General features: G+C 41.8%; 2 protein-coding genes across 2 annotated transcripts; one reads left to right on the forward strand and one right to left on the reverse strand.

Annotated features, from left to right (window-relative positions):
* Positions 1-436: 436 nt before the first annotated feature.
* On the reverse strand, positions 437-6,918 carry LOC121398769 (traf2 and NCK-interacting protein kinase-like). Its single transcript, XM_041578044.1, has 11 exons — positions 6,828-6,918; positions 6,685-6,723; positions 6,363-6,488; positions 6,149-6,259; positions 5,927-6,017; positions 5,655-5,782; positions 5,105-5,159; positions 4,868-4,940; positions 1,828-2,003; positions 1,392-1,590; positions 437-630 (listed from the first exon to the last, which is right to left on the reverse strand). The coding sequence occupies exons 1-10, from the start codon at positions 6,852-6,854 to the stop codon at positions 1,424-1,426; spliced, it is 993 nt and encodes a 330-aa protein (XP_041433978.1). The 5' UTR covers positions 6,855-6,918; the 3' UTR covers positions 437-630; positions 1,392-1,423.
* Positions 6,919-21,281: 14,363 nt separating this feature from the next.
* On the forward strand, positions 21,282-40,237 carry chmp6.S (charged multivesicular body protein 6 S homeolog). Its single transcript, NM_001092612.1, is given in 8 exon segments — positions 21,282-21,395; positions 22,682-22,791; positions 28,865-28,952; positions 32,131-32,217; positions 32,348-32,413; positions 32,605-32,685; positions 39,658-39,712; positions 39,817-40,237. Coding segments are annotated over 8 exon segments (603 nt in total). The 5' UTR covers positions 21,282-21,332; the 3' UTR covers positions 39,870-40,237.
* The last annotated feature ends 31,852 nt before the right edge of the window (positions 40,238-72,089 follow it).

The raw sequence follows: 72,089 nt of genomic DNA on the forward strand, positions 1-72,089 counted from the left end.
AAATGTCTTGGTATTGGTGGAATGGAAGAACTAATGGAGGTGCAGGAAGAAGGGCAAGGATTAAAAGATATTTTAAAGAGGAGAAACTCTTGATGATATGTAAATAAAAGAAGATATTGGTGGAGGTGTGTTAGCACAAGGACAGAGCTTGCTCTTAGAGGTATAAGGGCTGGTGGTGGAGTTAAATTAAATGAAAAGTCCTTGGGTAGAGATGTGGTAATTGGATACTAATGAAAACTAAGGTCCTAATAGTGGCGCTATGGTGTTTGAAAATGTGAATGCTGCTGGTGGAGCTGTAAAGGTGGATATGAATGTTGGAGCTATGGTTCTGTGAAATGTAGATGCTTAAGGCAAGATGTTGGAGTTGTAGTAGTCTGTAAAAAAGGAAGATGGATGGAACTATGGCACCTCAAGTGAGGTGGAGATGTGTGTGTGTGGGTGGAGTGATGTAAACTGAAGCAAAGACACCACTGGTGGAGATGTGGTAGTCTGAAAAGAATATGATCATGGAGCTACAGAAGGAGATAAAGTCCCTGCTGGTGTAGTTGCAGGAATCTTGAAATTACCACTTGCTGAACTGCATCAGCTTGAAAGGAGATGTTGCTGGTGGAGCTGCAGACACCACTGGATCTGTATGAGAAAAAAATATCAGTCAGTAATAGATCATCATTAATTCTCATTCAGAGGCATGGCATTTATGCACAAGCCTTATTCTTTAGGGCAGTGGTCCCCAACCTTTTTTACCTGTGAGCCACATTCAAATGTAAAAAGAGTTGGGGAGCAACACAAACATGAAAAAGTCCCTTAGGGTGCCAAATAAGGGCTGTAATTGGCTATTCGGTAGCCCCTATGTTGACAGGCAGCCAACAAGGGGCTCTACTTGGCACTATACTTCGTTTTTATGCAATTAAAACTTGCTTTCAAGCTTTAAATTCAAAAATAAGCACCTGCTTTGAGGACCCCGAGAGCAACATCCAAGGGGTTGGAGAGCAACATGTTGCTCGCGAGCTACTGGTTGGGGACCACTGCTTTAGGGGTTCCAACATGTTAGGGAGTTTTTCTCCCAGGCTAATTTTAGAAATAAATGCACTGGCTATGGGAATAAGAAATAATGAATGAGCCTTCTCAATCGCATTTTTCCCTGTTGTGTTATTGTGCGGCTGCTGCAGCGAGGCTAATGTTCATAAGCACAGAAAACCTTAATTTTGGAGAGGATTGTAATCAAGAAATGTAAACTTGAGCATCTTCTAGCCGAAACTCACCTCTTGTGCACAGTGAGGATTCGGGTCCTACCAATGTAGACATCCACCAGGCAGCAGGGGATCAAATTGCTATTTGCTTACCAGCTTAGAACCATTGTACAGGAATACTGAATGGAGATGGGACCTTACCCTGTGTATGTTTCTTTTTCCTTGGCTGTGATTCAGGAAACTCGTTCTGGGCTGTTGATGGTATTGGCCACAAGACAATAACAGGAGACGCCCTCCAGGGCCATTTGCAGAGCTGCTTCTTGTTCTGCTGATGGCTGTGTGCAGAAGTCATAAGCATGCCGCAGCTGTTTCAGGGTCCAGAGAGCTACTACCTTCAGTCCTTTATAGGGAAAAATCATATTTGTGATGCATAAAGACTGAAGACCAAATGCAAATTGAAGACCAAATGCAAACTGTCTTAGAACGCCATTGTCACCATTATATTAAAATATAATATTAAGTACCCCTTAAAACATGTTTATTATTCCCAGTGCCATTATAATAAAACCAATTCTTGCAGCTGTTGAGTTACACTGTGTGATGGTGCAGTCGCATCAAATATAATGGATTCCCTCACCTTTCTTGGCCGGTAAGTTCTGCAGAGTCCGGAGATGTTCTTCAATCTCAGCCCTGACGATCTTCTTAGGTGGCAGTTGGGTGACAAATGGGTGCTGCCGGAGTTCTTCAGCACTCCATCTCTCTGAAGGATCCTTTTTCAGACAGCACTCCAAGAAGGACACAAAATGCTGTGACCTGGAAAAAAAGAGATTTTAGCTTTAGCTAGCAAATAAAATCCCCAGATCATTATTTCCAGATTCCAGAAGCTTTTACCCAGTAACCATTAGTTATACCCCAGAATATATATATATTTTGCAGCATATCTATCTATAACAAACAAGGGAAAGTTGTGCTCACCACTATTTTTTAAAACCATTAGGCGGGGGTGCAATGAGGCTGTGACCACAAATTACATATAGTCAAATACAAGATTCCTCTGCACTCAACCCATTATCAATATATTTAAGACAGCAACATTTTGTGCATACTGCTACTAAAAAATGCCTTACCCTTTAAAAAAAACAGGGATTGTTTGTCCATATATTGCAATATATTTAAGCTGGCCAACTACGTCAAAGTCATCCCATATCTGGCCAGTCCTATGCTCAATTTTATCTGATTCATTAAGAATTCTATTGCTTCATTATACATTTTACAAAGGGACTAGGTTTTACCTGCAACTTACTTGCTGCTTTCAAAGTAAACCTCCATACTTGGCTGCCCTTTTATTAGACACCAGTGGGATCACCTGACTATAGCTAGTCCCTTTGTAAAATGTATAATGAAGCAATAGAATTCTTAATGAATCAGATAAAATTGAGCATAGGACTGGCCAGATATGGGATGACTTTGACGTAGTTGGCCAGCTTAAATATATTGCAATATATGGACAAACAATGCCTGTTTTGTTTAAAGGGTAAGGCATTTTTTAGTAGCAGTATGCACAAAATGTCGCTGTCTTAAATATATTGATAATGGGTTGAGTGCAGAGGACTCTTGTATTTGACTATATGTATTTTGTGGTCACAGCCTCATTGCACCCCCGCCTAATGGTTTTAAAAAACAGTGGTGAGCACAACTTTCCCTTGTTTGTTATAGTTTATACAGGAGCAGTGACCAGCTCCATGTTGTAGCTCCCACCCTTCCCAGCTATAGTCAGGTGATCCCACTGGTGTCTAATAAAAGGGCAGCCAAGTATGGAGGTTTACTTTGAAAGCAGCAAGTAAGTTGCAGGTAAAACCTAGTCCCTTTGTAAAATGTATAATGAAGCAATAGAATTCTTAATGAATCAGATAAAATTGAGCATAGGACTGGCCAGATATGGGATGACTTTGATGTAGTTGGCCAGCTTAAATATATTGCAATATATGGACAAACAATCCCTGTTTTGTTTAAAGGGTAAGGCATTTTTTAGTAGCAGTATGCACAAAATGTCGCTGTCTTAAATATATTGATAATGGGTTGAGTGCAGAGGACTCTTGTATCTATCTATCTTTCCCTCTATCTATCTATTGTCTATCGCCGATATCTTTCATCTATCTATCTATTTTCTATCCCCCCCCTCTCTCTCTCTATCTAGCTATCACACTATCTATGTATCTATCTATCTATATATCTATTTATCATCTATCTCTCTCTCTCTATCCCTCTATTTACCCAGTAACCATTAGCTGTACCCCAGAATATACATATATTTTGCAGTATAACTATCTATCTATCTATCCCTCAAGCTTTCATCTATCCCTCTATGTATGTTAGCCTCCCATACACTAAGGGGCCGATTCATCAAGCTCGAGTGAAGGATTCGAATTTCGAGTGGTTTTTTGTGCTCCTCGACTATCGTATTGGCGTAAATTCGCCTGAGTAGAATGATTCGAATAGATCGAGCGCAAAAACGCTGCGACTAATCGCCATTCGATAGTCGAAGTACTGGATCGAGCGCAAAAACGCTGCGAATATTCGCCCATTCGATAATCGAAGTACTGTCTCTTTTAAAAATACTTCGACTGCCTACTTCGGCACCTAAAACCTACCGAATTGCTTTAAAAGCCTATGGGAAAGTCCCATAGACTTGTTTTCCAAGTTTTTGATCGAATAAAAAGGCATTCGATCGAACGAAAATCCTTCGAGCGAATATTCGATCGGGCGCCTTTTCGCCTGGCGAATATTCGCCAATTCGACTATTCGCCAGCGCGTAAATTCGCCCGAATTGCCTATTTGATTCTATTCCCCAGTCGAATTTCGAGGGATTTAACCCCTCGAAATTCGACCATTGATGAATTTGCCCCTTAGACTGTAAGCTCTACAGTGCAGGGGACTCCTTCCCACTATGTCTCTTACCACATAGCACTTTAGCTCATTGTCCTATGATTCTATATATATTTATTATGTGATTTGTCTCCCCCATGGATACTTTTATATATATTGTACTTTTATCCACTGTACAGCGCTGTGGCTCCTTAACAGCGCTTTACAAATAAAGTTATACATACATACATACAAGTGTTCACCAACCCAAGATTCCCCACCACTATCCCAAACTGGTCAACAAGGGTATAACAAATGATATCAGTGGCAAATCGAGATGTCTATAAGGCTATGAGGGACAAAGTAAGGTCCTGTGATTTTCCCACACCCTCTCCTAACTGCACCATAGTGCACATGGGGCCCATAGTTATACTGTTATGCCCCTGAGACATAGACAGTAATTATATACATAAAATATATCATATCTGCTCTGCATCCACTTATATTTCCCTGAAAACACACATATCCCTGCCTGCATCTCATGGGCCACATTTAAAGTCTGCAGTAGAAAAACCTCTATTTATATTTAGGAGGTATTTAAACAAAATACACATCCCCCTGAGCTGAGACTGAAATCTCCCCCATTATTCCAAATTTGTACAGGCAAGGGGCATGGTGAGGGCAGACTGTGGGAGCGGCTAAATGGATATAGGAGTTGCCAAATGTCCCAAGTGTTAATAAGAAAATGTGGGGGGATCCATGTCTGCAAGCACAGGTACAATGTACAGTGACACGAGCTGGGACCGACTCACCATCTGTTTGATTGAAGCTTCGGTGGTTGGGCTTCTATTATCAGGTCCTCCACCGGGTATTGCCCTGCATATGCTAAAAGTGAAAAACATATATATCAGGTCCATTAAACATATCTAGAAGTTATTTATTTAATCTATAGAAAAAGTTCTTTTTTGCTGGAAATAGCAAATTACCCCAAATTTCTCTGCTACTCAATGTATAAAATAAAGTAGCCACAATTGTTGTGATTCACTTACGTGCTTTTCCCTCTGCCATTTCGATGGCGATTATCCCCAGCGACCAGATGTCACACTGCAAAAGAGCATTAGAAGGAGAGAATTGGGTTAGTGGGAGTTTAATAAAATGTAAGTAAAATGGCTACAATTCTCTTTTAGAAACTTATACATATATTATCATGGGTGCAAAAGTACACGCCATTCTCCTTAGCTCAATTATGGCCGAAATAGAACAGAATACAACTTCTAAAATAGCCCAATGCACCCCCTAGTAAATGAACACATCATGGTATATGTAAAAGTGAAAAAATGCTTTATTATATATAAACTTGTCTACATCAATACATCTCCATTACAAACAATAGCAGTCACAGTACATAACACCAGTGTCACAATGCAAATGAGCAAATATATTAAAGCAGACACATTGTGCAAAAAGTTAAGAAACCCAACGTTTCTGAAAAACTCCTTTCTCTCCATGAGAAAATGACTGCTTCTATGTCCCAGTAACACTGATAAGTAAATGCTCTGTGTTCTATGTGCTCTATGTTGTATTATAAGTACAACATACTTTGGTGTCGAACGCCAGGCGCTGGCCCTTCTGCCTTATGGCCTCAGGTGCCATCCAATGTGGAGTCCCTTCCGCTTCATCGCACAACCCAGTTTGCGGGTCCAGGTCCCAGCTGTGTCCAAAGTCGACTGAAATGACAGATAGAATCTATTAATGGAAAATAACTTGTTTAACCACAATAAGATAGAAACCTGAATTATGAAACCCCCTGACTCCATATTCACAGAAACGCCCCACCATCCATTACTCTAATAACTGTAAGTTTTACTCACTGATCTTCACTTTGGCCGTCTCTGTGAGCATGATGTTCGGGCTCTTGATGTCTTTATGAACGGCCCGGTTCTTGTGGATGTGGTGCAGCCCCTGGGGAGATTGAGATGTACAGTAGGTTATAAGACTATAAAAGACATAAGACTAAACATTCCTAACAAAGAGAATGCATATATAATTTATGCAATTAAAGAAGAGTCGTTAAGGGGTAAATCTGGCCTTACCTTTAAAACCTCCTTGCAGACATAGCCAATCCAGTTCTCCTTCAGGGATTGGTCATTAGTCTTGCTGATGAGGTTGTAGAGAGAGCCTCCACCACAGTACTCGAGAACAATCTGCAAAATATAGAAATTATTTAATGTCATGTATTTGATCACTTAAAGTGGAGATTGTTTTGGCACAAGAGGAATTAACACGATACAGTAAATCATTTCTTACTTCCAAGAGCTCCGATGAGCACTCCGTGAGTGGAGCCCTGTAGTAGGCTCCATAGTAAGAGGCGATGTTCTTGAGGCCGCTGAACTGCTGGAGAAACTTCAGCTCCCTGCAGACTGACTCTTCGTCCTGGAGTGGAATAATAGAAATCCCTTTAGCTCACATGGGCAAGTACACAAATAGGATTGATATATAGTGATTGAAATTATAAAGATACAGCACTCGGCTGATGTTGGCGATCTTCACCGCTACCACGCCTCTACGATGGTGTCGTCCCTGTAATACAGACAGAAAGGTTGAGTGTTTTACCCTCCTTTCTTCTAACCTTATAAATCTCGGAGAGGGGTCTGGATTCCGCCTGTGGCTGAAGGAGAAGAGAAAGATTCTATTACATTCTATACTTTATCTGTACCTGTTCTCTATACAGCAAAACCCTAAATTCAGATAAAATAGTAGCAGTTGCCTTACCTTCCTCCAAGGGGCGAAGAATGGCATTGCGCCTAAGTTTTTTAGCTCTTAAAAGAGCTGTTGTGTTAAAAAGAGATATCAGCTGACGTCAAAGGAAGATGTTTTTTTTCAAACGCCAAAAATCAGATGGAATTTCACTGAATATCTCTATAAAACAATCGCTGTGAAATCACTCGGGAAATCACTCTGAAAATCGCTTCAAAAACGCTATGAAAACACTTCGTTGCTCTGAAATTTCACTGTGTGGGGATACAGAAAGAAAGAAGAGATTGTGAGCTCACATGCACCAGCCCTCTCTGCTATACATTTCAGGATTCACTGCCTTATATAAGCAGGACCGCCATCAGAAATCGCAGGGCCCCATACGAAAAAATATCCTGGGCCCCCTGGGCTGCGTCCACCACAAGCCCCACCTACAGGACTGCCCTCCCCACCCCACAGGTCCACCCCCCATCACACAAAAAAAAAAAAATATTGGTGGCTATGGTTCCCACATGTTAATAAAAAAATATTGGTGGTCAGGGCCCCCCCATTATAAAAAACATTTGTGGTCAGGGCACCCCATTAAAAAAATTGGTGGCCAGGACCCCACATGGGGAAAAAATTGGTGGCCAGGGCCCCCCCCCATGTTATAAGAAAATTGGTGGCCAGGGCCCCCATTAAACGTCCATGTAAAAAAACTTGCCCCCCCAGAAGTTTAAAAAAAATTTGGTGCCCAGGGCCCCACCACACAACAGGGACCACAAAGGGTTACCTTTAGGGGGGCCCTGCCATGTGCACTTACTTCATTAGTGTGGCCCACCTGCTGTCAGTGAGCTGCCAACTACAGAAGGGAGGAGGGGAGCACAGGTGGCTGCATGTTCTTCCAGTGACAGTATTTTCTTCCCTTATTGGTCACAGAATTTCAAGTCCTGGTAAAGCTGCATGGTAATTGGATGAGCTGGAGGAGAAGTTCAAACCTCAGCTCTCCAATCCCTGAGCAGCTCAACCGGGACTTAAACTCAGTGACCAATAAGGGGAAGTAATGGACAGAAGATACCTCCCCTTGTGCTCCCGCCCTGCCTTCCCGAAGTCAGCAGTTCTCAGAAAGCAGGGGGGCCCGGCTAATCAAGAAAGTGCAGCGTGGCAGTGCTCCCCTTACCCTCGTGGCCCCCTACAACTCTCCCTCCTTTCCCCCCCTGATGGCTGCCCTGTATATAAGTATTCACACCCTCAACCAATTCTTCCATTGTACCACAACAAACCCTAAACGTATATATATTGTTTGTCTTTTATCTGTTATTTTTATTCTGACCATTAATTTTAAAATCTGATTTCCAAAAAACAAAATTTAGCATCAGTTTTTCCTTTTGCATCAACAGCATTAAAGCAAAGTTCTCCTTTAAATGAAATGAAATTAAACAGATTGCAGCATTTGCAGCGATTGCAGGAATAGTACAGGCTGCAGATCTGACAAGGGATTCTGGAATTTGTAGGTCAGTAACAGCTAGAAGACCACAAGCTGCTGGTCTGACAAGGGATGCTGGGATTTGTAGTTCATTAAGAGATAGAAGACTACAGGCTGCAGGTCAGACAAGGGGTGCTGGGATTTGTAGGTCAGTAACAGCTAAAATACCACAGGCTGCAAGTCTGTCAAGGAATGTTAGGATTTGTAGGTCAGTAACATTTAGAAGACCACAAGCTGCTGGTCTGACAAAAGATGCTGGGATTTGTAGTTCATTAAGAGATAGAAGACTACAGGCTGCAGGTCAGACAAGGGATGCTGGGATTTGTATGTCAGTAACAGCTAAAAGACCACAGGCTGCAGGTCTGACAAGGAATGTTAGGATTTGTAGGTCAGTAACAGTTAGAAGACCACAAGCTGTTGGTCTGAAAAGGGATGCAGGGATTTGTAGTTCATTAAGAGCTAGAAGACTACAGGCTGCAGGTCTGAAAAGAGATGCTGGGATTTGTACTACAGGCTGCAGGTCTGACAAGAGATGCTGGGATTTGTACTACAGGCTACAGGTTCGACAGGGGATGCTGGGATTTGTACTATAGGCTACAGGTCTGACAAGGGATGCTGGGATTTGTACTATAGGCTACAGGCTGCAGGTCTGACAAGGGATGTTGGGATGTGTACTACAGGCTGCTGGTCTGGCAAGGGATGCTGGGATTTGTAGGTCAGTAACAGCTGGAAGACTACAGGCTGCAGGTCTGACAAGGGATGCTGGGATTTGTACTACAGGCTACAGGTCCGACAAGGTATGCTGGAATTTGTACTACAGGCTACAGGTCCGACAAGGGATGCTGGGATTTGTACTACAGGCTACAGGTCCGACAAGGGATGCTGGGATTTGTACTACAGGCTACAGATCTGACAAGGGATGTTGGGATTTGTACTACAGTCTGCTGGTCTGGCAAGGGATGCTGGGATTTGTAGGTCAGTAACAGCTGGAAGAATACAGGCTGCAGGTCTGAAAAGGGATGCTGGGATTTGTACTACAGGCTACAGGTCCGACAAGGGATGCTGGGATTTGTACTACAGGCTACAGGTCCGACAAGGGATGCTGGGATTTGTACTACAGGCTACAGATCTGACAAGGGATGCTGGGATTTGTACTATAGGCTACAGGTCTGACAAGGGATGCTGGGATTTGTAGGTCAGTAACAGCTCAAAGACCGCAGGCTGCAGTTCTGACAAGGGATGCTGGGATTTGTACTACAGGCTGCAGGTCTGACAAGGGATGTTGGGATTTGTACTATAGGCTGCTGGTCTGGCAAGGGATGCTGGGATTTGTACTACAGGCTGCAGGTCTGACAAGGGATGCTGGGATTTGTAGGTCAGTAACAGCTAAAAGACCACAGGCTGCAGGTCTGACAAGGGATGCTGGGATTTGTGCTATAGGCTACAGGTCTGACAAGGAATGCTGGGATTTGTACTATAGGCTACGGGTCTGACAAGGGATGCTGGGATTTGTACTATAGGCTACAGGTCTGACAAGGGATGCTGGGATTTGTACTACAGGCTGCAGGTCTGACAAAAGATGCTGGGATTTTTACTACTGGCTGCAGGTCTGGCAAGGGATGCTGGGATTTGTAGGTCAGTAACAGCTAGAAGACTACAGGCTGCAGGTCTGACAAGGGATGCTGAGATTTGTAGGTCAGTAACAGTTAGAAGACTACAGGCTGCAGGTCTGACAAGGGATGCTGGGATTTATAGGTCATTAACAGTTAGAAGACTACAGGCTACAGGTCTGACAAGGGATTTGTAGGTCAGTAACAGCTAAAAGACCACAGGCTGCAGGTCTGACATGGGATGCTGAGATTTGTACTGTAGGTTACAGGTCTGACAAGGGATGCTGGGATTTGTAGTTCAGTAAAAGTTAGAAGACCACAAGCTGCAGGTCTGACAAGGGATGCTGGGATTTGTAGGTCAGTAACAGAAGATTATAGGCTGCAGGTCTGACAAAGGATGCTGGGATTTGTACTACAGGCTGCAGGTCTGACAAGGGATGCTGGGATTTGTACTACAGGCTGCAGGTCTGACAAGGGATGCTGGGATTTGTAGGTCAGTAACAGTTAGAAGATTATAGGCTACAGGTCAGACAAAGGATGCTAGGATTTGTACTACAGGCTGCAGGTCTGACAAGGGATTCTGGGATTTGCAGGTCAGCAACAGTTAGAAGACTATAGGCAGCAGGTCTGACAAGGGATGCTGTGATTTGTACTGCAGGCTGCAGGTCCGATAAGGGATGCTAGGATTTGTAGGTCAGTAACAGTTAGAAGACTACAGGCTGCAGGTCTGACAAGGGATGCTGGGATTTGTACTACAGGCTGCCGGTCTGTCAAGGGATGCTGGGATTTGTAGGTCAGTAACAGTTAGAAGATTATAGGCTGCAGGTCAGACAAGGGATGGTGGGATTTGTACTACAGGCTGCAGGTCAGACAAGGGATGCTGGGATTTGTACTACAGGCTGCAGGTCAGACAAGGGATGCTGGGATTTCTAGGTCCGTAACAGAAGACTACAGGCTGCAGGTGTGACAAGGGATACTGGGATTTGCAGGTCAGTAACAGTTAGAAGACTACAGGCTGAAATTCTGACAAGGGATGCTGGTATTTGTAGGTCAGTAACAGTTAGAAGACTACAGGCTGCAGGACAGACAAGGGATGCTGGGATTTTAGGTCAGTAACAGTTAGAAAATTATAGGCTGCAGGTCAGACAAGGGATGCTGGGATTTGTACTATAGGTTGCAGGTCAGACAAGGGATGCTGGGATGTGCACTACAGGCTGCAGGTCTGACAAGGGATGCTGGGATTTGTAGGTCAGTAAGAGTTAGAAGATTATAGGCTGCAGGTCAGACAAGGGATGTTGGGATTTGTATTACAGGCTGCAGGTCAGACAAGGGATGCTGGGATTTGTACTATAGGTTACAGGTCTGACAAGGGATGCTGGGATTTGTAGTTCAGTAACTGTTGGAAGACCACAAGCTGCAGGTCTGACAAGGGATGCTGGGATTTGTAGTTCAGTAAAAGTTAGAAGACCACAAGCTGCAGGTCTGACAAGGGATGCTGGGATTTTTAAGTCAGTAACAGCTAGAAAACTACAGGCTGCAGGTCTGACAAGGGATGCTGGGATTTGTAGGTCAGTAACAGAAGATTATAGGCTGCAGGTCTGACAAGGGATGCTGGGATTTGTACTACAGGCTGCAGGTCTGACAAGGGATGCTGGGATTTGTACTACAGGCTGCAGGTCTGACGAAGGATGCTGGGATTTGTAGGTCAGTAACAGTTAGAAGATTATAGGCTACAGGTCAGACAAGGGATGCTGGGATTTGTACTACAGGCTGCAGGTCTGACAAGGGATTCTGGGATTTGTAGGTCAGTAACAGTTAGAAGACTACAGGCTGCAGGTCTGACAAGGGATGCTGGGATTTGTACTACAGGCTGCCGGTCTGTCAAGGGATGCTGGGATTTGTAGGTCAGTAACAGTTAGAAGATTATAGGCTGCAGGTCAGACAAGGAATGGTGGGATTTGTTCTACAGGCTGCAGGTCAGACAAGGGATGCTGGGATTTGTAGGTCTGTAACAGAAGACTACAGGCTGCAGGTCTGACAAGGGATACTGGGATTTGTAGGTCAGTAACAGTTAGAAGACTACAGGCTGCAATTCTGACAAGGGATGCTGGGATTTGTAGGTCAGTAACAGTTAGAAGAATACAGGCTGCAGGACAGACAAGGGATGTTGGGATTTTAGGTCAGTAACAGTTAGAAAATGATAGGCTGCAGGTCAGACAAGGGATGTTGGGATTTGTACTACAGGCTGCAGGTCAGACAAGGGATGCTGGGATTTGTAGGTCAGTAACAGTTAGAAGACTACAGGCTGCAGGTCTGACAAGGGATGCTGGGATTTATAGGTCATTAGCAGTTAGAAGACTACAGGCTGCAGGTCTGACAAGGGATTTGTAGGTCAGTAACAGCTAAAAGACCACAGGCTGTAGGTCTGACAAGGGATGCTGGGATTTGTACTACAGGCTGCAGGTCTGACAAGCAATACTGGGATTTGTAGGTCAGTAACAGTTAGAAGACTACAGGCTGCAGGTCTGACAAGGGATGCTGGGATTTGTAGGTCAGTAACAGTTAGAAGACTACAGGCTGCAGGTCTGACAAGGGATGCTGGGATTTATAGGTCATTAGCAGTTAGAAGACTACAGGCTGCAGGTCTGACAAGGGATTTGTAGGTCAGTAACAGCTAAAAGACCACAGGCTGTAGGTCTGACAAGGGATGCTGGGATTTGTACTATAGATTACAGGTCTGACAAGGGATGCTGGGATTTGTAGTTCAGTAACTGTTGGAAGACCACAAGCTGCAGGTCTGACAAGGGATGCTGGGATTTGTAGTTCAGTAAAAGTTAGAAGACCACAAGCTGCAGGTCTGACAAGGGATTCTGGGATTTTTAAGTCAGTAACAGCTAGAAAACTACAGGCTGCAGGTCTGACAAGGGATGCTGGGATTTGTAGGTCAGTAACAGAAGATTATAGGCTGCAGGTCTGACAAGGGATGCTGGGATTTGTACTACAGGCTGCAGGTCTGACAAGGGATGCTGGGATTTGTACTACAGGCTGCAGGTCTGACAAGGGATGCTGGGATTTGTAGGTCAGTAACAGTTAGAAGATTATAGGCTACAGGTCAGACAAGGGATGCTGGGATTTGTACTACAGGCTGCAGGTCTGACAAGGGATTCTGGGATTTGTAGGTCAGTAACAGTTAGAAGACTACAGGCTGCAGGCCTGACAAGGGATGCTGGGATTTGTACTACAGGCTGCCGGTCTGTCAAGGGATGCTGGGATTTGTAGGTCAGTAACAGTTAGAAGATTATAGGCTGCAGGTCAGACAAGGGATGCTGGGATTTGTACTACAGGCTGCAGGTCTGACAAGGGATGCTGGGATTTGTACTACAGGCTGTAGGTCTGACAAGCAATACTGGGATTTGTAGGTCAGTAACAGTTAGAAGACTACAGGCTGCAGGTCTGACAAGGGATGCTGGGATTTGTACTATAGGCTACAGGTCTGACAAGGGATGCTGGGATTTGTACTATAGGATACAGGTCTGACAAAGGATGCTGGGATTTGTACTATAGGCTACAGGTCTGACAAGGGATGATGGGATTTGTACTACAGGCTGCAGGACTGACAAGGGATGCTTGGATTTGTAGGTCAGTAACAGTTAGAAGACTACAGGCAACCAGCGACACAAAGTATGCTGAACCAGGAGAAATGGGACAAGAGGAGACTCACTCTATCATGATAGATAATAATGTGTGAATAGCATGTCATGATACTGACAAATGAAGCAATCAGACTACAGTTTTGTATGTTATGCCTAGCACATTAATCCTATGTTACATTTGTTGACAACATTCTTTTCTTTGGCAATTGAAAATCAATAAAATTTTGAATGGAAAAAGAAGACTACAGGCTGCAGGCCAGACAAGGGATGCTGGGATTTGTACTAGAGGCTGCAGGTCTGACAAGGGATGCTGGGATTTGTACTATAGGCTGCAGGTCAGACAAGGGATACTGGGATTTGTACTACAGGCTGCAGGTCAGACAAGGGATGCTGGGATTTGTACTAGAGGCTGCAGGTCTGACAAGGGATGCTGGGATTTGTACTATAGGTTGCAGGTCAGACAAGGGATGCTGAGATTTGTACTACAGGCTGCAGGTCAGACAAGGGATGCTGGGATTTGTACGTCAGTAACACTTGGAAGATTATAGGCTGCAGGTCAGACAAGAGATGCTGGGATTTGTACTACAGGCTGCAGGTCAGACAAGGGATGCTGGGATGTGCACTACAGGCTGCAGTTCAGACAAGGGATGCTGAGATTTGTAGGTCAGTAACAGTTAGAAGATTATAGGCTGCAGGTCAGACAAGGGATGCTGGGATTTCTACTACAGGCTGCAGGTCAGACAAAGGATGCTGGGATTTGTACTAAAGGCTGCAGGTCTGACAAGGGATGCTGGGATTTGTACTATAGGCTACAGGTCTGACAAGGGATGCTGGGATTTGTACTATAGGCTACAGGTCTGACAAGGGATGCTGGAATTGGTACTACAGGCTGCAGGTCAGACAAGGGATGCTGGGATGTGCACTACATGCTGCAGTTCAGACAAGGGATGCTGGGATTTGTAGGTCAGGAACAGTTAGAAGATTATAGGAAGCAGGTCAGACAAGGGATGCTGGGATTTATAGGTCAGTAACAGTTAGAAGACTATAGACTGCAGGCCAGACAAGGGATGCTGGGATTTGTAGGTCAGTAAGGGCTAGTCCACACGGGGAGATAGCCACGCGTTTGCGGTCGCGGCGACAAAGCGCCGCGCCAGTCGCCGCGACCGGCGCAGGCGACAGTTTTGTATGGGCGCCTATGTAAAAACGCCTGTGCTAACCACACGAGGCGATGCGCTTTTCAACAGTCGCCTGAAAAAGCCTGGCGAGGCATTTTCAGGCGACTGTTGAAAAGCGCATCGCCTCGTGTGGTTAGCACAGGCGTTTTTACATAGGCGCCCATACAAAACTGTCGCCTGCGCCGGTCGCGGCGTCTGGCGCGGCGCTTTGTCGCCGCGACCGCAAACGCGTGGCTATCTCCCCGTGTGGAATAGCCCTAACAGTTAGAAATAGGGATGCACCGAATCCAGGATTCGGTACCACAGGCTGCAGGTCTGACAAGGGATGGTGGGACATTCAGGACATGAGTAACAGTGACTGGGAAATTGCAGCTCTAATACTTTTTGCTTAAAACCTTTTTAAGAAGGCAGTTTTATATACAAAGTAAGATACAAAGAGAAATATGAATAATAATAGCATTAGAGGAGAAACCTGAACACCAAGTGGCCAACTGTCAACTGTCACTCCAAACAGTCAGTGACCCCTGTTAAATGGGAACATGGGAGATTTGAGACTTTTGCCCTTAATTATTTCTTAACTTTTGCCTTAAACGCTTTTTAAGAAGTACATTTTATATACAAAGTGAGGTATTGAGAGAAATATGAACATTAATAGCATTAGAGGAGAAACCTGAACACCAAGTGGCCAACTGTCACTCCAAATGCTGTCAGTGTTACCCCTCTTATATGTGAATATAGGAGATTTCAGACATTTTATTATTTCTTAACTTGCACTTATTTTAACTATACAGCAATTGGAATCCCAAATGTTATTTTATACTTTCTGTATTTAGCCTGACAGGTGTGTAGTCTCCCTGCATCCCTGTTCCTTCCCCCAACCCCAACTCTCCTATAATCTATTATTTTGTTGCAAAAAACAAAAATATACTGGGGCAACAAAAACCATGAATTTTGGAAAAGCTAATTTTAGTGCCTTGAGGGCTGCCCTACAGAGCATTGATTGGGGCATTAGGTTTTCAGCTAAAAACACAGCGCAGAAATGGTTGTCCTTTAAAATGATATTAAATCATTACTGTTCTCAATTTATTCCCTTAAGGACTAAACGTAGAAGCTCTAAGAATCATCCTGTGTGGCTTAATACAGAAGTAAAAAAGTTAATAGGAAAGAAGAGAAAGGCATTTAAAAACTACTAATCTGTAGGGACAGAAGCTGCATTTAATGAATATAAACACTGTAATAAATGTTGTAAATCAGCAATCTGGAAGGCTAAGAAAAGAAATGAAGAGTTAATTGCGGTGGAGGTGAAAACTAACCCTAAAAAGTTTTTTAAATATATTAATAGTAAAAAGATGCAGGTTGAGAGTGTTGCTCCATTAAATAATGGTACCAGTATGGTTGTAACAGATACAGATAAGGCAAATGTGTTAAATCAGTTCTTTTCTTCAGTGTATACAATAGAGGAGTCTGGGTTCACAGGCTCACTTAATAACTGCACGAATGGTTCAGCTCAATCTAGTCAGTGGCTGACTCAGGATATGATTCAAAAAGCTTTAATACAAATTAATGTAAACAAGGCTCCAGGGCCTGATGGCATACACCCCCGGGTTCTAAGAGAGCTTAGTTCAGTTTTAGATCAGCCCTTATTTCTGATTTTCTCAGATTCACTGTCATCTGGTATGGTGCCTATGGATTGGAGAAAAGCTGATGTTATTCCAATATTTAAAAAGGGATTACGATCTCAGCCTGGCAATTATAGGCCAGTAAGCTTGACATCTGTGGTGGGCAAATTATTTGAAGGCTTGTTAAGCGATCACATTCAAAATTTTGTCCTAAAGAATGGCATTATGAACAACAATCAGCATGGCTTTATGAAGGATCGGTCATGTCAGACGAATTTGATTGCATTTTATGATGTGGTAAGTAAGATTCTGGACAGTGGGGGGGGCAGTAGATGTGATCTATTTGTATTTTGCCAAACGTTTGATACTGTGCCCCACAAACGACTGCTTTCTAAACTAAGGTCTGTTGGGCTTAATGAAGTCGTTTGCACGTGGATAGGAAACTGGCTATAGGATCGGGTACAGAGGCTGGTTGTTAATGGGACATTCTCTACTTGGAGTAAGGTTCTTAGTGGGGTCCCCCAGGGCTCAGTATTGGGTCCACTTTTATTTAACTTGTTCATTAATGACTTGGGGAGGGTGTTGTAAGTAATGTATCAGTGTTTGCAGATGACACAAAATTATCCAGCCCAATTAATTCCATCCAGGATGTGGCATCCTTGCAACATGATCTTGACAAACTGGCAATCTGGGCAGCTAAGTGGCAAATGAGATTCAATGTTGATAAATGTAAAGTCATGCACCTGGGATGTAAAAATATCCAAGCCACTTATACCCTTAATGGGACTGCACTAGGCAAATCCATTATGGAAAAGGACCTTGGAGTCCTTGTAGATGATAAACTTGGCTGTAGCAAGCAATGCCAGTCAGCAGCATCAAGGGCAAATAAGGTCTTGAGCTGTATTAAAAGGGGCATAGAGTCAAGGGAGGAGGGGGTCATTCTTCCACTGTATAGAGCACTTGTAAGGCCCCATCTAGAATATGCCATACAGTTTTGGTCTCCATCATTTAAACAGGACACTATTGTATTAGAGAGGGTACAGAGAAGGGCAACTAAGCTGGTAAAAGGTATTGAAAATCTTAGCTATGAGGAAAGACTGGCCAAATTGGGGATGTTCACGCTGGAGAAGAGGCGCTTAAGGGGTGATATGATGACTATGTATAAATATATAAGGGGATCATATAATAATCTCTCTAATGCTTTATTTACCAGTAGGTCTTTCCAGCTGACACAAGGTCACGCATTCCGATTAGAAGAAAAGAGGTTCCGCCTAAATATTCGGAAGGGGTTTTTTACAGTGAGAGCTGTGAAGATGTGGAATTCTCTCCCTGAATCAGTGGTACAGGCTGATACATAAGATAGCTTTAAGAAGGGGTTGGATAGCTTTTTAGCAAGTGAGGGAATACAGGGTTATGGGAAATAGCTCATAGTCCAAGTTGATCCAGGGACTAGTCCAATTGCCATTTTGGAGTCAGGAAGGAATTTTTCCCCCTCTAAGGCAAATTGGAGAGGCTTCAGATGTTTTTTTTTGCCTTCCTCTGGATCAACTGGCAGATAGGTAGTTAATGAAAAAAAAAAAAAAAAGGTTGAACTCGACGGACATGTGTCTTTTTTCAACCTTACTTACTATGTTACTATGTTACTATTAAAATGACAAAACCAAGGCTAATATCCCATGTGCTACCTAGTGACTCAATTTAATAGTGATTTTCTTTATTTATGTCATTATTTTCCATAAATTGTCCCCCAGTGTGTGTGTGTGTGCATCCACTCACCTCTGATCCCAGAAATGAAAGTGAGAAAACCGTTATTTAACTGTCAGTTAGCCGTGCGGCCAAATGCCAGGATGTACTTCTGTGTATTTATCCTGAGTTGTCTGTAGTCTCCCTGTTTCCCCATTCCTCCCATAATGATATTTTCTATTAGAATATGCACAAAACCAAGGCTAATATCCCAGGCACTAGCCAATGTCACACTCATATAGTGATTTCCTTAATTTCTGCCATTCTTTCCCTTAATGCCCCCGTGTATCAATGCTCCACTCCACCTCTGTTTCCAGAAATGAAAAAGTGAGTTTACAGCAGGCCCGGACTGACAATTTATTGGGTCGGGCAATTCCCCGAAGGGCCGCTCTATATTTTGCTTAAGTGGGCCGCATCTGAGCGATACTAATTATAAACGACTGTACCTTTCAGGGCATCTGGAGGGCTCTAGGACCGCTCCTCCGTCCTAGCTCCCACTGTGGCTCCGCCCCTTACATGCCTCTCCGTTCTCTGCTGTGCTGTCCCTACCGTTCACACTGGAAGCCAGATCAACAGGGCCTCCATTAGGGCCTCTCAGTCCCCTGTTTTAGCAGCCTGCACACTCTGCAGCTCACTACAGTACAGCAGCAGCCAGCAGGTCCCACGTCTGCCCTGTAGTTACTGCGGCTGTGGAGAGGTGGATCGTAATTTTTATGCTGACTGTTGCCCTTCCTGTGCTGAGCTGAACATAATCCTCCCTGCCACAGTAAGATGCAGTTATCCTTTTTTTTTTTGCAATGTGCACACAAAACCATTGAAAAAAAAATAGCTTAGGCTGATGTAATAAAGAATAAAGGTGCAAAATAAATGGGAGTGAAGATGGGGAAGCAGAATAAGCAATGAAGAGGAGAGAAAGCTGAAAAAAGTAAAGCTTAATGGTGAAGGTGGAAAAAAGAAGGGTCATAAGTTTGAAAAAAGTAAAGCAGAAAGGATCCCTCCACTTTCTGTTATTCTTGCGGCAGTGGGCTGTGATAGTATGAGATAGTTGTGGACCACTATCCATGAAGTGCTAAGGGGCTAATGGAACAAGGAAGAGAGGTATACAGTACAAAGGCAGGGTTTCGGCAACAGTTAGCAGGAGAGAAACAGAGACCGCAGTCCCTGTGGTATGCCTGTTGGCAACTCAGTCTAAGGGGCCCCACCGAAATAGCCCCTCAGCCCTGTGCTGCGCACTTCACTTGCATACGTCTAGTACTGCTGCTGGAGTTATACAGGGAACTCTGAGTATCACTCATGTATTATAAGGGATAATGTACCCCCTGCTGTAAATGATAAGGATATTAGAAGTCACTGAGGGGTTGTTCTGTGACCATATAAAGGCACAAGGCTGCAGGCTGAGTTATACAGGGAACTCTGAGTATCACTCATGCATTATAAGGGATAATGTACCCCCCTACTGTAAATGATAAGGATAATAGAAGTCACTGAGGGGTTGTTCTGTGACCATATAAAGACACAAGGCTGCAGGCTGAGTTATACAGGGAACTCTGAGTATCACTCATGTATTATAAGGGATAATGTACCCCCTACTGTAAAAGATAAGGATATTAGAAGTCACTGAGGGGTTGTTCTGTGACCATATAAAGACACAAGGCTGCAGGCTGAGTTATACAGGGAACTCTGAGTATCACTCATGTATTATAAGGGATAATGTACCCCCTACTGTAAACGATAAGCAATATAAATTGAAATGCCCATTGGTATGTATCTTATAGGATGCATTATTAGTTCTCCTTTAGCGCAAGCCCAGAAACTAAAATGTACTCCTTTTGCATTTGTTTATGACTTATAATATAAAAAAAACAAAAAACGTATATATATCTATATATATATAGATATATATATAGATATATATATATATAATCGTGTGTAAAAAAAGACCAGCATGCATTTCTATGTGGGCTGCTTTGATTTTTTTTGCCCGGGCTGCTTTTTACTCCCAGTCCGGCCCTGGTTTACAGTCAATTACAGTTTAGCTTTATGCCCTGATAGTGATTGGCGGCAAGTTCAGTACATATTTACATGCTGCTAAGGTAAGTGGGACTCAAGTAAGGAGATGTGGGGGTTCAGCTCATGAATCTTTGATAAGGAATATTAATTCTAACGGCCAATGTAAGTAGTCTCAATGACTGAGCCTTATTGAAACCTCCCATGAGCCTCTGTGGCTATAAACCTTACACAGAAGATTATTACCTGCCCAGGGATACTGGTGCCCAGAGTTTTAAGATGGCCACTCATGGAAATATAAAAATATATAGATCTTTCTATGTACAGGCAGTTTAAAGGGGTTGAGTTAACTTTTAGTATGATGTAGAGAGGGACATTCTGAGACAATTTGCGTTTCATTTATTATCATTTGTGGTTTTTGAGTTATTTAGCTTTTTATTCAACAGCTCTTCCGTTTGCCATTTCAGCAATCTGGTTGCTAGGGTCCAAATTACCAGCAGTCTTTTGTAATCCTCAAGGAGGGTTACACCATTTGGGAAACGTCTAAATGATCTGGGATTAGCCAGTGCGCCCCTTACTTAGATGTGTGGCCCAATGAGCCATTGATAGGATTTTCCGGCTGTTTGTGATGCTAAGATCCATTATTTATATCAACAGGACTTCCAGCCGCTGTCCGGTTGTTGCTGAACTACAGCTTTTAGACACCTTTGACAGCCAAGAGCTGGAGGTCAGTATTTGGGCAGTTCTCTCCTCTGAAGGTCTTTGGTAGTGGGCGGGGCATTCTGGGTATTTATTTGCCCCACATACGAGTGTGGAGAAAGCACATCACATTTATGTCGCCGTGTGAGCCAGATTAGGAATGTGATTGTGTGCGTAAAGGACCGTATTCGGTCTGGCCGGCCATATGCACCACCAAGTTCTCATCAATTAATTTCTTCTTTTTTTTCACATTGACCTACACAAAGACTTTAGGGTTTTATAATGGGTGAGGTAGGGGGTGCCACGGCACCAACGTCAATCAGTAACAGCTTTATTGTAGCAAGATTTCAGTGCTTGTAAACTTTACTCAGAGACGAAGCCTTTATTTGAAGCAAAGAACTACATTTCCCGGAAGGCATACACTGTCGTCATTGGATTGGGTTTGACGTCTTGCTGCAGCTTCCGTACTCAAGCCGGTAGTGTAGAGGGATATCCCAGCGTGGAGGCCGCGGGCGGGAGGGGGATGCGGGATTCCGGTGACTGGGAACCAAAATGGGGAATCTCTTCGCCCGAAAAAGACGTAGTCGGGTCACCGAGCAAGACAAAGCTGTCCTGGTGAGAGGGAGTGGCTATTGTGTCGTCTGTCCCTACTTCGCCCCTGGGTGTGATTCCTTATCTCTAAGGAATTGGATGCCCCACTCACCTAGTGTTTAATTCACTGTTTATCTCATATCTCATTTTCCCTGTTTTGCGCTCATCTAAAGCCACTGCACTGCTATAGTGTGTATTTCTTGTCTTTCCACAGTGTAGTATATAATATATAGCATAGACCCCCTCACCAATTCTGCAAACTGTGGAATAAATTAGAATATCAGCCAGCAGCAGCACAAATAGCGGTGGCATTTGCAGACAGATGATGCATTTAATTGTTCTATAGCCTGTGAGTATCTTCCTTTGTGTCAATGATGTTCAATGAATAGGTTCGATTGCAGTATCTACTATCATTAATATTCCCTGTTTTTTTAACAGATATTAGCATGGTGGTATAATTGTCCACGGAAGTAGGGTTGGTATTCAGCCAAACATCTCTATATCTTTATTTTGAAAAACCATTAACTCCTGGCACAAGGGAGTGTCAATGCTGCATCCATTGTGCAGTACAAACATACAGTTTGCAGCCTAATACTTGTTCCCATTGAAAGCCCAACACTTACGGAATCAATACTGCCTGAAAAATGGAGTTCTAAAGGATAAATTACCTTATTTAGCGGTCCTGAACATACACTAGCCCCTAGCACCCAAAAAGTGTTAGGGACATTTTAACTGCATTATTATATTCATTTTTACTGGCCTGTATTTTTTTTCTATATTGTAGTTCAATGCTGGTGAAATTTTCCATGAAAGTTATTTGGCATAGTACACCTGTGAATGCTAGATTATATTAATATAGTGATATTGTACACATACATCTACTGAGCCTTTTGGGAAGCTGCAAACCATAAAACTGCATCCAGTCCTGGCTGTGCTTCTTTTAAGTTTGTGTGTGGTTTTGGCTACAAATGAGTGGCACGTCTGATAAAAGCTACATAGATGGCATGTCTGATATAATGCCTTCATATAGGTCCCATGGATTATATGAAGGCATTAAATACAGTTCAACATCAACAGGTTAATAAACTTTAAAGGAGAATTAAAATGCAATATGTTAGGGGTGCCAATATGTTAGGCACCACCCTTCAGTAAGACATATAACTAACTATATGGCCTAGCATACTTTATTCTAGGGTGCTGTGCTGATATTTATGATATTTTTCCAGTGTATTCTCTGTGCCACTCTGGACAAGTTATGATTTGACGCTGCCATAATATGTCTGCTTAGTGTTGTGTTTATTTCTGTTCAGCAACTAAAGCAACAAAGAGACAAGCTGAAGCAGTACCAAAAGAAGATCACACTACAGCTGCAACATGAGAGGGAGTTGGCCAAGCAGTTACTACATGATGGCAAAAAAGAGTAAGAAATGTTCTAGGCATGAGTGCATACGCACCAGTGAATGTGATTTGACTACATTCAAGTTATACTGAAAACAAGAAAAAGCAGTAAAACCCCACACTATCTTACTAAAATTAATTGAGATCTAATTATATAAGTGCTTAGTGCTATTCTAAACATATGCTTAGTTCTCAATCAATTTAGCACCAAAATACAATTAATGGTATTTCAATCGATTGTGATATATATAAATAATTTAAAAGATTAAGGTGCTCAAGTGCTACAAATCAGGTGATGTGACCCGCAATAAAATCTATCTACACACAATTGATGAATAATCTAATAGTTCATGGTTCTTATATGAATTAAATAAGGTGCTAGTGCTGTAGTTATAATTTTAAAGTGAGTTCATGGTATTAAACAATTAAAAATAAAGCGTTAGTAATTCATGAATAAAAGTTAGAAATTAGAAAATAAAATGATGAGATGTTGATACCCATATGTGCATATATATATATATGCATATATATATATATATATATATATATATATATATATATATATATATATATATATATATATAGGGTTTTTACCTTCTGGACATTATATTGGTTGCCATGGTAAATCTTGTTGGTAACCCTTTTCCCCATAGATCCGTGGTAAAAACCCTGACATCCTCCCCTTATGAGAGGATCATTGAGCCTGGTTGTATTCCTGAGACAAACTGGAGTGATTGACATGTAAGGAAAACTGTGAGTATCATTCTGACAGATGTGCAGCAATGAGGCTCCACAGTGTGAGAAGCTCGCGAGATCTCGACGAGATCTCTATGATGTCAGGCACTGAATCTTTAAAAAGCCATGCGACGGATGAAAAGCCCATTTGCTCATTTATCTCTAAGGCACTGAGGATTTGTTGGTTTTATAGCAAAGTTAGCTCTCCTTACAAGACAGTTAAAGGAAAACTATACCCCCCAAACAATGTAGGTCTCTATTAAAAGATACTGAGTAAAACAGCTCATGTGTAAAACCCTGCTTCATGTAAATGAACCATTATCATAATAATATACTTTTTTAGTAGTATGTGCCATTGGGTAATCGTAAATAGAAATTTGCCATTTTAAAAAATAAGGGCTGCCCCCTGAGATCGTAAGATTCACTGTGCACACATACAAACCACATGTAAGGTCACATGAGCCAATTAACAGACAGAGTTCTGCCTTTTGCTTCCTCACTTCTTCCTGTTACAGTTAGTGTTGTAGTATTTCTGGTCAGGTGATCTCTGAGGCAGCACAGATAGAGTCACGAAATGGTGGTTCAAGGCAAGAGTTGTAAAAGGGCAATATTTATGTAAATATATATTCCAGTTTGGTAAGATTCTTTAATATGTCATTCAATTTGATATAAACTATCTGTTGCTTAAGTATTCATTTTGGGGGTATAGTTTTCCTTTAAACGTAGTAACACGACCACAGTCCTCAGTGTTCTGCCTTTCTCCCACGTGTGGTGTCCCAGGGCTTAGAACAACGCAGCTAGTTTCTTTGGGACAACTCCACCTCTATACTATTTTCTAATTTCTAACTTTTATTCATGAATTGCTGACGCTTTATTTTTAATTGTTTAATACCATGAACTCACTTTAAAATTATAACTACAGCACTAGCACCTTATTTAATTCATATAAGAACCATGAACTTTTAGATTATTCATCAATTGTGTGTAGATTGATTTTATTGCGGGTCACATCACCTGATTCTGGTTTATATACCTCTACACAGCCTGAAATTGGGTAATACAAGTGAGTGAACATTAATTACAAGTGAACTATATTTTTGTTTGTGATACCTTCAAGTTATAGTAGGCCAGTGGTGCTGGTTTGCATACATAGGTGCTACACTATATGGACAAAAGTACAGTATATGGACATATGGGTATCAACATCTCATTCCAAACACAGCCTTTACTCCTCTTGAAAGGCTTTTTGATAGATGTTGGAATGCTGTTGATTGGATTTGCTTCCATTCATTCATAAGATGAATGGATCAGCTTTTCACTGTAAAGAGTCCAAATTAATTAAAGAGGTACTCTATAGACCCCCTAATGTAAGTGAAGAAAAAGAGGCTAGAGGATCTTATTTAATGTCTGGTACAAAAATAACAAATATATACTAGGGCAACAAAAACCCTGAATCTCAGAAAAGCTAATGTTACATCCTTTAAGGGCTGCCCTTTAGAGCATAGATTGGGGCATTAGGTTTTCTGGAAAAAAACAGAAATGGTTGTCATTTAAAATCATCTCAAATCATTACTGATCTCAATTTATTTACGTAATGTAAACATTCTAAGGGCCACCCTATATGGCTTAATACAGAAGTGAGGAAGTTAATATGAAAGAAGAGCAATCCATTTAAAAAGTCTGTGGGTTCAGAAGTTGCATTTGATGAATAATATACTTATGCTAATAACTCTACTACTAAATATACTAATAAACACTGTAATAAATTTTGTTAAACAACAAGCCGGAAAGCAAAGATAGAAAATGGGGAGAGCATTGTGGCAGGGCTAAGACTAACCCCAAAAAGCGTATTTATAGTAAAAAGATGCAGGTTGAGAGCGTGGCTCCTTTAAATAATGCTACCAATATGGTTGTTACAAGTACAGAAAAGACAAATGTACTTCAATCATGGGTATGGAAATCAGAGGCAAACAGCAGAATACCTGCTAATCAGTGCTTTATTGTGCGTCCACACAACATGTTTCGGGCAGCAAAAAGGCCCTTTTTCAAGTGTGTACAAGTCACAGTGAAAAGTTGCTTTAAAGAGCCACACAGGAAGTCCCACCTCTTAATTAATCAATCAATATATCACATTTAACCCTTAAAACAATTTTTTACAATTGGCTCTTAACAATGTTACCAATGCTTATCTAGATATATAACATATAAAAAATGTTATAAAATCCATAGAAAAAGTTAAACGTTAAAAGATCATATAATTGTGAAATACATATAAATATAATAGCCTCCAAGTCCATCCATCGTGTCGCAATGGTGTTAAAAAATTGTGCATTGTGTTCCAGGCAATTCCCAGTGATGTGATAAAATCAACCTGTATATACAATAAAAACAGTAAAAATAAACACCTGAAGGAATTGCTCACAAAAGAGCCTACCTATAGAGTACCTTGTTATAACTACCCTTTTCATATTACATTGTTTCAAGTTGCTGAAATTTACCAATAAGTCTTACCCTTTAGATATTTCCTAAAGTTGCTGCTCGCTACTATGTATTCTAAGTCAGGGCAGTAATCAGTATCTGTGAAAGAAAGAGGTACATGTATCAATCATTTAGTTACAAAAAAGACAAATGTACTAAATCGGTTATTTTCTTTTAATTAATACAATAGAGGAGTCAGGGTGTAAAGGGGGTGTGTTCGTTATCGCTGTTTATGCAGATGTTTGATACTTAGTATTCCTACGTAGGCGATATCATTGGTTGATAACTCCGCCTATTTATTCCTTAAAGAACTACTCTTAATTGACCTTTCACTATGTACGCTATATACTGTACTGTACTAACTATCTGCGTGTGCTTACTACTCTAATTACCATAATAACAAACACAACACAGAAGTTACAAATAACACCATATATATTTAATACGACACTCAACAATAAAAACAGAAACTACCTCTAATGCAGATATACCAATTACACAACATAAAACAACTAAATAAAACAATCCTCATTTACACTAACAATCCCCAATTCACCCACAATCTAACTACACATACACAATCACACACGTTATAATTGCCCGCCCTTCCTGGTGCTAAACTTTCCCTAAACCAACAAAAGGGTGAAACAAGTTGGGGTACAGGGGATAGGGAATTGGTGGTATCAGTAAGGGTTTTCGTTGGTGGGATAATAGGGGTGTGAATAGGGGTTAGTGGGATCGTTGGTGGGAGTAGGGGTTTGAGCAGTAGGGGTTAATGGGATTCGTTGGTGGGATAGAGAATGGGATTTGTTGGTGGGATAGTAGGGGTTTGAGCAGTAGGGGTTAATGGGATTCGTTGGTGGGATAGATATACTCAGCCAGGTTTAAATGCTCGTTGTCCAGGGGGGTGATGTCCTCCGGGCGCTCCACAAAAGAAGAAGAGAGAGAGTGCAGCTGCGCCAGCCCTTTTAAACTCTGCTCAGTCCGCCCAGCAGCGTGCACACACGCCCCTCCTCCGGCATGCACTGCTCTAACACGTGGGCCGGCGCGGTGATATGACGTCACCTCGCGAAGGTGTGAATGCGCGCGTCTGTTCGCCGCCGCCGGCTTGGAGGATCAAAGCAGATCCTCCGGCCGGACCGTGCCTGGCTTTCCCTCCCTGCTGGGAGGCAGGGAGTGGTTGGGAGGATGGGACCCATCCTTCCCTTACACAGGGTTCCAAGACACTCCTCATATTTGCACTGTTTGCTCAGTTCAATCTAGTCAGTGGCTGACTTAGGATATGGTTCATAAAGCTTTACACGGAATTAATGTGAACAAAATGCCAGGTCCAGACGGAATACACCCTCGGGTACTAAGACAGCTTTTTAGTCCGGCCTCTTTTTTTATTTTCTCTGACTCGTACCTAAGGATTGGAGGAAAGCTGATGTAATTCCTATATTTAAAAATGGCTTATGATCTCAGCCTGGCAAATATAGGTCAGTAAGTTTGACATCCGTTGTAGGCAAATTAATTGAAGTCTTTTTATGGGATCACATTAAAAATTTTGTCCTGTTGAATGGCATTATGAGCAGTAATCAGGATGACTTTATGAATGATAGGTCATGTCAGACAAAATGTGTCAGTGTTTGCAGATGACGCACAACTTTGCAGCCCAATTTATTCCATCCAGGATGTTGGCATCCTTGCAGCAGGATCTTCACAAACTGGCAATGCTAGTGGCTAAGTGGCAGATGAGATTCAATGTTGATAAATGTAAAGTCGTGCACCTGGGATGTAAAACCCCTTATACCCTTAATGGGACTGCACTAGGCAATCCATAATGGGAAAAATACCTTGCAGTCCTTGTAGATAATAAACTTGGCTGTAGCAAGCGATGCCAGTCAGCAGCTTCAAGGGCAACCAGAGTCTTGAAGTGTATTAAAAGGGGCAAAGATTTGCAGGAGGAGGGGGGTTATTCATCCAATATGTTGTACAGTTTTGGGCTCCAGTGCTCATTGGAAGTAGGGTCCATAGAAGAACTAAGCAATTAAAAGTATGGAAAATCTTAGCTATGAGGAAAGACTGGTTGGGGTTTGTTCATGCTGCAGAAGAGACGCTTAAGGTTTAATATGATAACTATATATAAATATATAAGGGGATCATATAATCTCTCTAATGTTTTATTTACCAGTAGGTTCTTCTAGCTGACACATGGGCATCCTTTTCAATTAGAAGAAAAGAGGGTCAGTCTAAATATATGGAAGCTTTTTGAATAGCTTTAAGAAGGCATTGGATAACTTTTTAGCAAGAGAGGGAATAGAGGGTTATGGAAGATAGCTCATAGTACAAGTTGATCCAGAGACTGGTCTCAGTGCCATTAAAGTTAAAAAGTGAATACTAAGTTCTGAATGTTTTTGTGCACTGTTCGGTATAAATATATATGCTTGCGCATTTTCAGTATACTGAAATTAAAAACCTTTGCTATACCGTGCATGTGCAAGCCCAAGCCAACAGAGGGGATCCCTCAGAATAGAATTAAGATGCTTCTTTCTTACAAAGATCAGTGGGCTGATGTATTGGTTCTGAAAAGGAGCACCTGCTTGGGAAAAAGATAATCCACTGGCATCCCCAAGTGAATTAGCCTTTCCTTGTCCTTTAATGACGCATTTGCGTAAAGACAGAGCAACACAACAATTTTCCCACTTTATGTAACAAAGTAAGTTAGGTTAAAATTAGACATACATCCATCAAGTTCAACTTGACTTAACTTTTTTTAACCTGCCTAACTGCTAGTTGATAACAGAAGAAGGCAAAAAAACATGAAATATAATGGTGAATCATACTACAACCATGTGTAATAATTAACCCATTTACTGATAATATTTGCTTCTTACCTCCAGGAAAGCCAAATTATTGCTAAAGAAAAAAAGATACCAGGAACAGCTTCTGGAGAAAACAGATAACCAGATCAGCAACCTGGAGAAAATGGTGAGTTAGCAGTATTATTATATATAATATAAATATATTGTTAATATATTATTCATTTGTATGTTTAGTGACACCACTCTTATGCTAGCACCAGTAAAGATGATCTTCATATAATTACAGTCACAGTCACTGTTTTAATAAACACAGTTTAAAGGACATGTAAAGCCTACATTTTCCTACCATGTATATAAGTGTCATATTTTCCCCACCCAAGCCACCACCATCACATTTTCCGAAAACAAATGGCAGCTTTCACCCGGCAGCCATGTTCCCTCTGACACATCATCAGTAACATTGACATATGCAAACAGCAATGCAGAATGCATATTTACACAGGCACAACATACTTTGAAGTTGAGCACTGTAATGTTTAAAGGAACAGTAACTCCAAAAAATTAAAGTGTTTTAAACTAATGAAAATATAATGTACTGTTGCCCTGCACTGGTAAAACTGATGTGTTTGCTTCAGAAACACTACTATTGTTTATATAAACAAATTGCTGTGTAGCACTGGCGGAAATTAAAAAAAAAAAGGCTATATGGCACAGGTTAAACAGTGGATAACAGGTAACACTGCTATCTGCTGTGTAACCTGAGCCTTTTCTCCTTTGAATGGCTGCCCCCATTGCTACACAGCAGCTTATTTATATGAACAATATTAGTGATTGAAGGAAACACAGCAGTTTTACCAATGCAGGGCAACACTACATTATAATTTTATTACTTTAAATCACTTTCATCTTTTGATCTTACTGTTCCTTTAATCTAAGCTCAGGAGAGGTGGTTAGGAGAAAAAAATAGGATCAGGCAGCTAGAGCAGAGTTTCTATGGCAACCAGCAATGCTATCTCTTCATTGGCTGTTAGACTGAAAGGTGTGTTTAGTCATCTGAGCTCATAAGAACCGAGCATGCTCATGAGCCAACAGCTAAAGTAAATTCCTGAGGGAGGGGGCAGAGTGGGTTAGAGGAGTAGAAGGTTTTCTAAGTGATTAAGGGGATGCTGCAGCCTTACTGTTAACCTTTTAACAACCAGAGTGGCAGGTATCTAAAGATTTCAAAGGATGTTCACTGAATACATTTTTGTGCGGAGGGTTTACATGTCTTTTTAAGTGACTCCTGATGCAAGATTATGCACCATAGTTCTGGTAGTTGTTCTCAGAGGAATGAAAAAAATATTGTTTAGTGTTCTAAACTAGCAAGCTAAGCACACCACCCAGAGATCAATCATTGCATACTCTGTGCTAAAAAACAGCTTTTACAGAGTAATAGAAGCTTTTTGCTGGACCTTGTGTCTTATTTACTGTTCTGAATTAACACTGCCATGCCTTATATGTTAGATTTAAAGCAGCTTCCAATGCACTCTGTTTGTTTATAAGAAAATATGTTTGTCATGTAGTTGTTCTTTGATAAGAATGCTTCATATTCATTCCTGCCCTACCCTTTGAAGTGGGTGGTTCCAGATACTGTCCCCCACCCAAAGATGGAGGTGGTGTTCCTAGATACTAACCTAGCCATCTGCTTTCACTGCTGGTTGGTTAATTTCTTTCTAATTTCTGGTTGGTTAATTTTTTTGATAACTGTTTTTAGAAGCAAATAACAGGAAATTGGTTAATGACATATAGGGGCAGATTTATCAAGGGAGTTTGTATAAAGTCCCATGAACTCGGAATTTGGAAAACAATGACCAATAGATATTTTTTTTTAAAAAAAAAAAATTATGATTAATTGGATCGACCTGCAAACTCGAATCAAATTCAAATAGAATTTTCTCCAAAAAACCCCTTGATTTTCAGGAAGGCTGCCAACAACTACAAATTGATTCCAGGACGTTCCCCATAGGATAAACATGATAACATGATAAATTTCAAAAATCGAATTCAAAATATTTTTTAAAAACTCAAATCGAATTTTAACTATTCCCTAGTCAAATTCCACTAAAAAAACTCAAATTCTTCAGCAAACAACAAAGTAAACAGGCAATAACTATAAGACCATACAGATTAATAGTACCTTAGAGGGCACAAGTTTCTATGTTTTCTGTATTATATTGTTCAAATTAAATTTGATGTAAAAATCACTAAGCAAGAATGTGTAACACATTCATGAATGATATAAGGCTTTAGTCCTGTCTGGGTTTTTGCAACACTACACTACATCCTGAGGATCCTATATATTAAAACCACTGGTGTTACAGATCAAATGTATATCATTTATTTCCTTATTCACACCTCCTACACATGTAACCAATGTCTCAGCATGCTAGAATCTACCATGTAAAATATTTGAAGCCAGAGAGAGCTGCACATCTACACAGGTGTATAGCTTGCAGCTCCTGGACTGATTTGGGCATACACTAAAACTGAATGGCAATGTATAGAAGCTCCATCAGTCAATCTGTGACCCTTTTGATCTATTCCGCTTTAAGTAAACACATTCTTAAGGGGAAATAAAACAAATCACTGAGCAAGATGGTACTCACATATATAATTGACACCTAATATATAGTGAATAAAGTACCCCCTCTTGTAAAATATAAGGATATTATAAGTTACCGAGGAGTTTCATGACCCTATAAAAACACGAGGCCGAAGGCCGAGTGTTTTTATACAGGTCATGGAACTCCGAGGTAACTTATAATATCCTCATATTTTACAACTGGGGGTACTTTATTTATTATAATACACAAATTTTAATGAGTCATGTGACAGAAATTACATCACTACTCACCGTTTATAACTGATGACATCACTACTCACCGTTTATAAGGATATAATTTACAAGATATTCATGGCTTTTGTGTATTATATAAATATCATGCACATATAGAGGAGTCACTGACAAAATCTAGTTCTGGGTATACCTGAAATCTTCAGAGCATGGATACTTATTCTAAACCTCACTAGAAATATATTCTCCTGACACCTGAAACAAGTATTCTCCATTTAAAAGTGTGTCAAAAAAAACTATGGGGCACATTTATCAAGGGTCGAAGTGAAAATTTGAATTTGAGTTTTTTGTTTTTTTTTTAATGACCAAAAATTTTTATGGAGTTCTCCACATGTATCAAAAAGGCAGTATTTTGTGTTCACTGTTTTACTGACAGATACAATAACTAAATTGTATAGAGTTGTGACTTGAGTCGAATTCTGCCTTATCAAAGCTTGATTTTGTATTGCAGGTTGAAGACATAGAGTTTGCCCAAATTGAAATGAAAGTGATTGAAGGATTGAAAGTGGGCAATGAGTGCTTGAAGAAAATGCATGAGGTAAATATCTCTGCTTGGGATAGCGATGGTACCCTACCTCACTTCCATAGTAAGCTGCTTATGGAGAAAGTGCTGCAATGATCAATATTACTTTATATTTTAAGCTGACTTACCATTTCTTCCTTCTTAGGTTATGTCTATTGAAGAAGTAGAGAGGATCATGGATGAGACACAAGAGGGCATTGAATATCAGAGGGTAAGTTCTAGTTGCCTGATAGGTCATTTTGGCCCTGTAGGTAATTTGTGCATTTACCTTGGGACTAACTAGACCGACTAGTCTTTCACCAAGTATGTCTGCTTTATGTTGAGATCACAGATTGCTAGATCTGTAGATTTGTGATTACAGCTCATTGTTTAAAAATACATTTTATTTGTAACACTTTGCAGCAAATTGATGAGATGCTTTCAGGAAGCCTGACTGCTGAAGATGAAGAGGCAATTCTAGAAGAACTAGAAGCTATCACTCAGGTGAGGGACATATAACCTATAAAGCCTTTTGGTTCCAGCCCCTTCTTAAAGGCCATATCAGAAGAAATCTTTAATCTGTTAATGCTTGCAGGGAATACTTACAACCCCAATGTGTCAGTGGCCATCTTACTAAATACGGCTATGATATCCCTGAATACTGCTTTGTATCTAAGTTATGCTATAAATATCAGGTAGGCCTTCTTCAGATCACCACAGTAGGAACTAATATTTGCTTGAAAAATGGTACAGCTCACAGGAGCACTCATGAGAATGCAGTTTTTAATTGCAATTGAATATATTAAAGGATTCTGTCACAGTTAAACATGTTTTAATATTGCTGTTCCAGCACTCTGAGTTATACTCCTAACCTATCCCAGTCTATGTTAGTACTTCTGTGTTTCTTTTTTCTCTCTTTATACGTCCTGCTGACACCTCGTCTCTTCCCATTTCATTATGTGTTTCTCCATTGTACTGAACCTATTACAACTCGCAAAAGAGCTGCAGTGAAGGTTGAACTTAATTTTGTCTTTACCACTTGCTAAGTAAACAGAGCAGGTCAATATTCTTTTTGGCAGCTCCCAGTAGTTTGGAATGTGCCTAGCTTTGAACTGTAAGGAGCTTTTATCTATGTACCTCCCTTCGTCTGCCTTAGTGTAGTGCAGCCTGCCATTTTAATTCTTAAAGGGCCGGTACATGATAAATTTCGAAAATCGAATTCTAATTTTTTTTTAAAAAACTCGAATTTTCACTTGACCGTTGATAAATGTGCCCATAGTGTTTTTTTGAAACACTTTTAAATGAAGAATACTTGTTTAAGGTGTCAGGAGAATACTTGTTTCAGGTGTCAGGAGAATTTTAATTAGCAAATGTATATATTTCTAGTGAGGTTTTCGATAAGCATCCATGCTCTGAAGATCGCAGGTATACCCAGAACTAGATTTTGCCAGTGACTCCTCCATATGTGCATGATATTTATATATAAGGTGTCAATTATATATGTGAGTACCATCTTGCTCTGTGGTTTGTGTTATTTCCCCTTAAGAATGTGTTTACTTAAAAAAGGAATAGATCAAAAGGGTCACAGATTGACTGATGGAGCTTCTATACATTGCCATTCAGTTTTAGTGTATGCCCAAATCAGTCCAGGAGCTGCAAGCTATACACCTGTGTAGATGTGCAGCTCTCTCTGGCTTCAAATATTTTACATGGTAGATTCTAGCATGCTGAGACATTGGTTACATGTGTAGGAGGTGTGAATAAGGAAATAAACAATATAAATTTGATCTGTAACACCAGCAATATTTTATAGTGCTTAGTGTAGTGCAGCCTGCCATTTTAATTCTGTTCTCCTAATAATTGTTCTATGCTTCATCTGGTCCATGAAGAAAAAGGTAGGAAGAAAATGTGTATATATATATATATATATATACACAGTATATCTATATCTATATATATATATATATATATATATATATATATATATATATATATATATATATATATATATATATATATATATATATATGTATATATATAACAATCCAAAATAAAACCACACTTCAAGGTCTTGAAATGGTGAAAAAAAGTGAAAAGTTTATTTCAACGTTTCGGCACACTAACTCGGGCCGTCTTCAGGATGTGAAAACCATACAACACAAGTGCCAAATTTATACATGTAAAAATGGCGCCACCATTGTGGATGTGATGTCATCAGTGAGTGCTCATGGTGATATTTAGGCTATATGCATTAAAAACTGTTAGCCATCAGTGACATATAGGTACATATGTAATTTGCTAGTGAGGGTATAGTGACCAGTGAGTAATGTTCACCTCGTTGCATTCTACCTAAACAGTACTATGCATTTAAACTTACCCCAGTCAGAGACAGAGGAGGGCAAGCCCATCGAACTTTCGCCCTGATTGTGCTGTCAGCATGCCAGGTACAGTAACCGGTCTGTGGTGCATACCTCCCTTCCGACAAACCCATTCTCCGCAGCTGTTCCGCTGCTGTTGCGCCGGTTGCCATGGTAACCAATCGGATTGCGAATTTCACTCCATTGCCTAAGGAGTGTGTAGCAGCCTTCGGTCCCTGTCGCTTCGTGATCCTTAGGGCTGTGTGTGCCCCCTTAGGGCTCCGTGCCTCTTGGTTCATCTTGTATGTCGCTTCTGGTGAATCACTCCGGAGTTAGCTACGCCCTTTTGCACAGGGTGTCATTCACAATTCTCTCCCGCCCCCTGTAGACGGCATCCATCTCTGGGTCTCAAAGGTTTAAGCTTTCTTCCATACCACGCGACTGTGTCCACAACGGTAGATTCCTCTGATGTTGGCCACATTCACATGGATCAGACAAGCTCATTTAGTTTAATCAAACAGTCAGATTAGTATTCCACTTATTACTTTCGTTTCGGACAGGTCCTCTGTAACTCGATGCTTTGGCTATAATAGGTCCTGGGGAATGCATCAACTCGGTCGCCTGACATGCCTTGCAGCGCAGGGGCCAATACCTTTTCGTTGCCCACCTCCACCTCTTCCCGAAGTGCCTGCCAACAAAACAAATTATATAATTTTTGTCATTAAAGAATTCAATAGTTATATTACGTGTCCAATGAACCACATAATTGCCAATAAAAATAAAAAATAAAGCAAGATATAAATACAGCAGATGTGACAAGCTCAACAATATTGCCATATAAACCTCCTATTGTCAGTAGTTCCTCCCCTTCTTTTATATAGTGCTAAAGAAAGGGATGTTATAGAAAGGAATGTTAATAAAAGGGGGACATAGGGAGGGTTTCGTTTAACCCTTTGGGTGCCAAAGTCTCCAATTTATAAAACGGGATTCCCTTTGTAGTAACCACAGACCTCTATTTCCTCCTCTCCGGGGTTCAGGAATGTGGTCAATAATCATGTGTCGGAATTGTGGGAGGGTATGTTTTGTATTCAACCAGTGTCGAGCCACTGGTTGTTCCGATTTGCCAGTGGTTAAGGCCGCCCTGATGGCACTTCTATGGTTGTTCATCCGCTCCCTGTAAGTAGTTGTTGTCTTACCCACATACGATGATCCACACAGGCACCAGGCCATATATATCACATGATCAGATATACAAGTCACTCTGTGGTCAATATGGAATTTCTGTCCAGTCATTGGATGTGCAAAACTGGACCCTTGTTGCATACCACTACAGGTTAGACATTCTGAGCATCTAAAACATCCCTTCTTCAATGGTCTGTCCAGCCAGGTCTTTTTCTTTATTGAGAGTTCAGTCAGGTCTTTTCAGACCACTAAGTCACTCAAGTTCTTACCCCTCCTAAAGGCCATTAAAGGTTTCTTGAACTCCGAGAAAGGCAAGCTTCTGTCTTCCTTCAGGATTTCCCACCTATTAGTAATTGCTGTTTTCATGGCTTTACTCGTGTTTGACCATGTCGTAGTAAATATTAACTTGGGTTTTTCTTTTCACCCAAGGTATTCCTTTTGTAATAAGCTGTCTTGGTCACATAATTTAGCCCTCTCCAGTTGTTCTCTAATGAGCTCTTTCGAGTAGCCCCTCATAGCGAATTGGTCAGCCAACATTGCTAGTTGTAGTTCCGCTGTGCTTCGGTCCGAATTATTCCTGATGGTCCTCAGGAATTGTGAATAAATGATTCCCCTAGACATGTGTGATGGGTGGTGAGAGTGTGCATGTAGTAGACTGTTTCTGTCTGTGGGTTTCTTGTATAATGTAGTCCCCAACGTATCACCACATTTGTAAATTGTAACATCCAGAAAATGTATTTGCTGTAAATCATAGGACAGTGTCAGTCTAATGGGTAAGTCAAGGGCATTTAGATTCGTATGGAATTCCAGCAATTCTTCCTCTGTTCCATTCCATATGAACAGCAGGTCATGGATGTAACGTTTGTAAAAACCTATCTTCTCAGCCCCCATGGGTAAGAGCCATCTTGTCTCGTAGTCCTCCATAAATAAATTTGCAAATGAGGGGGCCACATTGGACCCCATCGCTGTCCCCGCTATCTGTAGATAGTGTGTCTCTCCAAACATGAAATAATTATGTGTCAAAATCCAATCCAATAAGGTGACCAAAAATTCGGTTGGTGGATTTCCTCTGTGCTTTTTGGAGAGGGCTTCCCTGCAAACCTCAACTCCGCTCTTGTGTGGAATTACTGTATAAAGGCTTGATACGTCCATCGTAGCCAAAACACTCTGACTAGAGATGGTGGTATCCTTCAGCATTGTAAGCAGATGTTTGGTATCTCTTACATATGATCCCATCTGCTGCACCAGAGGTTGTAAGAAATGATCGATAAATTTCGCCGCAGTTTGGAATATAGACCCTATGGCTGAGATAATCGGGCGACCCGGGGGAGTAGTGGCTGATGTGTGTATTTTCGGTAATGTGTATATAAACTTTTTTTTTGTTGGAAATATATATTTATCAGCATAAATAAGACACGGAGCACTCAAGTGACATGTGCAAAACTTTAATGGTGTAAGTCGATGTTTGGGTCCTGCACAGAGGAGCTTTATCAAGACATCAAAGGTCCTCTTTGCAGGACCAAAACATCGACTTACACCAATATGACTATGAAGATTTTCATTTATCCAGGTCATAGTATATCTAGTATAGGTCAATCTAAAAAAAAAAAAACAACTGGACTTGCTGAGTAATCAATGAAGACGTTTCACTACTCATCCGAGCAGCTTCTTCAGTTCAACTGACTGGTGTGGGAAGTTCTCGGCATATAAACTCTTCCACTAATCCATTTACAATGGCACATTGTAACTCTTCAAAGAGGTGACATCTGAAGAAACTCACAGAGGTGTTGATTCTGTGTAGTTGTGATAGGATTATCCAATGTGTCATGCAACTCCTAGATACAGGTGTTACTTGTGAGAGTTGCATGAATGGATGTGTGAAGTGTTCTGAATCCGCCGGGGTACAGATGTTAGAACAGCATTGTATGTAGCAGACAGGTGGTGTCGAAGGTCCCCACCTCTGTTCAGAGATGGTCTCTCCACCTTGACATGAATCGCCTCTTTCACGCCTCGTTCAAACCAGCGGTCTTCTTTATCCAAGATTTGGACCTTGCTGTCTTCAAAGGAGTGTCCCTTGTCTTTTAAGTGTAGAAAGACAGCTGAGTTTTGCCCTGTAGAGTTCTCCCTCCTGTGCTGAGCCATTCGCTTGGAGAGCAGTTGTTTTGTCTCCCCAATGTATAGATCTGTACATTCCTCGCTACACTGGACTCCGTATACCACAGTGGTATACGGAGTCTTTCTACACTTAAAAGACAAGGGACACTCCTTTGAAGACAGCAAGGTCCAAATCTTGGATAAAGAAGACCGCTGGTTTGAACGAGGCGTGAAAGAGGCGATTCATGTCAAGGTGGAGAGACCATCTCTGAACAGAGGTGGGGGCCTTCGACACCACTTGTCTGCTACATACAATGCTGTTCTAACATCTGTACCCCGGCGGATTCATAACACTTCACACATACATTCATGCAACTCTCACAACTAACACCTGTATCTAGGAGTTGCATGACACATTGGATAATCCTATCACAATTACACAGAATCAACACCTCTGTGAGTTTCTTCAGATGTCACCTCTTTGAAGAGTTACAATGTGCCATTGTAAATGGATTAGTGGAAGAGTTTATATGCCGAGAATTTCCCACACCAGTCAGTTGAACTGAAGAAGCTGCTCGGATGAGTAGTGAAACGTCTTCATTGATTACTCAGCAAGTCCAGTTGTTTTTAGATTGACCTATACTAGATATCGATTTACACCATTAAAGTTTTGCACATAAATTAAGTCCCATTAATGCGCCGTGTACTTCCGACTCTATACATGCACTCACCACTCTGCTTATCAATGGCAGTCAGTCTCTTTGAGACCTTTCTCAAGTCACACAAAATGTTGACAAATAAATTTAGTTTTTTTATATTTCCATTTATTATAAAGTCCCAGTTTGTGTGTGTATATATATATAGTGAATAAAGTACCCCGTCTTGTAAATTATAAGGATATTATAAGTTACTGAGGAGTTTCATGACCATATAAAAACACTGAAGGCCGAGTGTTTTTATACAGGTCATGGAACTCCGAGTTAACTTCTAATATCCTCATATTTTGCAACAGGGAGTACTTTATATATTATAATACACACGTTTCAGTGAGTCATGTGACAGAAATGACATCACTACTCACCGTTTATAACTGATGGCATCAGTACTCACCGTTTATAAGGATACAATTTACAAGATATTCATGGCTTTTGTGTATTATATATATATATATATATATATATATATATATATATATATATATATATATATATATATATATATATATATATATATATAATGTTACCTTACCTTATTTTAATTAATATGAGGATTCAGAAATCACCAAGAATTGCCATGACAATATAAATTGCTAATCTATGCATCCAAACTCCAGTTTGGCTTGTGATATACATATATCCATATATTAATACAGGTATGGGACCTGTTATCCAGAATGCTTTGGACCTGGAGTTTTTCATATAATGGGTTTTTCTGTAATTGGGATCTCCATACTGACTGACCTGTAATTTGGAGCTTTCTGGACAGTGATTTTCCAGATAACTGATCCCAACTGATTTAGGTGCCATATGATTTTGTATGATTTTAGTAGAATTCTCACTGAAACTTACAAATAAAGAAACATTTTAATAAGCCACCTTTCAAAATAGCATTATAATCAGCTAGATTGTGACATCATAACTGATTGATTATAATATTTCACTGCATTGCTTTATGTCATAAATTGGCAGGGTCAAAGATTTACAAAAACAAAATCTATCATGAAAGTAATTTTATAATGAATAACGGATCCCCTAATGTACATTCAGTAATGTACATCACAAACCCTAAGACTAAATGAAGGTATTTGATGGACTCTCATGCAATAATTATGTATTTCTTATAGGAAGATCTGGAGCTTCCTGAGGCCCCTTCAGAGCCTCTTCCAGACACTATACCAGGTAAGTATATTGTGGCTGTACATGGCAGGGCTTTACCTCTATAAATTGGTTTTATCTACTGGCAGCTGATAACGACTTTCTTGACCAATACTTTTTTTTAACAGAGAAACAAGCTGTCAAAAACAAGCCCAAACCACAGATGATTGCTTCGTCTTAACTGTGTGCACCATGACAAATAAACCTCAAGTATTCAAGGTAAAGGTGTCAAGCAGAAAAAAGGAGAATAACCACTTTACCATCCCTCCAGTGCAAGGCATAAAGGCAAAGTCTGAAGGACTACAGAAACAGAAGTTATTCCAAACACTGGGCATCTGGACTATATTTTTTGGGACCTCTGTAATATTCTCCTGCAGCAGAGGATTCTCTGGATTTTATGATTAATTAGTAACCAATTTTCTAGCATAATTAAAAATAGCTGAGGGTTTTTTTTTTTTAATGCAACTGGTATTACAACTTTTTTTAAAGGACTGTTCTCCATGGCAGAAGGAGATATAAAAAAAATGAAATAAACATTATGGGGCTGAATAGAACATCTGACTGGTCTTTTCTGCCATCAGGGACTGCCTTTATGGAGATGTTTTTTTCATTTTGGTTTAAGTGAAGATATAAGGCACTCCAGGATGAGGTCTCTGCCAGTAGACAAAATGCTACTGTTTATTGAGCTATTATTCAAAGGAAGTTTCTTCTGTTAGATTAGAGGCTGTTGGAGTTTGAGGTCTGCAGGGTGGTAATTCTTTTACAAACTTCCTCTCACATTCCCCCTTCTGTAACTCCAATAGAGTAGCACATGGCAGCATATTTCTTTCTAAATAAGCTGTTCACTCTGATCATATACATAGCAAGGAGAAACAAAACTAAGCGTCTGTCAAATCCTTATCTAAAGGGTCCATACATGGGCAGACATTGATTGCTGACTTGACCATGTATGTGCCCAACACCATCCGGTCCCTTCTAAATATGATGCCCACTGAGTTAAGGTGGCCATACACATAGAGATCCGCTCTGTTGGCGATTTTTGCCAAACGATCAGATCTCTCTCCGGTATGCCCACCTTGGGTAGTTTATTCTAAGTGATGAAAGAGGATGGGGTATAGTTAGTACCCTATATCTTTCATCACCTAGAATAAACTTCTACTAACTGGAATATTTCAGCTATATATAAGGATGGCTAAAATCATGTTTACATTGGACCATCAAGGGAGGGCCAAACCCAACAAGTCTGGAAACCTGGGTAATTGTTGTGTTTAGCGCAGATAACAAAATAAGGTCAATGTGGAGGTATTTTTATTTTTGTTAATAATCTTTGCCTCCAGTTCAAAATTTGTGTCAATAAAAGAAAGTTAGCTGTTGTCTTTGTACCCAGGGGTATCTCAACACAAACAAAGCTGCTGGGCTGATTTTATCCAACACTTTCAAATACCCACTCCACTAAGGAATGAACTATTGTTTCTTTGCTGGGTGCTTTTGACAGAGGACAGAGCTGGGAGAAGAGATCAACTGCGAACACTAAGCCACTCTAGGTGATGGCAATGCTATGACACGGAGTTTCTGATTGCAGCAGACCTTTTTAGGGAAAACCATATTGATTAAAATTGACTGGTCTCCATTATTAGCTGCTTTCCATTTACTTGAATGATACACCACCTAGCCCTGGATTCTGCTTTCTTGAACAATACCCATCTGCTACACACAGAGAATTTTCCTATTGAAGATCATAGGAAAACAAGAATTGTTTGTTCTTCGCTGAGAGAATTGTGGTGATCACAAATTACATTACCAGGAACCATAGGCAAACTTCACCTTGAAATGGATATCTAAGGATACATTGTTTGTAGACACTTATACTCAGCACTACCCTACCTCCTTGGCTATCCAATAAATAAATTCTGCTGGGAATGTTTAGAGTTGAAATGCTGACATATGCAAGACAGTGCTGAATTAAAAAAATTCCTATAGTGCCTTATTATGGTGGTAGTAGCCTTGTGCCAGTTAACAACAAATCCTTTTGACCTTATTGGGAAGGCATGCTTCCAGATAATTTCTGATTCCTGTACATTTTAAATATAAAAATATGTTATTAAACACCATATGTTATAGTTGTTTAAAATTGTTGGGTGTTGCTAAAATATACTTTGAGATAACATTTTAGTCTTGTGTTATGCTTGAATCTAAGGCTAAACTAAATGTTAATAGACTGAGAGTTTTAGTCTATCGATTTGTTTTTGGTCTTCATAACTTTTTTTTTTTTTTTGCAAGTTTTGAATTTAAATGGTTTGTGTTTGCTAGGATCTGGCTTGTCCTAGCAACTAAGCAGACGGAAAGATGAATAGAATACAAGCCCAATAGTGTAAGTAATGAATAATAATAGCCATAAGATATCTGCCTCAGAATGAATCTGCTTTCTAGTTTTTGGGTGACCCTAGGAACTTGAACACATTTAAAAAGTTACATAGAATAAGAATGTAAAATATATACATACACTAACATATCAGTTAGCCAATACATCACACTTTTTTTTTATTTTTTTGAGCTATGGTTAACAGGGTACAGCTACTCAACTATGTAACACAGTAAGTTAGGTTGAAAAAACACGTCCATCCTTTTATATCTATATATTACCTGCCTAACTGCTAGTTGATCTACAGGAAGGCAAAGCATATTTTCTGTAGCATCTCTGATTTGCCTCAGAGAGGGAAAAATCCTTCCTGACTCCAAGCTTGTACTATGAGCTACCTTTCATAACTCTGTATTCCCTCAGTTGCTTAAAAGCCATCCAACCCTTTCTTAAAGCTATCTAATGAATCAACCAGTATGACTGATTAATGGAGAGAATTCCAAAACTTCACAGCTCTCACAGTAAAAAAAAAAAACCCTTTCTGAATATTTAGACGTCCTTTTATATCGGAATGGGTGCCCTCAAGTCAGCTGAAAGGACCTACTGGTAAATAAAGCATTAGGGAGGTTATTATATGATCCCCTTATATATTTATACATAGTTATCATACCTCCTCTTAAAATGCCTCTTCTCTATTGTAAACAACCCCAACTTGGCCAGTCTTTCCTCATGCTGAGACTTTCCATACCCTTTACCATCTTAGTTGCTCTTTTCTGAACCATCTCCAATTCAATAATATCCTGTTTGAGCTCTGGAGACCAAAACTGTATGGCGTGTTCTAGATGGAGCCTTACCACTGCTCTGCAAAATGGAAGAATACCCTCCTCCCACAATTCTATGCCCTTTTAATATGTAAAATAAGAAGGCAAATGGTTCTCAAATTAGCCATACAGTTGTGTTCAGAAAACACACAAATAAGTGCAGAAAAAGGCTGCTCAGCTAAAATGATCTCAAATGCTTTAAAATGGCAACCACAACCTGAAAGACGTGGAAGAAAACAGGAAACTTCCATTCAAATGGATAGTAGAATAGCCAAAATGGCAAAAACTCAGCCAATGATCAGCTCCAGAAAGAGCAAAGAAGGTTAATTACCTGTGAGTACTTACAATTCTTAGGTGCCTATGTGAAGACAAACTATTGGCAAGAAGCGCCCGCAAAGTCCCAATGCTGAAGAAAAGATGGGTTGAAAAGGTTACATTTGCCAAAAAACACATTGAGCAACATTTTGTGGACTGATGAAAGCAAGATTGTTCTTTCTAGGTCTAGGGACCAAAGACAGCTTGTCAGACGACCCCCAAACACTGAATTCAAGCCACAGTACACTGTGAAGCATGGTGGCGCAAGCATCATGATATGGAGATGTCTCTCATACCATAGTGTTCGGCCTAATTATCACATAGCAGGATCATGGATCAATCAATACATCAAAATACTGTTGTCATTTAGTCTTATACCGAAATGCCCTTGAAATGGGTGTTTCAACAAGACAACGACCCCAAACACACCAGTAAATGAGCAACATCTTGGTTCCAGACCAACAAGATTGACATTATGGAGTAGACAGCCCAATCCCTGGACTTTAATACAATAGAAAACTTGTAGGGTGACATTAAAAATGCTGTTTCTGAGGCAAAACCAAGAAATGCTGAAAAATTGTGGAATGTAACAGGTGCCAGAAGTTGGTCGACTCCATGCAACCCAGATAATCAGCAGTTCTCAGAAACAGTGGTTATAAAACCAAATATAAATTCATTGATTCAAAGGAAAGCAAAATCTTGAAACATTTTTTAGTTTATACAGTGACTGAGTTTGTAAAGCATTGTCACCAATTACAATCATTCAAATTGGGGTAGATGCTTGTTTCATAAATAGCAGTATACTGACAATATAACGATTTTAAGCGATCGATCGAAGGATTTTTCTTCGATCAAAAAAATGTAAGAAAAGAGCTGGGGAAGGTCCCCATAGGCTAACATTGTACCTCTGTAGGTTTAAACTGCCGAAGTATGTAGTCGAAGTATTTTTTAAAGAGACAGTACTTCGACTATCATATAGTCGAACGATTTATAGTTCGAGTCGAAGGTCGTAGTAGCCTATTCGATGGTCGAAGTACCAAAAAAGATACTTCGAAATTCAACGTTTTTTTCATTCGAATCATTCACTCGAGCTTAGTAAATGTGCCCCCAAATATATATATCCCAGTGATGTGCATTACAGTTACAGGGGAATGTAATTAAAGTCGCAAAGAGCAAAACAATTCGCACCAATAAGACTAAAAATTCACATCTCATGATGCAATATTGTTCCTCAAACTGTAATTGCACTGAGAATTTTAATTGTGAATTTTAATTGCGCTCTGTTAAGAAGTGCTTGAAGGTGTCGTAATCTTTTGGAGCAAACATAACGACTTTTTCATTAAGAAGTTTAATTACATTGACTGCGCATTGGCACAAACTATAAAATTCACAAACGGTCTTCCACTGTCAGAAGTGGTCGCTAAACAGTTTCTGGGCTCGCAAAAGCTATATTAAATTCGTGCAAAGCAAAATTTGTTCGCACAAAGGCATAGCTTTTCGCATTGCGAATAGGTATTCCGTTAGCAACTTTTATTACATTACCCCGCGTGACTTAACTATATAACTCTGGTGACGAGTGCAAATTATGCTCAAGTGACATGCAAATTATTTTGCATTTCCATGCTATATAAGGTCTTTTTTTACTTCTGTTGTTGTAACTATCCTCTACACAGAGATTTTTGTTTAGCCACTGTGCTGTTCCCATACCATACTGATATATATTTGTCATCTGTTGAAATATGCTTTCTTCTGAGAACCCATAGTTTAAATAATTTGGTCGAATTTAAAATGTATACGTTGAAGGAGTAAATAATAAAGCGTTAAATAACCCAAATAATATGAAATCGTTTTTATTGATACATCATCAAACTCCTTCAAACAGTCAGGTAATAATCTGGCCAGCAGATGTCCCTGTTTGTCTTTATTAGTGAGACATACTGGGCTGCTCTTAGTGTGCTCTGAAATAAAATCATGTAATAGCATAAATAAGCCTGCCTTAGAAAGTATCTGGATTGCATTGCGCATATCTCTGTGCTATTTCTTAATGTAAAAGAGAAAAACTAAAGGACAGCTCCACCCAAAAACTGCTTTTGCAAAATGACGCAGCTTTCAAATAGCCATTCATTACTAGTAATGAGTGAAATTTGTCGCCAAGTTTCGCCATGAAAATGACAGCCATAGACTCTTAATGGGTGAAAAAATTTGTTGCCCATAGACTTCATGCCCTTCACATATTTGCAATTATAATTGCTACTGAAATCAACATCTGTACTGTTTCTGATTCCTGAAACAATGCAGCAGAAGCCCACTGATAACAGAACAGACAGACTTCTGCTGCCTTGTGTCACAAGTTACTGTAGAACCACAGAATTTGAACAAACACTTTTTTTCAATGGTAATTTTATCAATAAATAATTGAAACGTCTCAATGCCCTATAAATGGGTGAATAGCCCCTTTAAATAACACCTATTTTCTTTGCTAATTTCTTTGTATCTGTTTATTTCTGTTTTTGATAATATCAGTATCTCAATTTTACTCTTTTTTATTGTTCTTAATTATTTTTGTTCGCGAAAACAGTGTACATGTGCCTATATGCATTTTGACTGTGTCTTAAGGCAAGGCACATCTAAACAGAAGGCATACTTCATGTGACCTTGGTTTCTCAAATATAAGCTATAAGTTAAAAGAATACTTTAAGTACGCAGGCCCAGATTTGTGGCAAGGCCACAAAAGCCCAAGCCTAGGGTGGCAGAATTTAAGGGCAGCATGCCGCCCAGCCGCATCCAAATAAAGCACTGGAGACTAGCGTGTGGGAGATCTTGCCCATGTCTACAGTACAGGGCCAGTTCTACACGCAGTTCTTCACACGTGTGCACATAAAGGAAGTGGATGGGTAGGGGAAGGGCAACTATTTTCCTAATTACCTTATTAGGTCTCAATAGCATACAGTATTTAATGGACAGGCAATATCATATCCCAGTGGTTATATGCCATTTAAGCTAGTGGAGGAACAGCTGATAAACACTGCTGTGGACCATTCATCTGAATAATTTGTCAGAGTCTGAGATTTTTGTTTTGAACATCAAAGCATGCTGCCCAAATCTTAAGATGCATGGTGTGTGTTTACACCTTTTGACATGGTCCTATATTTTCATGCCTCAAAAAAAAAAAAAAAAGAGAATGTAGAATCTATGTTCTGTGGTTAAATGCTTTGAGTTTATTTTTTTCAATCTGCAAAGTTCTTGAAAAATACATAACTAGATGTAAATGGGCCCATAGCATATTAAATTGAGGGCCCAAAAGCCTTGGTAAGTTGACCTATTCTACCAAGAACAAAAATTGTTCATTATTTAGGGCAGTGCTGTGGTCCCGAGGGCCAGAATTCTTCTGGTGGAGGGATGATAATGGAAGCCAGTGTTGTGTTACCACAAGACCATGTCCACATTAAATGAGGTAGTACACCAAAAAAACACAAATGGTTGGTGCTCACTGCATGGAAATTACTACGGTCATATTAAGACATACCCTTAAATTCATATGCGTCCTCCTCTCCTGTGGATAACACAGCACCCCCCCCCCCCAGCACATGATTAAACACCTTAAGGGCCCCTAACAATAATTTTCAAATGCTAACAAACCTCCAGAAAAAATACCAGGATTATGTTCCACAGACAGAGTATGGCGCACACACAGGTAGAATAGGGCGGGCAGAGTACGGCGCACACAAGGAGCATAGGACAGGCAGAGTATGGCACACACAGGGAGCATAGGGCAGGCAGAGTATGGCACACACAGGGAGCATAGGGCAGGCAGAGTATGGCGCACACAGGGAGAATAGGGCAGGCAGAGTAAGCACACACATGGAGCATAGGGAGGGCAGAGTACAGCACACACAGGAAGCATAGGACAGGCAGAGTATGGCACACCCAAGAGCATAGGGCAGGCAAAATATGGCACACAAAGGGAGGATAGGGCAGGCAGAGTATGGCACACACAGGGAGCATAGGGCAGGCAGAGTATGGCACACACCAGGAGCATAGAGCAGGCAAAATATGGCACACAAAGGGAGCATAGGGCAGGCAGAGTATGGCACACACAGGGAGCATAGGGCAGGCAGAGTATGGCACACACCAGGAGCATAGGGCAGGCAAAATATGGCACACAAAGGGAGCATAGGGCAAGCAGAGTATGGCACACACAGGGAGCATAGGACAGGCAGAGTATGGCACACACAGGGAGCATGGGACAGGCAGAATAGGCACACACAGGTAGCATGGGGCAGACATAGTAGGTACACACAGGTAGCATATGGCAGACAGAGTAGGCACTCTGAATGTAATCTTCTCTCTATTCCAGATCAACCTTGAATGGGATCCACTGCAGGCACTTTTGAATTGTAACTGTGAGAGATGTACAAAATGGCAACACAAACTATTTACTAATATTTTCTTGGCAGCACACCAAACTATCGAAATCCTCAACAATACTATTTCAAACATTCAAACACAAAGTTGACTGGATCATGTTGAATTAGAAACTAGACAGTTTTCTCTTTCAAAAACACTATACATTTTTGAAGATCTGAAGGCCTTGAATGTTCTATAGACACCCAGATACGGAAATTGGTTACTTTGTTATCTGTATGAGGGTATACACATGAGACTCTTAAGGTGGCCATACATGCACAGATAATATTGTACAAAACTAATTTTCGTGTGATATTCAGTGCATGTGTGGTGGTAGACGAGCCGACCAATATCGGCAGAAGACTTGGCTATCGGTCACCGGAAAATATTTATCGAGTGCCTTTGAAGGCACCTGAATGTGGGCCATTGTTAGTGCTGACTTGTCAGATACAGGTATATTTCTATTGTTTCTACCTGTATATCTGTTAGGAAATCCCTGCTTTCGAACCAGGGACCTGTTGCATTCCAGGCACTATCCCTCCTGCCTGAGCCACAGGAGGCAGTGTGGCGACAGCAGGAAATATAATATCATCTATGACACTGCCTCCATCTTCCAGGAATCCATGCCCTCTACCCAGCTGTCAGCAATTTCTCGTTTAAGGGCTATTTAATTCTGAATCCCAGACTCCTCAGTGCTGGATTATTGGCCACACTGACTCCAAGCCTCGTGGAAATCTTGACCTTGATCCTATTTCAGTTCCTGTTCCTGATTCTGCTCCTGTTCCTGAATCTGGTAATTTTCTCTTGTTCCTGCATCGTTCCTGTCTGGTCCTTGTTCCCTTTGATATTGATTCCGGCTTGGTTGTCATCCTTGCATGTACTCTGAACTTCCCAACCTTTGGCCTGTCCCTGATCTGTTTGTCTGCCACCTGCCCTTGACCTTTGGCCTGAACCTGGACTTGTATTTTGCTGCCTTGTTATATCTCTCTGCATTTAAAAGAAAAGTCATGTTATGGTTTAAAAAAAATAAGCTTTTCTTACGTTTTCCTGATATTTACTAATTTTTACTAATGTTTTTTTTAGCCAAGGCTTTTTTTACGTAAATATATTCCTTGCCCGAAGGTGGCCCACTTTATATACATTGACACTATTGCAAAAATATATAGGGGGACATGAAAATGGTGGCCTGTGAGTGGACATGCACTGACAATTCAGTACGCTTGTATACAACCAAATTTGGTTAGTTCAGAGTTTATTATCTCAGCTGCCACAGGCCAACAACACCTGCAGCTTCTCTGCCACGGTCATTTCTCATAAGATATTGTATGTGCCCCTACGGGTTAATCTGCCCTGCGGCTTTAAGGCCCCCACCCTTTTTCTCAGAGTGATCTGCCAGGAGAGGTGTGACAACTTCCTGCTACACTGCACTATAGTGTGTGTGTTCCTCTTTCGCCTCTGGATGCTGATTCAGCTTGGTATGCTCAGGGGGACTGAGTACAGAAGGCCCAGAAGAAGGCATGTGTCCAAGTCTGGGACCAGGAAACCCCGTGAATGAGGAATAGTTACACTAGGGCAGACTTGTCATAGTCTCTCTCTCTAGGAGAGAAAGGCAGTAAGGTTAGAGAGAAAGAGCAGCTGAAGCTCCAACAAGGATTTGCAGTAAGGGAGTAGCTTCCCAGAGGCTCTGTGTGTTGCCTCCTGTCAGGGACCTCAGTGAAGAGGGACTGTAGGCAGTGGCGTAACTAGATGTTGCTGGGCCCCACAGCAAATTAATTTTAGGGCCCCCAACATTTACAGTGTTTGTCCTGTTTTACCAATATATGTTCAAATTGCTCATCAATGAGAGCCTCTTGGGACCTCCTGGGCCCCCCTGCAGCCGCAGGGTCTGCTTCCTCTGTAGTTACGCCCCTGACTGTAGGGTAGAAGCTGCTTTCCTGACAACTTCCAGGAGGGAATGTGTGTGAATTCTGCAAATGCCTAATGGAGGCTCTTTCTCATGAAATGCCTGTGTCTGCTCTAGGTGAGCCTGCCTGCAGATCTGTGTGAACTCTCTATATGCTGTTGCCTCAACTCCTCCGTGAGTAGAAACCTGGTGTCACTTGCCTCGTGCATAGTTCAATAAACCTTGTTTTATTAAGAACCTCCTGGCGCCCAAGTCTTTTCTTATCGCACAGTAACCTGTGGGAGTTGTAAACTACACCACACCTTTAATCTTCCATATAGCGAAGGCCCTAACCTGAAGTGTTAGTCACGTGTAACCCATGCTCTAGTGCACTAGCTGGTGAATTAACCCAGTATGGCCCAAATAGGTGTTACAATATGATCCCCAACCGGGCCACCATCAGAAATCGCAGGGCCCCATACGAAAAAATTTCCTGGACCCCTGGGCTGCGCCCACCACAAGCCCCACCTACAGGTCCGCCTCCCCACCCCACAGGTCCACCCCCACCACACACTAAAAAAAAAACATTGGTGGCTATGGTTCCCACATGTTAATAAAAAATATTGGTGGTCAGGGCCCCCCCATTGAAAAAAACATTTGTGGTCAGGGCCCCACCATTAAAAAAAACATTTGGGTCAGGGCCCCCCATTAAAAAATATTGGTGGCTAGGACACCTCATGGGGAAAAAAAATTGGTGGCCAGGGCCCCCCCATGTTATAAGAAAATTGGTGGCCAGGGCCCCCCTTAAATGTCCATGTAAAAAAAAACTTGCCACCCAGAAGTTTAAAAAAAATTTGGTGCCCAGGGCCCCACCACACAACATGGACCACAAAGGGTTACCTTTAGGGGGGGCCCGCCATGTTGCACTTACTTCATTAGCTTGGCCCACCAGTTGTCAATGAGCTGCCAACTACAGAAGGGAGGAGGGGAGCACAGGTGGCTGCATCTTCTTCCAGCGTCTTCCGCTCAGTGACCAATAAGGGGAAGTAATGGACAGAAGATACCTCCCCTTGTGCTCCCGCCCTGCCTTCCTGAAATCAGCAGCTCTCAGAAAGCAGGGGGGCCCGGCTAATCAAGAAAGTGCGGTGTGGCCGGGCCCCCCTTACCCTCAGGCCCCCTACAACTCTCCCCCCTGTCCCCCCTTGATGGCTGCCCTGAATTCCCCAATAAAGTTGGACAAATGCCACTAGCAACTAATCAGATCTTTGCTTTCATTTCATAAGTTATAGTAGACAGTTCAAAAAGCTGGCCATATGTTTGAAGATCTGCACTTTTGGCTAGGTTGGGCCAAAGTAATGGCTCACAACGATGGTAAATGCAGGCTGTCAGGGCAACCAATGTGGTCCCCACTGGGTTTTTATTTTTGCTTTTCACAACACAACAATACACACAATAACATGTATGAGCATTGCTATGACAGTCCAATAGCAGTTATACATTTTAGCAGGGCATCAAGTAGCATAAATACATCTCATAGATCATCAGGTCACGTGGTCGGGGGGGGCATTCTGGACTGAGATCACTCATTTGGTAGGAATTATCAAATCTAAGGAGCTGACTCTGGGTTGGCATCCAACCAGGGGTCCCAGACCTTTTCAAATTTTTGGGGGCAACGTCTGGCTATATATGTGAGTTTAATGACAGGCAGTTTATTATTTACCATCTGTACCCTTTGCTGGCACATCCACATGCCAATAAGCTGCTGACTCACTCCAGAAGGGCACCATCTATCCCTACTATACCTGCTGTCCCACAGCCCCTTCCCAGAGACTATTACCCCACTGCTTCTATAGCCACCATCTCTCCCTACTATACCTGCTATCCTACAGCCACAGTCCCTTCACAGAGATTATTATTCCACTGCTACTATAGACACCATCTCTCCCAACTATACCTGCAATCCCACAGTCACAGTCAGTTTCCAGAGGCTATTATCCCACTGCTACTTTAGGCACCATCTCACAATACAATACATTTGGCTCTTAAAGGTAACAGGAGTTACCCATGGTAACCTCCTCATTTTTAAACTCATCTCATTGGTGCAGCACCCCTGCCAAAGTCCCTTCCCAGAGGCTATTATGGACATCATCTCTCCCTACTATACCTGCTATTCCACAGCCATCCCTACCAAGAGGACCACCCCAGAGTCCAGGTCCTTTTTTGACCCCTACACAGCCCATGTTTATGACCTGTAGCCCTCCAGCTGTTATTCAGCTATAACATTTGCTAAATTCTTTACAACAGCTGGAGACCCACTGATTGACCTTCCAGACTATATTCTTGGTTCTGGCTTGAACCCCTTGTGCAGACATACAGTAATTTCCCTTTCAGTTAGAGCAATTTTCTGCATACTATTTTGGGACATGGATGACCAAGGACAAAAGTAAACCTTGCTTATTTTAGAATCCATTATTATTGGCTTCTCATTATATATGTCATTGTTATGTATATTTAGAGTAACCCTATTCTGCAAGGCTGTCGAATGCCTGTTTGTACAGCACAATACAATAATTACTCTCTGCATTCAAACATTGTTGCAAAGGCACTGCTGCCTCCCACGCTTCCTCCTACCTCCAGAGGGGGCTGCCCTGCCTGACTCAGCTGCATTATTCCCTCGGCTCTCAGAATGTGATACATTTGCAAAAACATGGGACCCTTCATCCACCCTCTACTGCGTAGGTAGCCTTAGAGATCAACCTCCTCCTCTTCTCAGGTGCTCATGCTGTATCTTGTTAGCAAAAGTATTATTACATATCTGTGCCTAATAACGCAACTAAAGCATCTTTATCATCATGTCTGTGCCAGGAGATCTGCCCTCTTGTGTATATTGTGCCTGATGAAAAATACTCACCATGTGTTAATAGTTACAATCACAGCATAAGCAGCATAACCCTTTAACATAACAGAAATAAATCCCAGTTCCACTAGAGGGCAGAGCAAATGCATAACAAAGATGTTGGAGGCTGACAGTCATAATGAAATCATTTGTAGCTAAAGAAATTCATGGAAAATAGCTAATGACTGTAGGGATCTATGTCCCTTGTAACAGCATGTTACAATTTTAACACTTTAAATGGCAGAAATGTACTATAAACTGTCTTCTGATGAAAATTACACTAGTGACTAGTGTCTATGTATGCTACCATATGTGTGTATGTATGGGTAGGAAATTAGTCTGTAGGCCCCACTGGTGCAAGGTCTGATAAACATTCTCTGCAATATGTTAGTGCTTTTATAGCTGGTGTCTGTATCAATTCATGAAGCACGAGATTCATGTGCTGCATGTCTGTCCTGCAAAATACATTTCACCATCACAGTTTGCTGTCTAAATTAAGCAATGTGAGATGGGAACAGAGGCGCTGAAGCCTACAAGAATGCTACACTGTTAAAAACACAGTATCATGGGGGGTGTTTCTCTCCTGCCAAGATCGCAGCTGTGATGAGTCGGTAGATGTGTAGGAGGTGACTATGAGGCATTTATTGTATCTGTTGTCTCCCAAGTGATGCCATTACTAAGAGAGACTTCCCAGATCATGAAAGGGAATGCATAGCTGCACACATACAGCTCCTGGTCTCGGAACCAAGCCATCTCACCCTATTCATCAAGGGATAAACTACAGAGCAAGTTATTATTTGGATTCCCTTATGTGCTAAAAAAAACACATGGAGATTGCATCTGTGTTGGACTAAGCCTCCTAGAAACCAAAGAGCTTGAAATCCAGGACCACCAATCCAAGCGTGTTATGTAGGCCTATGAAGAAAATGCAGAAGACCTGTGCCCATCTGAGAATTCTCTGGTATTGCAGCAGGCTAGTCTTACCTGGGATTCTTCATGTTTGTTTTATTTCTCTCAATATAGGAACCTTAAAGGGGAAATATGGCGAAAATGAGAATTTAATATAAACTTTGTCATACTGACATAAGAAACTTCCAAATACAATCAATTAAAAATTCTGTACTGTTACTGAAATAATCAAGTTTATCTTCACTATCCCTCTCTCAGCATCTGTTTCTCTTCAATCTCTCTTTATGCAGCAGTTGGGTGTCAGATAATAATTGAAAGTTAGATCCAATATATATTATAGGGTTGCCCTTTTTGCCTAGAAGATGTATTAGAGCTCACTCAATTAAATTACCAGACATCATGTCTCTCTACATGCAGAATTTGTGAAAAATGCAGTTGTTAGATTTTGTTTGTACTGGAGTGAGTTATTTGAGTGAGCTCTAATTAATCTGCTAGGAAAGGAAGCCCCCTTCCTATAAGATATATTGGATCTAACTGTCAATGAATATCTTACACCCAACTCCTGCAAGAAGACAGAATGAAGAGAAACGGATGCAGAGAGAGGGAAAGTGAAAAGTTATTTTAGAAACAATGCAGAATATTTAATTGATTGTATTTAGAAAGTTTCTTATTTCAGTATGAAGCAGCTTATATTACATTTTCATGATGATTACCCTTTAAGTCACCTTTGTCATACATGGTACATGTAAGTGGGAATGGAACTGGAACTGGGTTTTCACAACAAAGATTTGTTTTCCAGTTATATAAAGGTTGGCCAAGGTGGGAATGTTAACACTGGTGAAAAGGCACTTTGATAACCATAAACTGTATATGATAACTATGTATAATTGTACAAGCAGACCATATAATAAACTCTCTAAAGCTTTTAGTCACCAGTAGGTCCTTCCAGATGGCACAAGGGCATACAGAAAGGAATTTATTTCTTATACTGATTACTGTGTAGTTGTGGAATTCTTTTCCTGAACTGGTTGATAGCTTAAAGAATGGGCTTGGGCTGGGTTGCTCTTTAGCAAGGTTACTGAAATGAAATGTGCAACTTTGATCTAGAGACTGGCCCGATTGCCATCTTGGAATCAGGAAAGATTTTTTTCCCCCTTCAGAGGCAAATTATATTGGCCTTGGATATTTTCAATAAACAAATGTTACTACCACTTGCTCAATTAAAAATAAACAGATACATAATGCGCCGTATGATCCTGTGTATTACAGTTGTATTTTTTCATGCCAGTGCTTCTGTTTCTGGTGCTGCCTTTTACTCCCCACAAATGAGACTTAAGGAACTTCTGCTGTGTCCCATGCTTTATGTATAAATATTTTTAGCCACTTTAATGCGAATATTCCCCTGAGGAAATTGGAGGAAATGCATTAATATTTTTGATGAGCTGATTGTACAATCTTAATCCGTAAATGCAATGTATTACTTTAATAACACTGTGGCATTGATTTTATTCTATTGGAGTTCACCCCTAACTCTTCTTTGTTTGTTCATAAAGGAATCACAGAAAAGTTCTGTACCTAAGGTAGGTGGTTAATAACTGATATCCTGTAAATACTAAAATGAATATTCTTTCTGAATAAGATGATTGTAACCTGCAAGACATTAATTTGCCTGTATGTTTGGAAAAAACTACTTTAATCTCTTAATCAGGTTTTTCTGCTATGTCATAATTACCCCATTTCTAAAGGGGTCATATGGGCCTATGTTCACTGTACAGCCAAGCTACAAGCTGGGATACAAGCTAAATCTGAGTCACCAGCACAATAATATTCCACTCCTAAATTGAATATCCGCTCACATTAAAATGTAAATTGATCTTGAGTCAACCTTTTCAGAGTGCAACTGCTATCTGGTTGCCTTGTCTTAAATGAAAAGGTAATCACACAGGGTAATAATTTTTTATACACCCTAGTGATTATAGTCTTCCCATCCCTGGGATATTTGCTACACCCCTCTGTGGTGCACATCCACAATGGAGCAAATTTCAGCACTCTATGGATAATTTGCCTCCAACAGCGCACATTTTTCCCTTTTAATATCTTTGTCTACCTCTATTCCATTTAAAAAGGCATATGAAAAGTCCTTTAGTCCAGTGTTTAGCAGTATCCCAGACTGTTGCTTCAGGTACGGTGTCTTTGTTTATAGACCAGAACTCGACTAACTGGACCACACTCAACCATTCACCCTTAAGCCATACCAGAGGCTGTTCTATCTACAAATGCTTTATAACACTTAAAAGATCATCTTACTATAATGGAAGGTGATCAGACCACCAACCTTGGTCTGGTGGAAAAAATATATCAACGGGAGCCTCCCCCTGCAAAAGAAGATATATATAGCTAAAGGACAATTTCATGGCTATATGGGGTCAGTGTCTAGCTCTGCCTGAGATAACAGTAGACTTGGATTGATCCCTGATACATGCTCTGGCAGGGGACAGACAGACCAATTTTCATCTCCCTAGAGATGAGGGTTAAAGTCTTTTTCAGTGTGACTCACTGTACTAGAATGTTCTCCATAAGTGCATATATTATATGACTGACAAGCCTACGGTATGTCGACATATGTGTGCTTTAGTGTAAGACAACATTTTCTCTTGCTACTACTTCTCTTGTATCTATTCTGCTTTATGTTGCTAAAAACTGCAAAAATAAAACCTTTAAAAAAAAACATCTAATAGCGCAGTTTGGAAACTACACACAATTGCATGGCGCAAGGTAGCACTGCCTCTACAAGGATGAAGTGGTAGAAAGGCATGGCAGTAGTGAGGCCTCCTACTTTTCAGATGCTATAAAGCATGGAACAGTTACACCTTTAACACTTTTCTTAACTAGGTATCTTTCCAAGCGATACCTTTTTTACATTGGACTGATAGATTTCGCACTGCCTTACTGGCAGTCTGAACAACTCCTCTCTAGCAAGGACCTGCCTCCTTTATCCATATTCTGACTTCCGCTCTGGGTGAGTGGCAGGCCCAGTCCCTCCAATCCCCTCACTGCCTAACACTTATACACCTATGCACAATCCGCTCTCACCCTGGAAGATTTGCTGATGTAAAGCAGTCTTATGCTGTTACCATGGCAACCTCCTCCCCTCAGTCACCCCCCCCCCCCAGACTGTATGCCCGTGGGTGGCCGTGAAAGCGTTGCATCTCAAGCACACAGTGTGCACATGCTGGCCAGCTTAAAGAGCAGGGTGGGGGCATTATTGTGCTGTTTAGTGTGTGAGTTGAAATAACAGCTTTGTAGTTAATGCAGTGGTGTAACCAACAGGGGTGTGATCGCACTTGGGCCTGCCGGAGCCATGAAAAAGGGGGTCGCAGTGTGAAGGGCATGAGAAAAGTGGGGGCCCAGGTGCATATCTTACACCCTGGCCTGGGCTACGTTAGTTACGCCCCTGCTAAAATGCGATTGTTTTCCCAATATATCATACCACAATAACACCACACACAGGGCTTAAAACACAGCTCATTCACATGCTGCAGTGTGTAGCAGTTTGTATGCATGTGTCATTTGAAATAAACAAAAATCAGCCTAACAGCATGTAGATTTTATAGGTGTTCGGTATTACACAGACATAGCAGCAACCAGCAAAGAATCTGCAGAAGCTATTCACAAAGTAGCTCTATTGAATTAAGAGCTAAGCATTAACAACATTAAATGGGAGATGAGCTCAATTGAATTTAGTGTGTCCATGGCATTAAATGTCAACACACTGAATATCTGGCAGGTGACACAATAGCAACTTGTAGTTGACTTTATGTAACAGTCTAAATTAGGGTTCCTCGTTTTCTGTGGGGCAAGACACAGACATTGCAAATTGTAGCATAGAATGTTCCTTTGTGATACAGCCCAGAATCTCATTCCAAAATCAAAGATAATACAGGTATGGAATCTGTTATACTGAAATCCGGTGTTCTGAAAGCCCCAAATTAAGAGAAAGTCATGTCCCATAAACTCTATTTTAATAAAATAATTAAAATCTTCAAAAATTAGTTCCTTATTCTTGTAATAAAACAGTACCTTGTACTTGGTCCAACTAAGATATAATTAATCCTTATTGGATACAGAACCGTCCTATTGGGTTTCTTTGATGTTTAAATGATTCCTTAGTAGACAAAGTATGGAGACCCAAATTATGGAAAGATCTCTTATCTGGAAAACCCCAGGTCCTTAGAATTCTGGATAGTAGATCCTGTACCTGTAATAGAAATTTGGTGAAGGTTTTCACTAGTTATTGGAACATTCTTGGTGGGATTCAGCCACAACAGCATTAGTACAGTTGAGCAAATCAGGTATGTGTCAGGGAGCCGGGAGCTCCCTCCAGGGAGGTAGTCAGGATCGAGGAGGAAGCCCTCTTGAGGGAGCACGGTTGCGGTGTCCAAAGGGTTAATCAAGGAAGTAGTCAGAATCCAGGCAAGAGTTCAAAAGGCAGGCAGAATAACAAGCGAAGTCCAAAGTCCAGGCAAGGGGTCAGGCAAAGATCAGAAGCAAGGTTATATCTTAATTAGTTCACAGGTACTTTTTTGGGTTAGGGTTTTTATATTTGAATTTGGCGCCATAGTGACGTCATCGGCGTCCTTGCACCGACGTCGACGCGCTGACGTCATCCAGCCAGCGCCGCTACCCACGTGGCGGCCATGGGCGCCACCATTTTGGGAGCGACGCCGGCAGGGGAGGACACGCCGCCCGGAGCTCCTGGAACTGCTCCGGGCGGCGATCGTGACAGTACCCCCACGGGGGGCCTCCGGACCACCAGGACTTGGCTACTGGGGAAATTTGGAGTGGAAATCCCTCACAAGACGGGGAGCATGGACATCAGAGCGTCCTTCCCAGGAGCATTGTTCAGGGCCAAAGCCCTTCCACTTGATGAGATACTGAAGAGAACCCCTGGAGATTCTGGAGTCAAGGATCTTTTCCACCTCATATTCTTGTTGACCATCCACAGAGATAGTAGGAGGGGGAGGCTGGACAACAGAAAAGCGGTTGGAAGTAGCGGGTTTCATCAAGGAGACATGAAACACGTTGGGAATTCGCATCTCAGGGGGAAGCTGAAGTCTGACAGCCACAGGATTGATCACCTCAGAGATGGAAAATGGACCTACGAACTTCGGACCCAACTTAGGAGATGGCACCTTCAACCGAATGTTTCTGGAAGACAACCAGACTTTATCACCGACCTTGTAGGGAGGAGAGGGTCTACGTCTACGATCTGCAAACGTCTTATGAACCAGAGCGCTCTTCTCCATGTTCGACTTGGTTGCAGCCCAAATAGCAGACATGCGGGCTGCATGGTCATCAGCGGCCGGAACATCAGACAACACAAAGTCCTGTGGGAAGGCTTGAGGATGTTGACCATACACCGACATAAATGGGGACCTTGCAGTGGAACCTTCCAGTGGACCTTCCAGTGGAAGTGTGGCAGGCATTGTTATGAGCGAATTCCGCCCACGGGAGGAGATCAGCCCAATCATCTTGACAAAGGGAAACGTGATTCCTCAGGAACTTTTCCAAAGCTTGGTTCACTCGTTCAGCCGCTCCATTTGTCTGGGGATGATAAGCGGAGGAGAACTGGAGATTAATACCCAGATCTTTGCACAGGGAACGCCAAAACTTCGCCGTGAATTGGGAACCTCTGTCAGAGACGATCTCGGCCGGGAAGCCATGCAGGCGAAAAATGAACAGAATAAACAACTGTGACAACTCCACTGCAGATGGAAGCTTCCGTAGAGGGATGAAGTGGGCCATCTTGCTAAAGCGGTCAATGACAACCCAGATCACGGTGTTCTCACTGGAGGGAGGAAGTTCAACTATGAAGTCCATTGCCAAGTGCGTCCAAGGACGAGAGGGGACAGACAATGGCTGTAATAACCCGCTAGGGCGAGAATGGCTAGACTTGGAAGTGGCACAAACGGTACAGGCAGTAACAAAGTCTTTGACATCTTTACGGATTGTCGGCCACCAGACTAGACGCCGTAAAAGTTCAAGAGTTTTAGCAGGACCAGGATGTCCAGCATGTTTGGAGCTATGAGTCTGTTGCAGGATAGGCAGACGAAGTTCAGGAGGTACAAATGCCATTCCGATGGGGGTATCAGGAGGGGCAGAAGATTGACCAGCCAGAATTTGATCAGCAAATTGAGGGTACAAAGAAGCGATGATCTTGACAGGAGGAATAATAGGTTCTTGTCTTTCAGGAGAACGATCCACCGGTGTGAAACTTCGAGACAGAGCATCAGTTTTCCGATTCTTGGAGCCAGGACGATAAGTCAGGACAAAGTTAAATCGAGAAAAGAAGAGAGCCCACCTTGCTTGTCTAGGATTCAGCCTCTTGAGAGATTGAATGAACTCAAGATTCTTGTGATCTGTGTAGATCGTGACTGGAATCAAGGAACCTTCAAGGAGGTGACGCCACTCTTCTAAGGCAAGCTTGACAGCCAGGAGTTCTCGATTTCCTACATCATAATTCTGTTCAGCAGGAGAGAACTTCTTAGAGAAGTACGCACATGGGTGCAACTTTCCATCAGAGGGATGTCTTTGGGACAGGATAGCTCCAGCTCCAACTTCAGAAGCATCCACCTCGATGAAGAAAGGTAACTCTGGATCAGGATGACGGAGAACCGAAGCAGAAGTGAAGGCGTCCTTCAAGGATTGAAAAGCTTCAATAGCAGATGGGGGCCATGAGCTGGGTTTACCCCCTTTTCGGATGAGGGCCAGGATAGGAGCAATACGAGAAGAGAACCCCTTAATGAATTGCCGGTAGTAATTGGCAAAACCAACAAATCTCTGGATAGCCTTGGTGCTCAGCGGTAGTGGCCATTCCTGGATTGCAGACACTTTCACAGGATCCATCTCGAAACCCTCTGGGGAGATGATATAACCCAGAAAAGGAATCTTGGACACTTCAAACACGCATTTCTCCAGCTTAGCAAAGAGGGAGTTCTTCCTCAAACGAGAGAGTACTTCCTTCACCTGGGAGCGATGGCTTGCAAGGTCCTTAGAGAAAATCAGGATGTCATCAAGGTACACGACCACAAACCTTCCCAAGAGATCCCGGAAAATGTCATTCACGAATTCTTGAAAGACAGCGGGGGCATTGCAGAGACCAAAGAGCATCACGAGGTATTCATAGTGCCCATCACGAGTGTTGAATGCTGTCTTCCACTCGTCCCCTTCACGGATGTGGATGAGGTTATACGCCCCACAGAGATCCAACTTAGTGAAGATTTTCTGCAATCAGAGGCAAAGGGTACTGGTTCTTAATGGTGATTTTATTAAGACCCCGGTAGTCAATACAAGGACATAGGCCTCCATCCTTCTTCTTCACGAAGAAGAATCCAGCCCCTGCAGGAGAAGTAGAAGGGCGAATAAACCCCCGCTGGAGATTTTCTTGGATATATTCCTTCATAGCAGAGGTCTCTCCTGGGGAGCGAGGATAAGTGCGACCTCTAGGAGGCATGGTTCCAGGCAGGAGATCAACTGGGCAATCGTAGTGACGATGAGGAGGGAGAAATTTTGCAGACTTTTTACAGAAGACATCGGAGAATTCCTTGTAAAAGGAGGGAAGCGTCTTCAAATCAGATGTAGAAATATTCACCCTCTGGATGGGTTTAGCAGGAAGGCAGTGTTTTTGGCAGTATGGACTCCAACGGGAAACCTGCCCCGAGGACCAATCAATGATAGGGTTATGCAGGCGTAACCAAGGAAGCCCCAAGACGACTGGAACAGAAGGACAGGAAATAATCGGGAACAATAACTTTTCTTTGTGTAAAGTCCCAACCTGCACAGGCAATTCCCCAGTCGTCATAGAGATAAACTCGGATTCAAGGGGTCAGTCATCAATGGCGGTTACTCGAAGTGGAGGAGTCAATGGAAACAGGGGAACATTCATATGCTTGCATATTCGTCCATGAAAATTCCGGCAGCTCCAGAGTCAATAAAAGCTGAGCCAACAATGGTCTTAGTGGACAGACGGATCTGTAAAGGCAGAAGAAACCTGTGAGAGTTCTCTTGGGACTTGGGAGTAACACCCCCTACATGAGTCTTTCCAAGGTTACCTTGAAGAGGGGAACTCTGAGGCTTCACAGGACAGGAGTTGGCAAAGTGAGATTGACCCCCACAGTAGAGACAAAGTCCAGCCGTACATCTCCGGAGTTTCTCCTGTTCAGAGAGACGAGCTCTTCCGACTTGCATAGGTTCCTCCGGAGGAATAACAGAAGGCTGCTGGGGGGTAGGAGGTAATAGAGGTCTTTGAAAGCGAGGAGCCAACATGGGTTGAAATTTCTTGACTCTGTCCCTATCAGCTTGATGTTCTCTCTGACGAGTGTCCACCTTGACAGACAAAGCAATGAGGTCTTCAACCAGCGTGGGTAATTCACGGGAGACCAGGTCATCTTTGAGGCGGATAGAGAGACCATTGTAGAAGGCAGCATGATAGGCATCATTGTTCCAACAAGTCTCTGCAGCGAGAGTACGGAATTCAATGGCATATTCTGCTACACTGCGATTTCCTTGGTGGATCAGGAACAAACAAGAAGCATCGGTCGCCACCCGACCGGGAGCATCGAACAGTCCGGAATTCTTGAAGGAAGGCTTTGGAATCATCAATTAAAGGAGACTCCTTCTCCCAGTGCAGAGATGCCCATTCGAGCGCTTTCCCTGCCAGACGAGTGATCACGAAACCAACCTTAGCTCGCTCAGAGTTAAATTCAGCAGGTTGCAGGGCGAACCGAATCTGGCACTGATTCACAAAACCACGACAGGCTTGAGGGTCACCACTGTAGAGAGGCGGTGCAGGAATACGTGGACCAGAAGTGGAGGATTGTGTAGCCATGTCAGCAGCAACTAGCGTGGGCGTTGTCGGCGTTGGAGTAGTCGGCGTCAGCATAGATAACTTTTCCAAAATCGCCTCCAGTGTGCGTCCGACATAATTTTGCCGAGCTTCGTACGCCTCCATGCGAGTATGCAGACCTCAAAGGCCCTGCCGAAATCTGGCTGAGCTTCCTCAGTGGGATCCATGGCCCAAGTATAATGTCAGGGAGCCGGGAGCTCCCTCCAGGGAGGTAGTCAGGATCGAGGAGGAAGCCCTCTTGACGGAGCAAGGTCGCGGTGTCCAAAGGGTTAATCAAGGGAGTAGTCAGAATCCAGGCAAGAGTTCAAAAGGCAGGCAGAATAACAAGCGAAGTCCAAAGTCCAGGCAAGGGGTCAGGCAACGATCAGAAGCAAGGTTATATCTTGATTAGTTCACAGGAAACCCAGGAAACATGTAGGAAATGGATCCTATACTTGGGCGCCATTCTGGCGTCTTGGTAGGGTTTTTATATTTGAATTTGGCGCCATAGTGACGTCATCGGCGTCCTTGCGCCGACGTCGACGCGCTGACGTCATCGCGCCAGCGCCGCTACCCACGTGGCGGCCATGGGCGCCGCCATTTTGGGAGCGACGCCGGCAGGGGAGGACACGCCGCCCGGAGCTCCTGGAACTGCTCTGGGCGGCGATCGTGACAGTATGGTGTATTCAGTAGAAGGGGTAAACACAATTTTCAATGTCTGATTGGACATTTGCTTTTATTATTTGGAAGATATGGAGAACCGTCAGAGGCGCTCTAACATTAGAGTTGTGGGCCTACCAGAGCGCAGTAAGGGCCAAGCTCCTGAGACCTTTGCAGAACAATGGCTTAAGGATATGCTGGGGGCAGAGATTTTCTCCTCACAATTTGTGGTGGAAAGGGCCCACAGGGTCCCCACCAGAGCTCTTCCTCTTGGAGCTCCTCCAAGGCCCTTCCTTATCAAGTTATTGAATTACCGGGACAGAGATGTGGCTTTGCAGACCGCAAGGAAGAAGGGCAAAATTATCTTTCAGGACACCAGAGTCTCTTTAAATCCTGATTACTCTGCAGCCCTACAACGCCAACGTAGCACCTTTGCCGGGGTAAAAAGGCGCCTGAGAGAATTAGGCATCGGATACAGCATGATGTTCCCAGCCAAGCTATGGATAATGGATGGCGGCAAAGTGCAATTATTTGAGCACCCCACAACCGTGTCCCACTGGTTGGACGAGCGTCCGCAGCAAAATAACCGGAGCCCTCCACGCAGACGGGCCTCCCCAGTCCGCTCCAATTAACATCCCTACAGTGCAAGCCTAATCCGTGAGTAACATGCTCATTTGTGAGCCATGGGCCAGAGCCACTGATCTGGGTTTGGATCATACTGGGACAAAACACGCTATTGCATCTCTGCACTGGACACGTGGGGGGATGGAACACTCTTGTCCATGGGTCAGATAACCAACCGGGGTAGTGCCTTGCACCTGAGGGGAAATTTAGCACCCCAAAGCCGGGCCGGCTTTACTATGAAGATTGCCTTTCCTTTTTTTTTTTCCTCTGATTGGGGCATACTACTGGTTCACAGAGCTCGCAGCTACAACAAAACCTAACAGCTGTGAGATAGACTGTATGCTAAAAACTTTTGGACTCAGCATATAAGACTGATACCGAGTTATAGTTTAAAGTTCCATAGATTGGTTAATGGGTTGAGGCTCCACCTCCAGGAAAACCCTGTTTTGGGATAAATGTATCTCCAGATATCTGTGGGGGGATACCGGGTGGGGGGACTGTTGGGGAAATGTACATATCTCTGTCCTTTTCTTCTCCTTTTTCTTCTATTCTTTTTCTCTTCCTTTTCTACCAGGTGCTATACCTCTCAATGGGCACGCATAAACTGTTGTGTAATGTTGTTAAATTTGTAATGATTTCTTGGTGGGGATGCACCAAGGGCACTAGACCACCCAATATGGAGATGCAATGGGTATTGACACAATTAGAGTAGTCTCCTGGAATGTCAGGGGAATCAATGATAAGGTGAAACGCTCCCTAGTATTAGACCATTTTCGGAAGCTCAAAGCGGAAATACTTCTGCTCCAGGAGACCCATCTAGTGGGGCAAAGAACGAAAGTTCTTAAGCGGCGCTGGTTAGGGCCCACTTACCACGCAGAATACTCTACGTATTCCAGAGGGGTAGCCATTCTTTTTCGGAAGTCCACTAAAGCCCAAATAGAAACTATTGTGTCAGACAGAGGAGGCAGATACTTAATCCTTAAAGTGATAATAGCTTCTCGCACTTTCGTCCTAGTTAATGTATATTCCCCGCCCCCTGGTGATGTTGAATTATTGAAGGTAATCCTGGGAAAGATTGCAGGGATTGGAGACTATCCCACTATATGGATAGGGGATTTTAATGCCACTCCCAACCCGGGGATGGATAGGCTCAAACAGGCCAGTAGAGACTCTTCAGCCCTGGGAGACTGGCTTAAAGCCTCAAATCTGACTGATGTGTGGAGGTGGACACACCCCTCCACGCACCAATACTCCTGCTATTCCTCTGCCACTTCGGCCCTCTCTAGAATAGACCTTGCCCTCACCTCCACCCTGGCCCTACCATACGTGGGTTCAATAAAATACACAACTCGAATATGTTCGGACCATGCCCCCCTACAACTAGATCTGAAATTAGGAACACAAACAGGGACCCGTCAATGGAGACTTCCTCCAAAGTTGATCCATCATGCCCAGGTAAAGGATGCTTTCACTGCCCAATATAAACTGTACTGGGAGACTAACGCCGGAATGGCCCAAGATCAGATAGTCTGGGATGCTAGCAAAGCATACACTAGGGGTACCTATATCTCTCTAATTAAAGCAGCAAGGCTAACCTTGGATCATAAATTGGCCAACTCCTGTCATGTGCTGGAGAGAGCCGAATTGGACTATGTGGAACTCCCACAGGAGCAGCAGGCGGAGACCCTGGCGACAGCTCAGAGAGAGCTCAATCTTGCTTAAGTAGAAAAATATACCCAATGGGAGTTGCACAGGGTCTCCTCTTGGTACGACAAGGGGGACAAATGTGGCAGGCTATTGGCAATATTGGCTAGGGAACCAACCCAACTAACTCACATACCCTTAATTCTTACAAGGGATGGCCACGAAGTTAGGGAACAACAAGGCATATTATCAGAATTTGTTGAGTTCTACACTAACCTATATAGGTCAAAGCTTACGGCTTCGGTGGATGAGATAGCCCGCTATTTAGATGGAGTCCCTATACCTAGGCTCCCCCCTGAAGAAGCTGAGAAGCTTAATGTGCAAATTACCCCTGAGGAAGTCACTGCGGCTATAAACTCGTTTCCCAACAGTAAGGCCCCTGGACCTGACGGTCTTCCAGTTGATTGGTATAAAGCCCACATAAGCACGGTAGGGCCTAAGCTTTGCTCCCTCTTTAATTCTGTCTTGCATGGAACTCAGTTGCCTGACAGCTGTGGTCTGGCCACCATTACTTTAATACCCAAAGGTGTGAGTCGTATAGACCCATCTCTCTCCTTAATGCCGACATTAAAGTGCTGGCTAAAGTGTTGGCGAACAGATTAAAGCTGGTAATAGATAACATCATCCATTCAGACCAGACGGGTTTTATGCCCCAAAGAGCGCCTATTTACGAACATTGGGGCCATGCACCAAAATGGGGGAGAGAGGGTTGTGGTGTTCCTTGATACAGAAAAGGCCTTTGATACAGTGGAGTGGCCTTATCTGTGGGCAACACTAGAGAGATTTGGACTGGGCAATAACTTCATTAGGTGGGTCAAAGCAATGTACTCTGCTCCTAGGGCCAGGCTCCTGGTGAATACAGTATTATCGAGGGAATTCCCACTACAGAGGGGAACCAGGCAGGGGTGCCCACTATCCCCCTACCTCTTTGCCCTGGCCATAGAGCCAGTAGCCATCCGAGTGCGAGCCAATGTGAACATTGTGGGCCGTAAGATGCAGAGGTTGGAGGAAAAGGTCTCAATGTACGCGGATGATATGCTGGTCTATTTAGCAGACCCAAGAGTGTCAATATCAGCTCTTTTAGAGGAGGTCTCCACCTTTGGGAATCTGTCGGGCCTCAAAGTAAACTGGGGGAAATCCCTGGTCTTTCCCATTGATCCTGATACACGAAGGGACCCCCAACATGGCCCTCAGCTACAGTGGGTAACTACTTTCAAATATCTGGGAATAGTGATACATAGGGAAGCCCCCAGATATCTGGACTTGAACTTGACGCCTGTCATACGTAGCATGAAAAACAAGTTCCAACACTGGTCAGGTCTCCCACTGTCCTTGCCGGGCAGGATTAACCTTCTCAAAATGGTGCTGCTACCAAAGCTGCTCTATGTGTTTCATAATTCACCTATTTTACCCACCAAGACATGGTTTCGTGAGCTAGACGCCTTGGTGAGGGGGTTTGTTTGGGCCGGAGAGAGACTGAGGATTAAAACCCAGATGTTGCAAGCCCCACTAAGAAAGGGGGGACTAGCCCTCCCTAACTTTCTTTTATATTTCTATGCCAGTCAGCTGGTGTATGCCTGGTGGTGGCTTAACCCAGACCCTAATAACCAGGCCACGGTCCTTGAGGCAGCTGTGGTCTCATCATTTGAGGCTTTGGCCAGCCAGTTGCACAGAGGGCTCCCCTCTGCCTCTAAATTGACGCATCCCATGAGAACAGTGACTCAGGTATTCCACAGAACTGTAATACTTCCCTACAAGGCCTTGGCCAGTTGGTCCAAATGGACCCCAATTTGGGGTAATCCCAAACTCCCACAATTTAGCACCCTACCAGATGCTGGGTTATGGGCTGGAGCAGGGGTGAAACTACTGGGGGACGTGGTACAGGGGGGTTGTCCTGAAACAATTTGCCCAGCTCAAAGATGAATTTGCTCTTCAGAATCATATGTTATTCCGATTTTTACAATTTAGACATGCCTTCCAGGCCCAATTTCCCACTGGCACTTTGACACTTGCAGCATCCACCCTGGAGAAATATCTCCATAGGGCAGAACTCACCAAAGCGCTAAGTTGGTTCTATACCATATTACTTCAGGACAGTTTTGATCCCGTAAAAGTCGTTGCCTTGAAATGGTCCCAAGACCTTCCCCAAATAGAGGAGGAAGCTTGGAATGACATATTGGACCAAATACCGGACACTTCCATTGCCGTACGGGACAGGTATATTTGCACCAAATTTTTAAACAGGGTCTATCTGACTCCGCATAGGCTGGCACAGATTTACCCGGGGAGCCCGGATATTTGGGTGAAATGTAATCAAGATGTGGGCATGTTTTTTGGGATTGCCCCAAAATACAGCGCTTTTGGTCTGAGGTGTTAGGGGTTGTGGGTTCCTCTGCAGGCCTGCCGACCATACGGACTCCTGCCTTTTGCCTTTTGGGACACGCTGAGGGACTAATGTTAAAGTCAAGTGAAAGACTGTGCTTGCTACAACTCTTGCACTATGCAAAAAAAGCCATATTAATGACCTGGAAGGCTGTGGAAGCCCCTACGCAAGCATTCTGGAAGGCGTTGGTAAATGGGAGTCTCCCAGGACAAAAACTCACCTATATTGCATGGGGATGTCCAGGCAAATTTGGTGAAATTTGGGATAAGTGGCTATCAAATGTATGAATATAATGGTGTCCGAGAATGCAATGTACACCGAATGGGATACTTACGATGTAACTGAATGCAGTGCTCAATCTGGCTAACTTTAGCTATTTCTTCCCTTTTTCTTTCTCTTTTTCCCTGCTTTTACTCTCCTTCCTTTCCTTTTTTATAATCTTTTTTTTTCTTATCTATTGTTAATGTGAAAATTTACTCAATAGAAAGAATCTGATAAAAAAAAAAAGAAGGGCAACTTTACTTCTCGGGGGTATCACAACATATCACAATCATTCAGCAATAACCTCTGATTGGTCAACAGCATTAAAAAGTCTAAAAAGGGATATTTAAGAATAATAAAAGCATATCTAATTGGTTGTTCTAGTTTACTATTCTAGAGTAAAATTACACCAATGACTGTATATAGGATCAACTTATAAACTGCAAAATAGCTCTTGGCCTATTTTCTCTGTTCAGCAGAGGGTGGATTCACAAAAGAGCACTAAATGTTACTCCAAAGTAGTTTCATTAGTCTCTCCACAGGTAACTAATTATATATATTTGCTGTTTGGTTACTTTAGTTTGCAAAATATGGTTACAGCAAGCATTCATGTCTGTAACATAAACATTCCCCTAAAAGGCAGAAGGGCATCATTTATCAATACAAAGACTCATTTATTAACATAGGTGCTATATTGCCCTACTGAAGTTAAGTGGGTCATAAATGTAATGATCTGCTCATTTGGCAAGGTCATGTTTATTAATGGATGTTTGCCTGGTAGTTCATAGTAATACTGATATGTGTAGTGATGTTTTAGTCATACTTCATAGTTCGGGGGGGGGGGGTGATACGGCAATGGTTGATCAGGATTGCTCCTCCTTAGAGACTTAGGGACTAAGGCATGGATTGTTACCTGTAACAAGTTCCCTAAAAGCACCTCTCCTTCCCCCTTACTCTAGCAGCATTTCACTGACTGCAGTGAAAAAAACCCCCAAGGATTAGCAAGCACCATGGCAACTGGAGAATTTAGGAAACAACAGGAGTTTCCAAGGCCCTTATTATTTTATGTAAAATTCTGTTTATTGCTGCCTGCTCTCTATTCCACGGCTTTAGCAGATCTGTTATTTAGGAGGCTGTCTCGTCCCCGTATCTCTGTGTTCATCTATTCTGCAGGGAAAACTGGATATTCTGACTGTAGAACTAGCAGCTAATCACAGGAAAATTCTTGAACCGGCAAAGAATTTTGAGAACCACATTGAATTCAATGGGTATTTTTTCACTGCAAAATAAAGGCTACAGGCTGCACCTTTTTCCTGATTTAGGTCTACCAATAAAATATTTTTCCTTGTTTTCATGTCTGTAGTGATGAGCAAAGCTCATCAATTCTAAAAGTAACAGTATATATTTTGAATGATTACAGAAAGAAATGTGTTAAATCTTAAGTTAGTGACCTTATCCCAAGAAGAAACCAAGTGAATAGTTTTACAACCTCCTTCTTAGTTTTTCTTCTGATTCATTCTTGCTCTCTCCATAACACATAGAGAACTGCCTTATATTTCCTAGAACTAGCTGGCTTGCCTTTTGTTGCATATAGTCAAGGGCAGAAGTGAATGATGCATAAACCAAAACGAGAGAAACCAAAAGACCTTTCCATGGTAACATTTTAAAAATATATTGTATAACAAAGAGGGTGCATTTTTTAGGTGCCTAAATCATATTAAATCAGCACAGCTTACATTTTTGCATTGCCCTATTTACTGGATATGTAAATATGTATCCTTACTGGTAAACATATTGGCTTGTGTTTAGTGATCAGTTTTTTGCAAATTTGTTGTCATTCATTCCTAAATCAAAGCTGCCATAATGGCCACACTGTTAAATCTTATTTGTAGATTCTAATAAAAAGAGAGAAATTTTACTTAGCATTGCCATTGCCATAGCATCTTACTAAACGATTGATTGGGATTGCCTAATGTCTACACTGCAAAAGAAGCTGTATCAAGGTTTTCAAAGGTCATATTAGATCCATACAATGTAAACCATTACAACATTAGCGATATCTGCAGCAATCTGTTCATTTTGTGTTGAATAGTTTGAACCTGACATAAAAGAAGATTTCTTCTGAAACTTATTTTGACTTTTACCTTGAGATGTGCATTACGTTTTAGTTTAAGTTACTCTTGGCACTAGAGTGCTGGATATATTTCAGTGCTTGGCTTCATTATTCCAGGTTCCAGGACCAGTCCCATAGTTTAAAGGGATTCTGTCATGGTAAATATTTTTTTTTAAAAAAAATGCATTGCTAATAGTGTTCCTCCAACAGAATCCTGCATTGAAATCTGTTTTTCAATAGCGCACACAGATTATCTATATTTAATTTTGAAATCTGGCATGGGGCTAGACATGTTCTTATTTTCCAAGGTGCCCTCTGTCATGTGATGTGTGCTCTGATAAACTTCAGTCACTCTTTTCTGCTACACTGCAAATCCAGCAGCCTATGAACAGAAAAATGGGAAGATAACAATATAACAGCTTAATAGTAAAACGCTGAATAGTAAAACACCCAAGCCTGACCATTGCTCCTCCAGTTACAATAGCTTATCTGAAAGCAGTTTTATTTTTAAATGTTGGCTCTTTCTGAAGGTACAGGATCAGGCACCATGACTAGTGGTGGCTGCCTACACACCAACATTAAAACAAAAAAAATAATTAATTGGTTCAAGAATACAATTTTAAATGATAAAATTCATTATTTTCAAGCACAGATTAAGAGAGAGCTAGAAGCAGGGTAAGAAATCTCATGTTATGATTTGGGGGGAACTGGCACCCAATAAAGACCGCTAGAGCAGCACCCCAGAATTCAGGGTTTCAGAATGGCACAAAACCATAGTTCATATGTACCAATCTATAATGCTGAATACTGTAGCAAAATTAGATATACTTGTGCATATGTATGTAGCAGGGCTACATAACTGATAGACTACCATTACAGGAAAGGGGATTGGGTAGGCCTTTGCTTTATGAGATAGACTGAGGCAAGGGATGCCCATATTTGTCAGCAGAAATCAGTTACACAAAATCAGATATACAAAATCAATACGCTTTTAGGAGGATCCTCACATATCCTCACACACAAATAGTTTGCTCTCCAGAAGCCTCCAATGCCCCTGTTATGTTAAAAATGCATCAGCAGAGTGCCATTAGCCATTGAGGGGGTCTTCTCTCCCAATAAAGCTATCTGCCTACTTCTCTGTTGTGTGATAAGCTCTGTAGAACAAAATGGTATCTGTTATCCACTATTTAACCTGTGCCATATAGTCTTTTTTCAATTTCCGCCATTGCTACACAGCAGCTTGTTTATATAAACTACAGTTGTGTTTTCCGAAGAAAACAGATCAGTTTTACCAGTGCTGGGCAACAGCACATTATATTTTCATTACTTTACTTAGATTGTTTGGTGTAACTGTTCCTTTAAGACAGTATAATATCCAAACATTACACATTTGCATATATATTTGAACATAACGGATATGGAATCGTAGCATGGGTGAGAAGCCTAGTACATTTGCTGCTTCGGCGACACACCACTAGTGTTAAAAGCACTTGTTGACCATTTCCCTGGGGAAGCATTTCCATCAGAGCATTTTTACTGTATTTTTACACTAATGTATGTTTTCCCAAGTCGTGGCACTAAAGACACATTCAATTCAAGCCCGTGGGTAGAATTTTATCAGAGCCTGAGATCTGGCGAGTGGTAGGATTTTCATTTATTTCTCTTTTCATGAAGGTGAAAAAAAATCCCACCCAGTGTGTTTATTAAATTCAAGTAATGTTTTTTTTTTTTTACTCTGAAACATAAATTTAGAATTGCTGTAGGATCAAAATGGAAAGCTCTTTCCAAATGGTGAAGCAGTTCTGTAGGAAAGGCACAGATGCAAGAATATTTAAATCATAATGCATAGATAGCAAGCTTATTTGCCCAGGTAGTTGTTTCCACATGATTAGTGTCAGCTGCCCACACACTTGCCTCACTTATGATACAAATAGAAAACATACCCTGCTAAGCAGTGTTGATAATCCATTTGATTTTTTTAACAAATAATCATGACCAACTAAAGGTTCAAATAAATAATTTTGCACTGATATATATGTAAATGCATCAAATGAAGCAAGCAATAGGGCAACTCCAGTATATATGTACAAAGAGGAGCACCAACCTGGGGTCTAAATTAAGCAACTACAATCAGTGGGAGGGGGGGTGCCTAACACCTTCTTCAAGGGAATAGAATTTAAATA

This window comes from Xenopus laevis, chromosome 9_10S (genome assembly GCF_017654675.1).
Source record: "Xenopus laevis strain J_2021 chromosome 9_10S, Xenopus_laevis_v10.1, whole genome shotgun sequence".
Classification (NCBI taxonomy): domain Eukaryota; kingdom Metazoa; phylum Chordata; class Amphibia; order Anura; family Pipidae; genus Xenopus; species Xenopus laevis.

Excerpts from the sequence above, each read along its gene's own strand:
- LOC121398769 (XM_041578044.1), bottom strand. The coding sequence starts at position 6,854 with ATGCCATTCTTCGCCCCTTGGAGGAAG. Across the intron at positions 6,724-6,827 it reads TCTTCGCCCCTTGGAGGAAG|CCACAGGCGGAATCCAGACC; the intron begins GTAAGGCAACTG and ends CTTCTCCTTCAG. Across the intron at positions 5,160-5,654 it reads GCCTGGCGTTCGACACCAAA|TGTGACATCTGGTCGCTGGG; the intron begins GTATGTTGTACT and ends GCTCTTTTGCAG.